Source organism: Coturnix japonica, chromosome 1, assembly GCF_054131305.1.
Source record: "Coturnix japonica strain WE chromosome 1, WE-NBRP24, whole genome shotgun sequence".
Classification (NCBI taxonomy): domain Eukaryota; kingdom Metazoa; phylum Chordata; class Aves; order Galliformes; family Phasianidae; genus Coturnix; species Coturnix japonica.
Window position 1 is genome coordinate 176519180 of NC_140663.1, and position 71369 is coordinate 176590548.

General features: G+C 40.8%; 2 protein-coding genes, 2 long non-coding RNA genes and 1 pseudogene across 19 annotated transcripts; 1 reads left to right on the forward strand and 4 right to left on the reverse strand.

Moving 5' to 3' along the window:
- Nucleotides 1–1938: 1938 nt before the first annotated feature.
- On the reverse strand, nt 1939–5523 carry LOC146762900 (BRCA2-interacting transcriptional repressor EMSY-like; annotated as a pseudogene). The gene is made up of 2 exons (XR_014932194.1): nt 5017–5523; nt 1939–3596 (listed from the first exon to the last, which is right to left on the reverse strand). The product of XR_014932194.1 is annotated as a BRCA2-interacting transcriptional repressor EMSY-like (transcript).
- A 508-nt stretch (nt 5524–6031) lies between these two features.
- Nucleotides 6032–39619, reverse strand: EMSY (EMSY transcriptional repressor, BRCA2 interacting). Of its 12 annotated transcripts, XM_085509880.1 has the most exons (18): nt 39506–39619; nt 38569–38671; nt 34495–34594; nt 33829–33903; nt 31373–31548; nt 28051–28310; nt 23201–23477; nt 20681–20992; nt 18450–18599; nt 16796–16969; nt 15396–15532; nt 13767–13940; nt 12652–12850; nt 11592–11756; nt 11205–11360; nt 9420–9479; nt 8220–8374; nt 6032–6986 (listed from the first exon to the last, which is right to left on the reverse strand). In XM_085509880.1, exons 2-18 carry the CDS (start codon nt 38636–38638, stop codon nt 6408–6410), a joined length of 3219 nt encoding a protein of 1072 aa, XP_085366006.1. In that variant the 5' UTR covers nt 38639–38671; nt 39506–39619; the 3' UTR covers nt 6032–6407. The 12 variants fall into 12 exon arrangements, with proteins under 12 accessions (XP_085366006.1, XP_085366010.1, XP_085366032.1 ...); XM_085509884.1 differs by lacking the exon at nt 18450–18599; XM_085509906.1 differs by lacking the exon at nt 8220–8374.
- A 1453-nt stretch (nt 39620–41072) lies between these two features.
- Nucleotides 41073–44122, reverse strand: LOC146762901 (uncharacterized). Its single transcript, XR_014932197.1, has 2 exons — nt 43972–44122; nt 41073–42323 (listed from the first exon to the last, which is right to left on the reverse strand). It is a non-coding gene; the product is annotated as an uncharacterized LOC146762901 (long non-coding RNA).
- A 412-nt stretch (nt 44123–44534) lies between these two features.
- On the reverse strand, nt 44535–47426 carry LOC146762902 (uncharacterized). 2 transcript variants are annotated; one of them, XR_014932195.1, is made up of 3 exons: nt 47253–47426; nt 45691–45847; nt 44535–44852 (listed from the first exon to the last, which is right to left on the reverse strand). It is a non-coding gene; the product is annotated as an uncharacterized LOC146762902 (long non-coding RNA). The 2 variants fall into 2 exon arrangements; XR_014932196.1 differs by having other exon boundaries at nt 47201–47426.
- THAP12 (THAP domain containing 12) lies at nt 46921–55405 on the forward strand. 3 transcript variants are annotated; one of them, XM_015852483.3, is made up of 5 exons: nt 46921–47235; nt 50215–50335; nt 51163–51270; nt 52226–52262; nt 52543–55405. In XM_015852483.3, the coding sequence occupies exons 1-5, from the start codon at nt 47147–47149 to the stop codon at nt 54489–54491; spliced, it is 2304 nt and encodes a 767-aa protein (XP_015707969.1). In that variant the 5' UTR covers nt 46921–47146; the 3' UTR covers nt 54492–55405. The 3 variants fall into 3 exon arrangements, with proteins under 3 accessions (XP_015707969.1, XP_085366088.1, XP_085366095.1); XM_085509962.1 differs by lacking the exon at nt 52226–52262; XM_085509969.1 differs by lacking the exons at nt 46921–47235; nt 50215–50335 and having other exon boundaries at nt 51163–51283.
- The last annotated feature ends 15964 nt before the right edge of the window (nt 55406–71369 follow it).

A 71369-nucleotide genomic window follows, 5' to 3' on the forward strand; every position in this document is an offset into this window, starting at 1 on the left:
TAAGGGAAGAGATCGGATTCACAAATTGCAGTATGGCTTCAGGACAGACTTTGGATGAGGGAAGATTTCTTCCTTCTATGCTTTGGGACTGAAACTTCACATGGGTTGTTCGTTACCATTCTTAATGGCTTAAGGGAGCAAGCCCTGAGTCCAGTATAGCCATAAAGGCACTGAATATGCTGTATGGCCAATAGAGGAAGGCCTCTAAGCAGTGCGATTTTCCTTGCTCAGTATCTTAATTACAATCAGTCCTCTCTGGATTGAACTTTCACAGTGTGCCCACAGAGGTTTCGTAACGACCTTTGTCTATGAAACACTTCTTAGTCTTTAGGAACTGTTTATACAGCAGGGGAAAAGCCACACATAAAAGTCTCACATTTCCCCGACTTTGATTTCTTTTGGAGGTCTCAGACTTTGTTTCTTCTCTTTTTATTCTATTTAGTCATGCATTCTATTCAAAGGGTTCTCCACGTGTAAGATGACATTTGTAACATTCGTAAGCCCATTTTGTCACTGGTAGAAAGACAGAGACTAAGAACGCATTTCTCCTAAGGGTTAAATCTCTCCAGGAAATATGCTGCCCTCTGGGACTGTAAGCATCCTTTAAAGTATTCCTGACTTCTCTATTATTTCAGTACTTTCTCCCAGCTTTATCTCAGACTTTGAAGATCCATATACACACCAATGCAGCACCAGAGCACATTTACTGAAATGCTGAATTCAAAGCAACTCAAATCCTTTTTTTACTTGCTCTCCAACTCTTCCATATCTTCTCACTGTGTTACAACCCAATTAGCTGCCAATTCCTAGGAGCGTAGATTGTCATCACTGCAGCTCACCTTTATTCTGTTCCAAGGGGAATCATCGCATTTATTTCAGGAAGGACGATGCAGCTTATTAGGGATAAGGGATATGCAAATGTTAATGTACATGCTGGTGGTTTATTTTTAGTCGCAGTGTGATATTTATAAGGCTGCAAGGAATGGGTGCAGGACTACAGCAGGATGTTCATCTGTAGGGAAGGAAAGAGGGCCAAGTGGTTTATCCCATCTTGTACATTTCTTATTGCTAAAGGTATTTATGAGGTTTAAGTGTTAGAACAATTAATTAATTAAGGGAATCCGAAACAGCTCATTTGGAAAAGAATGGGAAGAGGAGGAGCTTCAAGTTAACCTAAACACATTGATTTCAATGGTCTTTTTTTACATGACCCCCAGGTAGCTCCCCATGTGCTTCCATTTGCCAGCCTACAAAACAGCTGCTTCTTATAGCAGTGCTAAAAGCTTCTGTCTTTCTTGAGACACTGCTGTCTTCAAATGACTGTCAAATGTGTCACTGAAGATCTGCTCATACCTTTGCTGCAAAGTCATTGCTAAAAGAGCAGCCAAAGTTCTTAGATAAAACATCAGATCCAACCAGGAATTAACAATATATATAATTATTAGCATGTGGTGAATTCACCTTAAGCAGTTTCTTAGTACTCCCTTTTTGACTGCAGAGAGCACAGAATCATAGGATCATTAAGGTTGGAGAAGACCACTAAGATCCCCAAGTCCAACCCCAACCCACACCCCACTGTGCCCACTGACCACATCCCAAGCTGGTAAGGTTCTTCTTTTAGCTTGACAAATGCTGTGTTTCACTTCATATAAATACTCGTCCATCCTGAATATTAAGAAGAGAAATCCATTCCAATATAAAGGTGACGCAAAAAAGAAATGAAATTAAGCATTTGCTTGTTGATAAATTCATCTCTGGACCATAATAAAATGTGTGACTTCAGAATCGACGCCAATGGAAGGGAACACTGAAGAAAAAGCCTTCTGGAAGTCATAAGGACTTCCTTTAGAATATAACCGAGGTTAGATGAAGAAGCAACAGCACCATCTAGGGGACAGTGCATGTTCTGACATACATGGATATCCAGGACAAGGAAAATCAATGTTTTAGCTTTTGTATTTTCTGTTTGAGAGTTCACTCTAGTTGGAATTTAATCGTAACTACAGTATCAACAGTAAAATCACAGCTTAAAAAAAAGACTGACGCAAAAGACCGTATTCGACTTTGGATGAAATCTACTTACAGTAGTACTCCAGCACCAAAAAGTGGGCAGTTAGGTTGATAGATGTATATACAATTAAATGATATGTCAAAAGTCTTAAAATGCTTAGTTATTTATAATGAAATCTATACAAAAACAGTTAAAAACGTGGGTTTTTTTTATATACATTTTGAAACAAAAAGAAAAAGTATTGTCTTCATTAGCAGAACGTATTAAAACCGGTTCTTGTAACCCACCTGAACCCACACCCCCCCTTCTCTGTGGCTTGTAACTATCACAGAAACCCAATGTATTGCTTCAACAAGCCAAGTCATAAGGCTGATTTCTGAAACCTACCGCTGTATATTGAGCTAAGCATCGAAACTCCCCAAGTGGTCACTTTAAAAACAGCACGTAAGAGCAAAATACAGTATTTTTCAAAGCCTTCTAAACGCTGAGGTTCAGCTTTTAAAGACGTGGAACCACTTTATCCCCCAGTTCTGAAAAATGGATATCTAGCAAAATACATCCCCCCACAACCCTCTTGTACTAGAATTTACACACCTGCCTGTTTAACAGGAACTTTTTAAAACAACTTGGGACTCACTTTTAAGCTTTAAATAAATAATAAGAGATCAGCTAGAGCTGATGAGCATTTCGGGTGCTGATGGCGCAAAGAAACTGCTCATAGACAGTTACCCTAATTCCTGTAAAGCACGAAAACAAAAACCCACGAGCAAATCCACACTGCTCCCAGTTCGTGATTTTGCTTATTTCCAAACATTCAACAACGAGAATTTTAAAAAAATAAACTATATCTTTCGGCTTATGAAAAAAAAAAAGAAGAAAATCTCTAAACTCTTTAAGTGAGCACAAGTGCGAGAAAGCTAACCAATTCCAAAACTCCTGGGGCTTTTCCAGCACTGTCAGACACCGTTTCTCTCTCACATGCTATTTAAAAATACAAATATTTATTACACATTCTCGTCTTTGATGGTGTTTTGCTCAGCAGCTAACAAAGAGACGCAGCGAATTAAAGATCCCTTCTCAGCGAAAGCTCTTTCAGTACCTGGGCAAAGGGCTTCAATAGCACGAGCTGTAGAATTCGCTGCAGATTTGCTTGTTAACAGGAGTACATTCCACTGTCATGGGATTACTGTATCTCAGTAACTACACCTCTTTTGGAAACAATTTCTAAGATGCAGCTTTTTGCAATACTGTCTTGTTAAAACACACTGATGCTTCAAGGGTCCAATGAACAACTCTAATAGGCAAAGTGCTCTAAGACATCACAAAACAAGGGCATCTGGGATACTCAAATCCCCAGATAGGTTAAAGTGCACTCCAGTGTCCCCGTTCCTTAGGATTGTTCAGCAGAACTCTGAGAGGGGCTGGGCTCAGTGCCGTCCTCGGCGCTACTGTCCACGTCTTGCTCCACTGCAGTCTCCTCATCATCGAGACGCTGACTGGTGAAGTTGTTGAGCTCCAGGAGCCCGCTGGGTTCCACTACCACGTTGGAGCTGGAGTGACAAGGGATGGAATATCGAGGGATAGTCTGAAAGAAAGAGAAAGATTTAAGTTCTAACACGCGCAGCTTTGGCAGGCAAAGGCATCAGAGCAAGCAGGAACTTGTGCAAAAGGGCTATTCAATTTTCCAAGAGCAATCCTTCCTAGCTAACGCCTGTTGCAAACATTTGTCAGAGCTTCAAAAGACCCTTTCACAAAATGAGGTCGTGAAAGACAACATTGGAATGCTTCATTAAGGCACTGATCTTGGGCTTTCACCAAAGGTCTGTGACAGAATTCCAGCACAACAAACAGCAAAACCACTGAGAGCCACCACTCATCACTCTCCAAATGCAAAGGAAGAGAACATACTCTTCAGCCTCTTACAGGCTGAGCATTCAGATCTATGGAATAGATCTACTTCTTTTGTATGATACAAGCTCTGACCCTGTTCAGAGCTGCAGTAGCACAGAGGCTAAGGAAACAAAACAGATCTATGCTATTTATTTCTCCTTATGCTTTCTCTGGTCCTGGAAATTCAGTCTACATCTTTATACAATTCAAGACCCAGGTGTTGATCTGACTTTGAAAAGGTTTGTAGCATGCCATTAAGTTAACCAACACAGATTTCCTTTTCTCTAAATTATTCCTACAAAAGCCAAGTTAGCTACAATGAAGATTTTACCAAGTGGCAAGAAACACTTGAACACTCTGTACAGTCTTCCCCATGTATATGTTCCCCTATAACATGACACACAATTAAAACATTTCAACCCACGCTATCATTTCTGCAAACATATGCACTGCCAACTTGTCTGCAACAATTCATATATAACACTGCGAGACCTCAGATGACTGAAATACTTCACCAGTTGACTTTCTGACCATGCATCACATCACAAAATATCACGTTTAAGACATGAAGGAAAATATCAAACATCAGATAGGCAATGATTCCAAGCATTTAAAGTCAATTTTATCTTAAAAGTGAAAAGTCTGTTTATACACAAATAACAAAATTCCTTGTGAATCCAGACCTCGTTTGCTGAACTCTCCCATCCTGTGAGCAGAACCCCTCTACTTCATTTTCTGCCCAGATTAATTTTATACTCACTGAATGGCATTAAAAAAAAAAAGAAATTCTAGATCATAGTTCCATTATAAGCAGTGATGGCCACGTTTTAATCATTTCAAAGTGAAGTACTTTGTAACAGATGAACTCGTTTTCTTAACAGAAAAACAAAGGAAGACACTGAGAACACCACGAGTGACAGTGCTGAAGAAATCAGAGCTCATTTTAACAAGAGCTACACGCACTTTGAAGCAGTAATCCATTGCAAGCCTAAGAGTAGAGAAAGCAAAATCTGAAGAGAAAAATACTTGAACATTGTTCAGCTGCTATCATCACATTAGACAAAGCAAGTTTGCTCTGCTCAATCATTGCCTTATTTGCTCTGGTCTTCTCTTACCTGGATAACAATTTCTGATGAACTCTCTTCAGCTTTCTTTTGTGATACATTCTGAATGTGTATAAACTGGTTTGTTGTAGGCATTCCTTGTGCATCGAGTTTCCTCTCTGTTATAGTAGGACCAACAGCAGGAGGACTTGAACGGGGTTCTTTACATGTCTGTTGCTGGGGGATGGAAGTTGCCGTCATCCCTACTGCAGCCACCCTCGGCACCTGGGTACAAGGTGACGACTCTGCTTCGCTAGCAGGTTTACTAGTGGACATGGCCTTGATCTGTGGATCCACTATCCCAGTTTCTACATCTGTATCAATCTGAGCTTCCACCAACCATAGACATTCTCAAAATGTCTGCTACTGCTCTCTTCATGGATGCCTGCGTGGGAAATGGTAACTGGCAGTGCCAGTTTGGGCACACAACTGCCACCTGCTACCTTTGAAACAGGAGGTTGATGCCCCTCAAAAGTTATCTTTGTAACAGTGGATCCTTGAGTTATAATTGGATACTTGCTGCACCTGAAAATCAAATTTTTTGTTGTTCACATTACAGCTAGATTATTTTTTTATTATTGAAAATCTAATCAGTATTTCCAAGGACAGTATTGGCACAAACAACATACTTGCTATTAAGAAGACAGTTGAAACTCAGTGTTTTAACAAAGGAATTAGCAACAAGATGGCAACAGGTACTTGAAGCCTGGGTTTACGCAGCTCTTTGGGCTGCCAGATAAGGATTGTAGCAGTTTAATACCACAGCAGCCTCATTTTCCTTTGGGATTTACACCCCCAAGTGGTGTTTGTTAACTCTCTTGTTTTCAAACGTACTCCTGAAAGGGACAAAGAATTTGTACTTTTCTGGAGTTAAAATATATATCTATATATTTTTCTTTCCATGTTCCTTAGTTGTTTCATTTTCCCCTCCCAAGGAAAATGAATTTACTCCTGTACATGAAAGCCACTGAACTTCAGGAAGATGTAAACTACAAAGGAAGATGTACAATGGAGAGCCTTAGGAGACTGCAGTGTTTTCATCTTTATTCCACAGAAATAAAAAGTGCTAAGGGAACGTAAATTAATAATGTGTCATATCTAAAAAAACCCAAAAAAATAACAAAAAAAAACCAAAAACCCAAAAGAAAATAATTAGGGACAAATTCCATGCACTGGTGGTGGAAGAAATTCATAAAAACTGTCCAACAAAACACGTTTGTGAGCTCTATGGATTTTTTTCCCCTATAACACATGTGCTTCTCCTTCCTAGTGTCAACCTTCTGATGGGGTAATTAATACCAGCGGAATGAGGAGTTCTCTCTTGCCAGGACAAAACACTGCTACAGCGACAGGGTTGGTGTTTAGATTTTTTCCTTGAACAGCGACGTGTATTTTGCATGCTATCAATATTCCGTTACCTGGCTTGCTGGCTGTTTCTCTGAAGAGGCAGGTAGCTGCATTTGACTCTGGGGGGGTTGGGGTTGCATGTAGATTTTTTGTGCCGTTGGTGCCTGTTGCAGTTTGGGCAGCTGCTGCGTGGTTTTTACTGCAAGCACCTGTACTACAGTTTGCTGTGGCTGAGCCACTAAGGTAGGGAGCTGCCTTTCTTTGGCCATCATGTGGTGTGGGGGGTGCTGTGCATCTGGTTTGGTCTGTGCTTGCTCTTGCTGCAGGGGGGTTAGCTTTTGATGCCTTATAGAAAGCTGGGGCATTTGTGGGAGTTTGTGCTGGATTTGGTCGGCCTGCAGGTGGATTGTCTGCTTCTGCTTAGTCTGGAAACATTGCAGAGTTTTCACTTGCAGTTGAGTCTGTTCCAGCTGTGGCTGACTCAGTTTTTGCTGTTTTTGTGCCTGCGATTGTGTCAGGGCGGATCTGTAGAACAGGCCGGTCTGAGGATCTAAGGTGTCCATCTCTTCCACTTCTCCCTCCTCAGTTCCAAGCTGTTCACTCTGTTTGGTGAACGCAGTGTGACTGCTTAAGGCCTTAGGAAGAAGAAGTTGGAGCAAGTTAATAAGGAGAAATCTAATTTATAAGAACACATAATCTAAACATAGGTTTTGATGCTTCAATCTTTCTACAACTGATGTTACAGATTCCCATCTCCTGTATACCCTTACACAAAAATTCATGATACCTATGTAATTAATATTACTGTCTCCATGTTGAAATGTGGCAAGCCCCCATGTGAGAAAATTAACTGTACTAGCTGCTCTTCAGCAGAGAATAAACAGCCCTGGCTTGCATCACACTAGGTTTCAAACCCATTAAACCAACATGGCAGATACATATGAGAGAATAGAGAGATGAAGAGGTGGTTCAATCACTAGCTTCTTAAAACCAGAGTCCACCTACGCAACTTCTTATTGTGTCTCCTGAAAGCCTAGCCATCCTCCCCATGGTTTCTGCTGCAGCTCCCAGAGATGCCCAGAGAGGTGGTGGTACCCCAAACCCTTCAAGGTCAGGCTGGATGAGGCTCTGAGCACTAATGGAGCTGTGGGTGTCACCATTCAGTGCAGGGGAACCGGACCAGATGGCCTCTGAAAGTCCCTTCCAATTCAATACCATGATTCTATAATTCTCTATACCTACTACTTGTCCCATTTCAGCACAGATCCTCTCTTCTCCTTCCTTCCTCAAAATTTTACTACAATTTTTCTTCTGCATTTCATGGAAGCGTACTGGGTTTTTTTTTGAGGGAACAAGAGACCTGTTACTATGCTTTGTGTATCATGGTATAAACATACTATTAAGTGACTTCAGCGGGATGAAGCAGCCCTACTCAAACACCAGTGAAAATATGCTCTTTGCAGTGGATTTATAATCCTAATACCGCACTGCCCTGTTCCACAGCTGAGGTTGCTGATCCTTCTACACTAATGCCAATATAACCTGCAACGCTGACCCCTACAACACAGCAATATAGGAAAAAAGCACCTTGTTTCACTCGAGAAGATGACATAGACAGCAAGAACTAATCTAGGAAAGACTCTTCCACAGGGACTGTGAATACCTCTTCTAACACTCTCAAGTCTTCCTTTTCAACCCACCATCCTCCCCCATCAAAACAGGCAATGTTGAACTCAAGTTACTCATTTGCCCTCACACTTTGCATTTCCAATGACAGCAACATACTCATTCAGAATAAACCCTGCTCCTGCATCATTCACATAACCTACTGCTGTTTTACAGACTGTTTGCAAAAGAAAGGGTACAACCTGCTGCATGATATGGGTAATTGCGCCTGTGGAGGATGCGGGGATAGATTTCACCACAACAGAAGTCTGCGTTGCTGTCTGTGACTGAGCCACGTGCTGCAGCAGAGTCCTCTGGGGCTGGGATGACTGCTGGTGGGGTTGGGACCGATGACTAACTGAAAGTAAAGAGGTCAGTGGCACTTCTCCAGAACTAACTGCAGTAACTTCAACTATTTGCTTTGCATTTACCCTTCAGCTGAAAGCACGAGTGAAATAAAGAGCTGAGTACAAAATATATTCAACTGTATGACGGCTTCAACTTTTATGTGAAGATCTATTCTGAGAAGCCTCTTAAAATAGCATCTCAGGCGCTTTGCTTTTGTCTCTGATTCCTAAGTCACCACAGTTGGTCCAAATCTCCTCTGGTCTCCTTTTCCCAGCACATCAACTTTGCAAATGGAATTTGTACTCTGTTTTCAGATGGGTTCTTTTTATATAACCCACACAACAGAACACCGTAGAGCACCAAGTATTCTGTCACCTTTACAGGTGCCAAAAGCATCTGCACAACTGACTGCAATTAAGAACGGCAACCCTTGCATACTGAATTTCTATCACTGTTAAATCGCAAGAAATACTCTCTCAAGTACAAGCTAAATTTGCAAGATCGGCAATTAAAAAATGCTCAGGTATTAAGACTAGCGAGGCTGATCAGAAGCCACAGACAAAAATTAGAGACCATATCATAGGTCTGTTAGAACAGACTCAACCATAAGTTACAGAGCAATGGTTATGGCTCCATAATTCAATAGCAGATTGACAGAGAAGTGATTCCCTTGGCAATTAAAAAAATAGAACATCAATCATTCCATATTGCAGTCAATGATAAGGCATAAATCCAAACTGCATGCCTATCCATACCAACATGTAAATATTCGCTTTCATTAACTTTTTGGTCATGCAATACCAAATAACTCAAGGAGAAAAAACAAAGTTTATACTCAGTTATCATGTAACTGGAAGTTAAAAGACACCAGTGACCTTGCTGAAAGTTAGAAGGAAGGTCAAATTTTGCATCAGTACAACAATTTTACTTTCCCATTCCAGGAAAGGAGTTGGATGATATCAATACAAGCTTGCATGCTGCTCTAGATCCATTACGGATATCCCCCAACAGTTCCTACACAATTCAAAGCTTCATTTAAAAGTAAAGTTTCTAACCTATGTGGTTGTGTAGATATTCTTCCGAATGTGAACCAAGACAGTGTTGTCTTCCTGAGTCTGCAGACAGACAAAAAATGGTGACACTAAGATGTATGAACTGCTCCCTTCTCCTCACCAGGAAGTACACTTTGAATCCCAGCTCCCATACAGACAAAAGCGCACCTAATCCTTTAGTTGAAGTACATGCAGGAGATTCCACAATCAATTACAGCTTGCAGACTACCTTACTACTGAATTTTCTAGCAGAAAATACAACTGTATGGATTATGATGAATCCTGAGAAGCAAAAATTAAACCAAAGGGAAACTCAGAACAAATTGCCTGTGTTCCCTGGCAGTGTGCAGTTAAACTGGGTGAAGGGAAAGGGACAAAAACATAAGAGCAAAATAACTGGTTTTGTGCTGTAGCAGAGACTGCTGTCAGTCAGCCCAGAGTAGCCTCCATTTCCCTGGCAGATTCCTGTAAACCATCTCAAGCTTTACCAAAAAACACTACTTTAAGCATTAATTGTTCAGGGAAACTTTCAGTTTTTGTACTCTATGTGATGTAGTCTATACAGAGATAATGACTTTCTCTCTTCAACTCCCAGCATCCACAGGGTTTACATCAAGTTTCACAGTAAGACCCAGTAACAAACAGAACTATACAAACGCAATGCATGGCATATATGTCAGTGAGCATGACTGACTTGGAGACTGGAGAGAGGCTGAAGATTATTTATTGTACTTCAGAGCTTGATTTAAAAAGGGTCGAAGAAAAGCATGAGTGAATGAAAAAACATTCAAAACCAAAGCCAGATACAGCAAGTGTTATTTAAAGAGTAACAATAAGCTCCTCCACCCCCAATTCCCTACAACTTAAATTTGGACTACAGAAGGGAGGGAAGCAAGGAAAGGAGTGTAGGACGGGAAAATGAAAAATATGAAAAAATTAGGTTGGACACTTAACAGTACAAACACTGAAGTTACAGATACATACTTATTTCACTTCCTCAACGCATATTTTGAACTCATCTGTGTTTTCATTTTGCAAATAAAGACTGTAGGTAGACCAGCAGTGAGGAATTAAGAAATTAAATCAAGTCATTCGATCCTCTTGTGTGGAGCTGGCTCATAAGTAGGATTCTTAAGGTAACAGAGAGCATCCAGAGAGACATGGCATTAATTCGAGAGTTGCCCAATGGAAGGGAGTCATGGGCTAAGACAAAAATGACATCCAGATAGGAGGATTCAAGTGTTAGAAAATAAAATACAGAAGGTAAGGGTTGTCTCCCAAATATAATTTCAGTTTAAACCATTTGTTTACGAAGTGCAAACTTAGTAGTTCAAATCATTCCAGCAAATGAAGAAGCTGGAGACTACATTAGGAAGCCAAATGTACACCTGGCTGAAAAACATACTTTGTGCTTGTAAGCAAGTAGCATTTTGCCAATATGGGTGAAGTAAAAAAATAAGTGTAGTTTCTGTAACTTCATTTTCTACTTCTTCCTTACTAGACATTTTCCCTAAAGACAAGAAGGGCAGCATTTCCCCACCATCTAATCAGAGGACAGAATGTCTCTTTGATTACAATTCTTGAAGCAAGAATCATCTGTTTAACTAAAAAGACTCCTGTATGCCCCAGAAAAGCAGATGCATTTTCTGCCCCTCTCTGCATACTGTCTCTGTAGTGGAAGAAAACACTCATTTCCTTACTGGAGTGAAATACAAGTGAAAGAAAACTCCAAAATAAAATCCCAAGACTTTAATTACAAAACTACAGTCTACTGTCTGAGTCACTTACCAGTTGTGATGTATTCAGCAACTAATTCTGATTCTACAACAGCAATAGAAGGGCTTTCTGGAGAATGTCTCTTTTCTTGGGTCATCTGTATTGGGACAGCCATTTGGCTCAAGTCAATGGTAGGCTGCCTTGGCTTCGATTCTAACTTCTCCTTCACTGTTTTCAAAGAAAAGTAAAGTAGGATGCATTAAAACATCTTCAGTATAAAAGCAATAGTTTAATACATTATGTACGTTATATAATTGTTTCAAATGAGCTTTTACAGAGTAAAAATGAAACAAAACAAGTTGACTTAAGGTAGGTGCTTTTCAATTACAAATTTACTACAAATGCTGCTTAAGCAAGTAGCCCTGAAGTAATCCTAACCAACAACATGCATTTCCACACCTGTTGTCTGCTGAAGTTCTAGCAAAGCTTTTATTGTGGAAGTAGCTGATTGAGATTCACTGGATACATCCTGGTAAATGATTGTAGGGCTGGTGTCCACAGCTATTTCGTGTTCTGACCAATCTTGACTTCTTGAAGCAATCACATGAACTACAGGCTGAGAATCTGTTGACAAAGAAAACATGAGGCTCATGAAGTCATCATGGAACCAAGTGGGTTCGAGGTCCCTTGTCCAACATCTTGCTCACAACAACAGTTGAGCTCAAAATTGAACTAAATTAGCCATTATTCTTTAGTTCTGAATTTGACCAGGATGCAAAGTCTCATACTGCAATGCTTTTGTTTAGTTTTAATCACAAGTGACCCAATGTAAAACACAACTGATGTTATCAAGTTACCAAGATCTTATTTCTTAGTTATCAAAGCTTTGATAAATACAAGTTCAGCATCTCTCTCTTTGTATGCTGAATTCACACTGAAGGTTTTAGCAGTTCAGATTATCAACATGCATTCAGCATTTTGAATTCGCACTGCCTAACTTTTGTTAATTTTTTCAGTCTTTTGTTTTCTTTAACCTTTAGTGAAAATGACCATATATATACCATATAATGACCAGAAAAGGATACTGACTGATAAATAAGTGTGTTTTACTGAGAGATATTTCTTTTTATTTAATGCAGTGATACACTCTATGGTCACTTCAGACAAAAGGTCGAGTGTTACTTCATAAATAAATTCATTATTTATCCTCTCCTTTCACATGAGAAGCTGCAACTGCATCAGAGCTTGAAGGAGTGGTGGCTGTACTGTCTCCACAACCAGTACATGAGCAAATCAGAGCCCAGCAAGAAAATGTTATTTCTACTTTTCACAAAGGATAATGATGTATCTATTAAATAGCTCATAGAAGATGAATATCCCTACAAAGGAAGTGACAATGGCACACGGTGACAACAGAGTGGATGAAGAACTGTGCTAAAGAGATGCACAGAGTTACATGAAACTAATTAGCATGCTTGGGAGAAACTCCTCTCATATTTTAGGAAACACCGATACGTACCTTGAGAGCTCTGAGAGGACTCTGTAGAAGAAGAGCTGCTATCAGTGTAGCTTTGTGGTTCTTCTTTCACTTCTGGGAGAGACGAATTTCCTGTCTCTGTTACCCTTGATGCCTGCTGTAATGTTTCAGTTACCAACTGCCTAGTTTGTTCGCTCACAACTGTTGCTTGAAATGTCACTGGCTTTGGTTTTATGAGAACCTGGTTAGAAAGACAGATTGCGTACAGTAAGAGCACTCATGAAAACAGATCTGAACAATTAGAGAACAGTGTGCCACCAAGACATCTACATACAAGACTTAGACAATATTGATAACTTGCTAAAAGAGGTCTACCTGTAAATTCAGCAACTCTGATTGTTAAATCACAAAGTCCCAGTAAATGGCACTGCACAAGAATGTACTTCTCAGTAATTTTGAGCACTTTACACAATAAAGCACTAAGCAGTCATTCTTCGCAGCTGGACACAATGGTACGGACAAGAGAAAGCTAGGTAAGTGAGATGGAACATGCACTGCATTGGTAAGGACAAACACCTCTCTTCCTTAGCCCATGATAGCCTTGAATGCTCAAGACACACAGAATATTAAAGCTGCTTTTAGCTCTTTCATATACAAAAAGCAACCAGAGAAAAAGCTGAAACTGGGAGCATCCAGACAAAAGCCAGATTCTCTGTCTACAGCCCTGCCAACAATACAAGGCTGCAGGGGAAAATGTGAAAATACATCAATGATAGAACAGCTTCAATAAAACTCTCACATTTGACACAGGACCTATGTTCAGTCTCCACATCTTTACTTTTAATGATCTACTCATTAGCTTTAAGATATAAGAGGCCTCCAGAGCCATGACCAGGCATCTTAAGTTTCAGCTACGTAACAGGCTTAATAATTCTTTTCAACTTACTCTATGCCTCCAAGAATAGCTAACAAATGCCAACACTGTGCTCAAGAAGCCAGAATCAAGGCCACCTCGTTACTTCCTTAAGTCTCATTCCCCATAGACACATTCTGCATATATTAATCTCGCAATAGTTGTGGCAACACAGTGAAAAATGATCTATTTCCCGTTAAAATTTAGTGGTACATTTCAAAACAGAAATGGGTCCTCACTGTACCTGCGTTTTCCCTTGCTGACCATAAACAATTTTAGTTGGGATGATTTTGGTGGCTGGCTGGACCGTGGACCCTATTCCTTTTGGCTGTGTAACAATCATTTTTGTGATGGGTCTCGTGGCAGTGATGATAGCAGGTTTTGCTCCTGCTGGCACTGCCTGAACAGTTTTCTCCCCCTGTAGAGAAGTCAAAGTTTACAGGTTAACTGAGTGAAGTTCTTCAGAGAGACCCACTTCTCTAAAAAAATACACAGTTATTGGTGAGTGTGTGTACCACAAAATCAATCTACTGCTGTTAGAGCTAGATGTATTTAATACAAAGAACATCCAAGAATTTAAAAAACCCTATGGCTTTGAATGGAAAAACTACCAAAATCCTCTTTTCCATTACTTTAAGTTTTGAGCTGCTCTGAAGGGTTGAATAAAGAGTAACTAAATGACAGTGTCCAGAAGTCGCTCCAAAGACTTCACCTAAGCTGGAACTTTCCTCAAATCTTCTGCAAATGTTTTTTTAAAGCCTCTTATTTCTACCAACACTAACTCTGGCACAACATCTATGAAACTCAAATCAAGAAACTAAAAATAAATGACACAAATCTGTGTTATCCTCATACCCAAGATATTGTGTCTGTTTTTTGTTGGTTTTTGTTTTTTTTTTAAACTAAAAGTTCATTTATTTTACAAACGCATTTTCACAGCTGTTCCACGGGAAACATTTGATTTTGAAATATTGCTGACATATAACTAAACTCCTGACAGCTTAAGAACAGCAAGGAAATTGAGCATGCTTTTTTAGTTCTGCACAGTAACAAATTACATGAGGAACCATGTTAGTCGCCAGTTCTCTCAGTGCTTCTATGCATTCCCATCAAGTAAATGGAAATTCCAACAACCATACTTTTTTTTCCCTGAAATACCACCATATTCTGGCATCTCCTACCATATAAAATCATGAGATTCTTTTAGGCTTTGTCCTTATTTAAGGCAGAAAAGTTGAAATCTCCAAAAAATATTTCCTGAAAGGTTTCAAAAAGATTTCTGCTCAGCTAGCCAAGTAAACTTTAAAAGATAACATGATTGAAGCATTCAATCTCACAGTTCTAGCTATGAATGAAAAGCAGGTTCATAATGTACGAAGGAAATTCAGCTGCATCTGGAAACTTGATTCTGTCTTTACTACACGTCATTTTATTCAGTAACTGCACCACTACACAATACTCAGGAACAGGAAACCAAGTGTGGTACCTTTACTGTAAAGGAACAGCTTATTTCTGCCCAAAAGACACACTGATGGAAATGCAAGCTTGCAACTGGTCTGAGGTTCTCATTAGAGCACTAAGAGGATAAGATTCTACTTCTGCTTAATTCTTCAGTGTTATACAAAACAAGTAACTGTAGAAAAAAGGGCAAATCATCATTTAACTCTGGGAACGATCCCAGCTTGTTTTAAAGATCTTTAATAACCCACAAAACATATTTATTCTTCTAACATCCTTGACATTAAGGCATGCTGTATCTGCTACGAAGCTCATGCAAAATTTGCTTTTAATTGGGACTTTAGCGGAAAGAGCACAGCAGACAGCACAGTCTGTCATTTGGACATGGATCTTTAGAGTTGAGAGTCTTACTTACCCCAGCATTCAACAACGTTGTGACAACGTTTTTGCCAGGAAGCCCTTGAATTGTGGTTCCTTTTCCAGTAGTCTTTTGCACAACGATCACATTGGGTTTGGATGTCATTGGAATTGTAGTGATTTTGGTTGTAGTTCCTAAATTGTAATGAGAAAAGAAGGAACATGAAGTTTATCCCACTTACAGTTCCTTTCACTTTAGAAGTTGGCTGCATAGAAATCGCTGTATTTAAATCTTACAGCACAACAAAGAAAGCATCTGGAACGGGAAATTATGCCACTCAACTCAAAACATTAATATCAGTTGCTTGCTCTATGAATCTTTTGTCTATAGGCACGTGCGAGACAACAGCAGTTCATTCTGTATCAGAACAGACAACTTCTCATAAATTACACAGCAGACTAATGCAGGTTTCTCAGGATAAGACATCTAACTTCTCAAAAGCTAGAGTTAGGGGAGATAAGGGCGACATTAATACTCATGTCAAGACCCTACCTGCACAGATAAGAGCTGACTTAAATGACTTCAGAACTCAACAGATAACTTTGGCAGAAGAACCTATGTGTATCAATAATAGCTCTCTAGCCAAGAGAAAAGCCATCTCTTCCTAGAATCGAGCTGTTGCAGTGTAAGTGACTAACAGTGGACTGAAAAAGAAAGATAAAAAAAGGAAAAGAAAAATATGCTATTGTGTTACAATCAGTTCTTGAAAGTTGAGTTCCTAACCATTTTTATTTATTTCAAAGAGCTGCGATGGCTATTTCTCTCCCTCTCCCAGTAAGTAATAAGATCCATTCCCCGCATCAGGTTATCTTGGCATAAAGGCAAATATCACTTTTAAACTTGTGTAATATCAGGACAAATTAGTATAATCCTTATCAAGAACAATCAAGGACTTCCCTGCATAGTCTGCTGCTTTGGAGAACAACAATACTCGCTTTTCTTTATAAACTCATTGGTCTACCTAGAAATCTCCTCAAGAACTCATCATACCTGTGACAGGATGAAGAAGTTCCTATATTAGCCCCAAATAAGATTTTGTAGAAATTAGGATTATAAAAATTGAGGTATGTCTGCCAGACTACACTCCAGGGTGGCTTTACCCCAGTCTCTGCTGTCTTTTCAGTGCCAGAATCTGGCTGGTGATACTTTGGGTCTATGATAAGAACCAGCAGCATGAGCTCTTGAGTTATCTAGAGACAAAAGAACTCATACCTTCTACCTGCTATTTATACCTTCACTTTCAGCTGTTTTTCTTCTGAGTCAATCCCTCCAATAAAAACCCTATACATTATTCACGGATGCAACAGACACATAAGCCCCAAACAATTTCAGCAAGTATAGACTTGCTTGTGAATTCAGCCCTAATATTAACAAAAACAAAAACCTCATATGCCTACCAGAGACAATATTACTGCTGATAATCTTGCCTCCCAACGTAGCCAGTGATTTTGGTACTACCGTAATGATGCTACCACTCGTGGTTTTCACATAAGTTGCAGCCCCTGGAGTTCCAGCCATCCGAGCCCCTATAGAGGGACTAACTGTTGGTCGTGTATATGTTGCTTGAGTTCCTGTGTTAAAGAACAAAAGAGAAAAGAAAACAACAACTGAAGTTTGCTGTTAAAAGACAATTCCCTATTAGTGGTAAAGTAGGGGGGAGGGGAAAGAAGTTAGAAGTAAAGCACTAGATTGTATTTAGATAGTCCCTATGCTGCAATTTATTACAACTCCTTGTGAACCTACAGGTAGTTTCTAAACACACAAAGCAATTTTCAAGTATATGCAACCTTTAAATTCACACAGTTTTGTGAAATATTGTACTACACGCTCTATGACTAACACACTTTAATTCATGACCTTGTCTCCAGGCTTTTACTTTTCAATGGGTGCACAGATTCTACCTGAATGTTTGCCACTTACTCTGCTAGACACCCAAGAATTAGTTCTTTGATGAAGCTATGAGAACTGATTCCTGTTCCTCTTGAAAGAGGCCTAGACTTCCACTTTGCCCATGAGACAAATCATTTAAGAACACCGGCAATTACTCCCCTCAGAGATATAATTAGACCCAAGTGTAATTCACAATGACAACATGATTGTATAGATTTAGCATTTAGCTAAACCCTATTACCTTCTACCTACTGAAAACAAAATAAGATGTGAGTACACAGAAGAACATGCTCGAAATAATAACAGAAGTCAATAGCTACACTAAGAACACAATTCCATTCTGCTTGTACCGCTGCCAATAATTTGCTATAGACATTAACTGCTAATCATCACAGAGAAAACCAACTTGCTTTACCAACAAAGCCATATGTTCAAATCTAAGAGAGAAGAACAAGGTTATACAAATTAAAAGAAGTGAAAAACTGTTAATTCTTTTTTATATGCTGGGAAATGTTTGTGTGAAGCAGGAGTTAAAGGTTTTCGTTTCTTTTAAAGATATCATTAACCATCAGCTAATAATCCCAACTCATGCTAAGAATTCAGAACACTGGATAGAGCTGCTTTGCACGTTTTCCTCATACAAGATTATAACTTGCAACATCTGCATTAGTTCTGACCTCCAATGAAAAAGCAAACACAAATACAATTAGATCTCCAGAAAAAAACAAACAATAAATGGGATTTTAAAATTCAGTTTACTGGCAAGACTATGAGCAAGTCATCTGTCTTTAAACTTCCTGCATGTAAAGTAGAAATGATGATGATGATGACCTACCTACCTACAACCAAAGTAAACTGTTTAATGTAAGGTGCTACAGAAGTGCAAAGTATCAGTGTAACTTGCAAAATATATATTCATAAATATTTTGAAATCAACTCAATGAGGATGGAATTTGCATTGTTTTCTGCATTATTTCAAAGAGATCACAAGAGGAATGAAAGAGCTAAAATCCTTATCTAGCATCATGATCAGGTGTGTGAACATGATGTTGTGCTCACTGTTTACAACAGAGAAGCGACTTTTTTCCCCCTAGCAAACCATGTTTTGCTGCCTGCATGCCTGGGTTTACCCTCCCTTCCCTTCTCAGAGTCATAACTTACCAGAGGGAGTAGTGACCAGTTTAGTTGTCATGACAGTCCCATTACTGCTAACCACCATTATAGGTGAATTGCTACTGCTGGGCAATGCCGCTGTAACTGGTTTGGGAAGGATTTTACTGAGCTGCACCTGCTGAGTGATTATTTTAACACCTAGGAAAGGAGAAAGGTTACTGTTAAAATACAGGCACGAAAAGTTACTTCCAGAAATGCTTTCTCAGATAGAGCCCTAGTGGGCAGGTAGCCTCACAAGGCTTCTATTCTGAGCCCATGTATTCTTCATTATGGAAATACTTTTTTGTTGGGCCATTTTCTTTAATTTTTTTTTATAATTGTTTTGTGGATTATTATTTTAATATTTCTTCGCAAAGAAGATATTCATCATCTTTGCTTTCATGTGCCTGTTTCAATTGCTAGCAACTCCCACTGAGCCACGGGATTACATCCCATCATTGAGTTACTTCATTGATTTTTAATCTTTCCAGGTTCGTGACTCAAAAACTTGAATACATTTCCCAGGCCAACAGGTTACAACCAATACCAAATTGTTTCATGTACCATGAAGCATCTAAAAAGGCAGCAGTTCTCCATGAAATTAGTCTGTTAAGTTTTAATGTCTTAAACAGCCCAGCTGAATTCCATCCTTGTGTATATATAACAAAGCTTCCTGCACGATCAATACGGATGGGTATAAGGAACTAACTGTGACACTGGCTATAGAAGGTTGCTTTGAGTAAACTATTATCACTCCCCTTGAGTTATTGGTTATCTTGACATTGAGAGGAACTGTGTTAGAATAAACTCTGAGTAGAAGTAGCAAGGATAGGGACACCTCATTATGGCAATGATTTTGCTCATTTTTACTCAGTTATCGTAGAGAAATGGGAGATGAGTGAGATTCACTTCTCAGTTGCAAACCAAAAGGCCACTGTTGTCTGTTCAAAAGTATACCCAGGCTGCGTGTTTCTCAGGTGGTCAAGTTCTGTGTTGTGATTCCTCTGTGTTGGTTAAATGCTATGAAACACCCAGTCTGAATTAATCCTGCCTGAATGTAGGCATTTGTATTCATACACAAATGTTCGTAGGCGAGCAATTTTCAGGCTACAAAACATCCTCCAGAGATGTTTGCTTCTTCTGCACTGATTATAAGCACCGTACAAAGCAAGCAAGCTCCAAATCATTAGAAGAAAAACTGAAGCCTTATCATGATCCAGACACAACACTGGGTAAAAAGCCAAACCCTCATGAAATCAGCTCACAACTGCCACAAATGGTATTTCCACAAGAAATTATAACTAAAAAGCACTCTGAGACCAAATCCATAGCAAAAAGAACAGAGCGAAGCTCTCAGTGACAAAACGTTGTTTAGTAATTGAAGGATGGTTTAGTAATTGGTGATGGAGGCATCCTATTTGTTTTCATTACAGGGCATTTTTTCCTAGGCAGTGGTGTTGTAATCCACTTTTATTAAAGAATAGGGATAGGTTTGTTTCTTCACAGCCTGTTTTAAATATTATTTTTTAACTAAATAATACAAACAAAATAATAATTCTACCAATCACATTATTCATATGGAATATGGATTTAAAAATACTTTGCACTTTCATAGCACTTCTTGTTTTAAAATCTGGTAACTTCGCAAGCATTACTCCTTACCACTTCTCACTAAGAATTGTATTTTACAGTAAAGCCAAGGAAGAAAGATTACACAACTTGCCCAAAGTCAACTGAATGAATCAACGTCACAAAAAGAATTGAGATCAATTCCCAGACTCAGATCTAATTGTATTTTTGCTGTGACAAGTACCTCAAAAACAGATTTCAATTTTTGGACCAGAGAAAAGAACAGAAACATGGATTAACTTTTTTTTCCTCCAGTTGATGCATCTGAACAGCTCTTGGATCCTCAGAAAACCGGTGTCTTCATGTTTCAGCTAAATTACTTTTCAAGATACCTACATACCTTTCAATGCCTAATGATAAAACACTTACTCCTAAAGCACGGTATGTAATACCTGAACCAAACAAGAAGAATGTCAGAATGAAACTCCTCACTTATTGTTAGCTGACAACATAAATCATCCTTCTCTATTATTTAATTTTGAAATAGTGCTCTTAAGCAGTTACAACTTCACAGCTCCCTCTCTACGTCTGGGACAGAATCCGGTCCCTACTTTTTGAGGTTTGGGGTTAGACCACAGTTGGCAATATGACCCAAGCTTAACTCCAACTACCTGATTCCTGTTTGATCTGAATGGTGGGCTTGATGCCAGGTGGAAATTGAGATTGCTGTGGCTGCTGTTGAGCTACAGAAGACTGTGCCAGCTGTTGCTGCTGTGGCTGCTGCTGCTGTTGTTGCTGTGGCTGCTGCTGCTGTTGCTGCTGTGGCTGCTGCTGCTGGGTCTGTTGCATTTGGTGCAGTTGCTGCTTGGGGGACTGTTGATGCTGTTTGGGGAACTGTGCTAAGATTTGCGTTGGATTCCCAACCAAACCTTTTGGGGAAGGTAGTCTGGTAGAGGCTACTTTAATCGCTGATGTGGATACACCTACAAAAGAGTAAATGGTTTAAGATTTAACAATGCAATATGAAAGTATGATTTCTTTATATACACTCTTTCATTTAAACTGTCCTTACTAGTGAAAAATGCAAATAAATAACAGCACTTGCACCAGAAATGCTCTGTTCAGTGTCAAGGGAACTTCATGCACACATTCAGCGTGACAGTAGAATATCTTCAGGAAGATAACACAAAGACCACAATCCTAGCCTATTTCCTGCACCTTTTGTAGTACAAATAACTTCATGAATCTTCACAGAGCCAGATCTTTAATCTTCAATAAAGCAAAATATTTGTACTGAATAAAAATCAATAAGCTAGGAATGCAGGAATGACAAATGTCAAATCCAGCATTATAAAGCACTATCTGTTAGTGAACAAAACATTATCTTACAAAAATGAATCAAGTAATGGTCCATGATTTAGAAAACTACGGAACATATCTTTTTCTGATGAAAGGTTAAACAGTCTTACAAGTAATAGAGTGGTACAGTCAGATAAAAAAAAATCTTCTGAATACATAAGCATACATACATAATTCCTTGCACAGCTGGCAGAGGTGTCAGAACATTGCCAGCAAGTCTGAGCTTCACCTCAAATTCTGCACTGTACCATCCACAAGCACCAAAAAAGAATCACAGAATGGCCCAGATTAGAATGGACCTCAGGGATCATGAGGCTCCAACCTCCCTGCCATAGGCAGGGCCACCAACCTCCACATTTAATACCAGCCCAGGTTGCCCAGGGCCCTGTCAAACCTGGCCTTGAACACCTCCAGGGATGGATGGGGCATCCACAAGCTCTCTGGGCAGCTGTTCCAGCATCTCACCACTCTCATAGTAAACAACTTCCCCTGACACCCCATCTAAATCTTCCCTCCTTCAACTTCAAATCATTTCCCCTTGTCCTGCTGTTATCTACCCTTTCAAAGAGTTGATAAAGTCAAAGTCCATGTCTTATGCTGGCACACTTCAACCAACTCCATGCTGAAGTGAAAGGCTTTAATCTCCTTTCTTAGTTTTTCCTCTACAATTATCAATAACACAAACAGTCATAGCAACCTACAATTCTGACAATGTAAATAAGCAACCTTTTCCTTGCTGCATGACCTATGAGCTTCCCCTTTTCTTCGTCTGCCATTCTTGTTTACTGATCTCATTTCTCCATGGTGGGAGTCATTATCAGTTTGTCACAATATTTCATCAGTATCTTCCATAATTACATTGAATCTATAACCTGCAGCAGTTACTTTCGAATTGTAGCTGCCACTTCCAAGACCAAATCCAATTAAATATCCATGGTTCGATATGAAACACTGCTGTAAGCTCTTTTGTGCTGTAGATCACTAATGTACCTTAAGTACCTGGTTCATGGAAGCAATATGGACTGCAGAATACCTCCTGAGCCCTGATTAGGCTGAGCAACATTTTATGGTTTGAAAAATGGAATGGAAAATATAAACCAAGAAAAATGCTATGCAACAATTGTCACTGTCAGGCACAGTAAGTGGTGGTCACTTAGATCCTTTCAGTCACTCGCACCTTCTCACCCAAAGAGTCAGCCAATGGGCACAGAATGGAATCAATCACGCTAGAAGGCATAGATAGAAAGAGAAACCAGCAGCTCAGGTGTTTTAAACTCAGGCCCACTCAGATCTTAAGATTAAGGACCTGAAAGTTAAGCCGTCAATAAAACATGAAGATAAAGATGTATAAGCCTTTAATAATACTTCAGGACTATTACAATAGTGAGTACGTCAAGCATAAGCTTAATATACTTGGTGTGAACTTTGCATGCTTCTGTGAAGGCATTAAGAGAAGCAATGAAGATGATATTCAAATAATACTAGAAATACCCATTCTTTGTGAATAAGACAGAGCTCTCTGAATACAGTCATTCTGGAGCAATGTTTTAATGCCAAAACGATTTTTTTTCCCCTCAAACTAAAAGCTTTGCTTCATCAGATTCTCTTTAAGAACTGAATTTATACATCAGTGGTTGAATAAGGAAAAGAGCTGTGCCCAGTAAGAATTCCTCTGCAGTACCTTGGATTACTTTCATCAGTGGAGCGTTTTTTAACAACTCCTTTTTTGAACCCAGCATACGTAAATATAAACCTCATCTCTATGCTGTTCTCAAAGCAAAGCCTCATTTATCAGCAAGAAAGCTCTCACACGTACAATGTTTTCATCATACCTTGTGCTACCGTTGACATGACCACAGATGGCGTTGATGATACCACAGCAGTCACAGCAATTGTACTTGCAGTACAGGAGGGAGTGGAACAGCTACTGCTGCTGGTGCTACTGCTGACCAAAGAGGACTGAGAAGCAGTGATAACCACCGGCTGTTTCTGAGTAGTCGAGGCGATGACTGATGTTGGAACAAGTTTCGTAACTGCTGCATAGTTGTGGGACTTGGAAAGGATGTTGGGTACAAAAGTTGAGCTTGGAGATGTGGTTACTATTATCACCTGAAAGGGGAAACAAAAAAAAAAGAAAGAAAGAAAGAAGAAATTCATGTGTTCTTTGCACTTATAAAGAGCGTAAAACTTCTGTAACATAATGGCATGTGAGCATTTAGTTCTGGGCTACACGTTTATCAAGACCATTTAAAAGTGTGAATCATGCTCGATGGCAATTAAAAATTTCCCTCAGTTTGAAAAGACAGTTATAAACATTTCCTTAGAAGGTTTGTTTTTGTTTGTTTGTTTTTTAAAGATAATTCTACTTTAATTAGATAGCAATTGCTTGTTTGAAGGCAGACAGGAATTAAGTGCTTGGGTTCAGTTAACCAAGCCAGAAAGCCCGAAGCCCATTTTAAACTCCACAGCAGGGAGATCAAGCAAGTTTTAAACACCATTCTCCCTAATCTGGCACAAATACCAATAAATGGCAATGAAGAGAATAAAGAAATATCTTTTTCTCTTCAACAACAGCTGCTGAGTCAGTAATGGGAAATGTTGCTGATCCACAAGGATGTAAGCAATCAATATTTCATCAGTGAAAAACCTGTTCTAGGTTCAGAAACAATTTGTTTTAATTAGAGTCCTCAGTAACAATAAATTCTTTCATATCTGCCTGAAAACCGTTTGAAGATAATAGGCACTACTCCTAATATGATCTTCACTTATGAGTCCATGCTCTGATTTGACATTGATGTACATAGAAAGAGGTCTGTCCTTATGCAACTAACCTAGAAAACTGCCCATCTCTTACATTTTAAACATAAGAACTACTTATGTAAGGAGGTTTGTGTTATTCTGTTTACTCCTACCTCCTTGTATTTACAAACACACGGTTGAAACAGAAACACACAGGACAGCAATACAAAGCATTCAGCTTGCCATGCAAGAACTTCAAGAAATGATTTCAATAATCCAATTATCCCCACATCGTTTTTAAACTACCAGATTTGTAATAACTTAGTAATGACTTCATAGAACAAAATCAAATAAGAAAAGGTACATAAGGAGGAAATAAAACCTTGACCAGAACAAATTGAAAGTCTTATACTACTTCCCAACGCTACTGAAATCTTGCTCAGAATTGATGGAATGGATGGAATCAAGATAGCAGAGTTCATCACTCTGGTTGTCTCTGCCTCTCCTTTCTCCCCGCTACACCTACTTTTATGATCCCTGCTACTTAACTGAGTTTTAAAACATTCAGACATGAGGAAAACCAAAACTTCACTACCTCCCACCAATGACAGCACATTAACCACACCTCATCACCACCCAAACGATAAGTTCTCCATACCCACTGCTTTGCCTCCTTATTTCTTACTTCAGGAAGAATGTTTTTGCTGTGAAACCCTTATTTTCACCTTCTGCCTTATCCCAATTTAACAGTCTTCAGAATCTGCTCCTGGGCTGTGGCCAAATACACATGCAGAATGTACATGAGCCTAATCTTGCACGTGAAAAGACCTTAAGGTGTGACTGCGGAGTGTAATTTTGTTTCTTCAGTAGTCAGATGGCACTAGAAATAATTCAAGTTCTTGAATACTAGGGCCAGCTCCATTTCATATTGGATAACTAATTTAGGTGAACACACGACAAGATACAGGATATGAAGGAAGATTATTCATGTTAAACTTCCTATGTAATTCCTAGTGCAATAGGGCAACTTCAGCAACTCAGCTAATTACAAATATACAGGATGAATCCAGATATAATCACAACTCCTGAACAGTGTTGTTCTTCAATCAAAATAAGAGATAAAACCATCAGTTTGAGGTTATTACTTAATAAGACTGTTTAATCGTGCAAGGGAAAAAGTCTCGTCAAGTATTACAGTTCAGGATCAACTGCTGTCCTGTGACTAAATAGGTTTGGATCTCTATGTTCCGCTGTATTAATTCTGGGAGAAGAAATGCAGTGATGATTAGTGATCTTCCTGCATGAAATATAACAAGAAAGCAGGATTTTCTGATTTAAAAACAAAAAACAACTATAAGTCTTGAAACTTAAATCACAACAATTATACTTTTGAAATACTATATTTTCCACATGTCCAAACATTCAATGGCATGGAGATGCACCAGGAAAGGGTCAGGCTGGGTGTGGGGAAAAGGTTCTGCACCAGGGGGTGGTGGGCATGGAACATGCTGCCCAGGACAGTGGCCAGGGCCTTGAGCTGCCAGAGCTCAGGGACACAGGGTTTGGGTTTTGGATGGTCCTGTGTGGAGCCAGGAGCTGGACTCAATGTGAGACCCCCCTGTGGGTTTCTTCCAACTCAGGATATCCTGTGATTACATGTTGTCACAGGTACCAGAACTGCACCACATCTTTCTACAGCAGAAAGACTGACTGGTGACCAACAGCAAGTTGCCTTTTTTGCTTTTGTTATGGTAAGAGATAAATTCCTTACATTCACTGAAATTTAGTCCTATCAGCTCACTTTCGAGAAACATCAAAACCTGAAGAATTTATTTCCTGAAGAAATAAATGAACCAAACTGCCAGAAGCTGAAGCTAAATTCCTTCTGTGTCCTAGACAGAGGATTTTATTATAGGAAGAAAAGCCAGAAATTGGAGCTGTGACATTATTAGTTGTTACGGCAAGTCTTTCTCCAACCCACTGAGATGTCAAAACAATTCTGAAAGCTGGCGTGTAGAAACTGAAAAAATCTCATTCATATCCAAGAACTTCACTCATAACCCAGCTGCACTTGTTTAAAATGGTGCAGTTCCAATTTGAGTCTAACAAGCCTGTCATTTAGTTTAAAACCACTCAGAGGGATTCCTCCCACCAAATTTATCCAGTGTCGTATCTTAACATACACAAATCCAACGAAAGAGGGCAGTGTGACAAGTTCAGAAACAAACACTACTATGGCTCGCTGATGAAACAAAAGATTTTCCCATTGCTGCAGACTGGCAAAGAGTCATGCTATGAAAACTAAGACCTAACATTTCCAGGTCTGAATGAAGCAAAAGCACAACTGCACAAAAGATCCTACCGACAGTCCTTACTCTTCCTTTTGCAGGTTTAGTACACTCTAGCTTTAAACTACTATGCATATTTACTATAACACTATAGATACTTAAGGCGAAGAAAATTCTTCCTGCACAAAAGGTGAGCCTAAGAAGAGCAGCAGGCTAGGTAGGTTAGTAAGGCTCGAAGCTAGCTGTGTGTTTGCTGCAGTGAATGCAGGATGTTCTGTTTAATGACTCACTCAAAGATTTCTATGTATGTCTTCTGAGGTGAAGATTGATTAAGGACGCTGTCAAAGAACAGTAAATCAAATGAAAACAATGAAAACTTGGAAATGGAAAAAGGCCAGAAAGCAAGTTCCTTATTGCACATCACTCCAGCTTAAATCGTCCTTGTTTTACAAGTTTCCAAAACCAGGATATGGGAACTCTCCTAACCCAGAGTGATAAAACAATTAACAAGACTAAAGAACAAATACCGTCTGAAGGTTTGAGTTCAAGTGTCAAACTCTCACCATTGGAAAAAAAAATAAATGCTCGTTAATAGCCAGCCTACAACCAGCCTGTCAGTATCAAGGCAAAATTCATTATTTTTTTCTCTCACACAAGTCTTAATTAATAACTGAACCAAGAGTTGACTTGGTCTGAGGCATTAATCTTTTTTAAACCTTAAGGACAAAAAAGCAGACAGATCTGAAATGCACTGTTAAGCATGGGAAAGTAGTCATGCAATAGAACAGCCACTTAAAATCTGAGTCCAATAAAAAGTTTCAAAATGGGTAAACCTTCACATACTGCATTCTCACAAAACCTGGGCATACCCAGCTGAGATAATGAAACTGATCTGATCACAGCGTTGTTTATGTAGAATGAGAAACTGCACACTAGAACTAAAAGGAAAATAAAGCCCTCCCCAGCCTTCCATCAGCTCCAATGGCAAGCCTTATAGACCCCCAGAACGTAGTCTCTAGACAAAAGGCAAGGCAAGGGAAAGCCCATGCCACCTTCTCCTGGAAATCTACTACTGCAAAGAATAGTTATAAGTAAGGAAAATAGAAATAAGAAAGATTACCTTTGACCAATAGTTGTTACCATCTGAAGGCTGTTCAGTGGCCTATGTGATCCAGTTCTCAGTGGATCAGTGTCCATATCACAAAACCCAACACCACAAATGGTACTAACTGGCAACCTTGTTGGCAGTCTCACCAGAGAGGCCAAGAATTGAATGAGCATGGAGACTGAATCCCCTCTCATCCCTAGAAGTGGTCCCTTCAGGTCAGGGTTGAGGCACATTGGTGGGGCAGTCTGGGGGAAGCTTGCACTCCCGCTGCCTGTGCTGTACCTGTTCTGTGGATAAAAAGAGGGCTTCAGTCTCCACAGCTGTCAATCCAGGTCCTTTCACACACAGGTGAACTAAATTCATACACGAGCTTGGTTTTTCTCTTTGTTTTAAAGTGGGATTACCTTATCCCAAGTATAATCCTTAAAAAAAAAAATAAAACCACAACAACCAGCTAGACAGTTCACAGAAAGAAAGAGTCAAACATCACATCTTATTCACCAATAAAACCAAAATAAAGTAACATTTGGCAGCTTCCCCCACATACCTTCTGTGTTGTTGTGTTTGTTGTCTGTGTTGAGGGCTTAGTGAAGGTTATTTTCACTGGCGACATGTGTGGTGGTAAGGAGTTGGCAATGCTCTGCATTATATTACTCATCTTGGGGCTGCCACTTACAGGCACTGTGATAGTTTTAGTGACAGGAGTCACTGCCTTCGGGACTTCTTTTAGGAGAACAGGGGAAGAACTAGAAGAATTAGTTCGCCGTCTTTTGCGGGGCTTTTCATCATCATCTGAGCAGCTGACACCTGGAAGAGAAGTGCTTCTCTAAATTAGTATTTGCCCCCACTTGTGGCTCTCAGTGCTTTCTAGAACACTTCAAACTTGCTGAGTCTTGCACACATTTTCAAACAAAAGATAAAGAAACATAGGGCTAATGCTAGAGTTTCATTCTGTCTCTATCAAGTCCGCCCAATGTAAATGCATGTACATGGAAGCTAGGATAGCATCAGTTTATAACCTCATACTATCCTGCTCTTGTTGGTTGTTCACTGGAAAGGTGCAGTTTATCCTCCTGTAATCTCTCCCAATTTCAAACTTTGCACATTCTTTTTGTTATAATACGCTTTTTGTTACAGTACCTTTCTCCTTTTTGTGTCAACACAGTATCTCATGTTCCACTTTTATTCATAACATACTTAAACCTCACTTTGCAAGTTTATGTCTGGTGCATTTTGTGCAATAGTAAGGCATCACCTAGCATACAATTACAGAAAACAAGTCTAGCCTCAAAGAATTTCACTCATCCCCACAATTGCCTACTACACAAGTACAAACAAATTGCTGCAATATTCAACTGAGCAACAGATATTTCATTCTACGGCATGAACAAGGGATCTTAAATACATATAAAACTTCTTTAAGTAGGCAAGAGGTTCATAAACTGGTATGCATTGTAGAATGACATAGTTTAACTACCTTGTAAATTCTTAGTAACTAGGTAACACGCATGTTTACCAAAATAGCCAGGGATAAACAAATTAAATTAAAAGATACACAGAGAGGACTCAATGCTCCTCCAAAGAACAAGATTGAAGATCTTGTTTTGTATGCCTGTGGCTTATAGACAGCAAACACTGACACAGTAAAAAGCAGCCTTGCTGTAAACACAAGGAAACACGGTTGACAGACAATCTCTAATTAAGGTCAGGATCTAACTACATTCGATCTCTAAAACAACTAAGGACTCAGGCATTCAAAAAGTAAAGATCCAGGAATCAACACAGACAAGAAAGTGCCTACGTGGCACCAGCAAATGGTTTCCAAAAGATGGCATTCTGTATTAGCCCATAACCAACTCATTGGCAGGTACACATCAGAGTCATGCAGAAGGCTGATGGTTGCCCCCCCCACACACACAGATGGGAAAGTGACCTAGAGAAAGGCTTTCATCTTCAAAAATTAGCCTTAGCACATTGAAACACCATGATTAAGCATGGATCTACAAGTCAAGGCTCCAAACAATTTCCTTTATGGTCCTGAACAAGCCTAGAGGTGAACCTCATCCCTAGGATACCAAGAATATCTTTTAGCAACAGGCTCTAGGTACTACACAAAGCACATTTTGTAAACTTGCTACGCAAAGTCACTGACCACATTGAGAGTGGGCAGGAGTTTCAGAAGGAGATGAGAGAAGTACTCAGTTCAATTAAAAACAACACACACAGCCTGCACGTTAGAACACAATTGTTACCTTGGTGCATTACAAAGAAATACTGAAGGTAAAAATGTATTTTTATCCACCCTCTTCAGCAAAACAACAACAAAAGTCCAAACGGATTAAGCTAGCTGGATATTATCTTTTCTTATGTACAGCTCATTTCATTCCTTGTTTTCATTGCTGGGGTTTTGTAAGAATGTTATTCCTGTAATTTCATGCTAGAAGCTGAACTTCTGCCAAGTGTTCCAGAAGCACTTAGCTCAGAAGTAATGCAGCTCGATGTAACTCACGAATGACAAGCAAGGCAGCAGAGGACAGAGAGGTTAATGGCTCAATCAGGCTGCAACTTGGGTAAGGTCACAACAGATCAGCAGCAAAGGCAGGACTATAACTCAGCTCGCCCAAGTTTACTCTTAATTCAAGTTTGTTAAAGCTGCTGTGACTGATGGAACACACTCTGAAAGATGGACAACTCTTTTAAAAGGCAGAACAAAAGTAAAGCAAGTGACATGGGAGAAAAAAAATCTAAGAACAGTTAGGATAAAAATGAGAACCTATCCTCACTCTATTGTGAGTCTAGACTGGTTTTATACTCATTACCATGTAATAATTCAGTAAGCCTAAATTTTTTAAGATGTTAAGAACCTTTTCCCCCTCAATCCAAGACTGAAAGTAACTTCTGAACAAGTTGGATTAGAAATCCAGTGAAACAAAGTAATGTCTACATGTCACTTTAAAAATGCTTTACAGCCCTGTTGTCTTTTCCCCTTCGTGCACCCTGCAGCAATTTCCCTGGTAAAAGGAAGCAATATACCCACTTTAGACTAAACGAAGGCATAAAGCCATTAAATGACTTGCCCAAGGCTAAAGCATCTATTTCAGTCCATGCTTCAGACACAAAATAGGCCTTTTCTTTGCCTTTTGATAAACAGTTACAATTATCACTTTTGATGTAAGCAGTACTTTCACTTGGCAAGACCATTATATTGGAGGCTGAACTGATGGGTCTAGGGGACTACACTGTTGCTACACTGCTACTTAGAACAAGGGTAGATGTTGGGGTTGAAGTGGTACTTGTGTAGGACTAGCAAAACACCACTGAAGAGGAGAAAAAACACCTTCCATGTAACTGAAGTGCAGAGATCTATTATTCTATCCCTGCCTCAGCAATTAGAATGGAAGCCAAAGACTTATTGTGGGGCATATCCACATACTTGCCTCTGCAGTCCTGTTGTTGAATACTCCTAAGTTTGCTTTCAGCATGGCCATGGAATTAATTGCCTTCAAAGGAGAAATCTAACTTCCCCTCCTCTCATACCCAGAAACTTGTGCTGCCAATTCTAGGGTTCATCCTTTCATACTTCTTTACAGTAATACAGGTGTTTTACATTACAGTTCATTCATTTCTCTTTAATTTTAGTATTCATTCAGTATAATGACCTCTTTCATTTCTGTAAATGTTTATCTAGATTGGTAACTGACATTAGCTGTCAGATTTATGCTGCAGATGCTACCAAGGTATAATAAGGAAATCCCTCTTATTTCTATAAATGTTGTGCACTAAGCAATATTTGGATTGTTAAGGCATCTAGCACTAAGAAAACAATTTAAACCATGCGTATTTTGTGTAGAACCTCAGCACTTTCTCACCTTCCTTGTTTCCAGTTTCTGCAGGGACCGGAAGAGATGCGTTGTGCTGAACAGCTGCATTGGCAACAGCATTAGCTGTAACAGTGAAAGCTGTTTGTGGAACAAGACGTGGCATCAGCGGCACCAGTCGACGACCTTCTATAGACCATTCCGAAGAGCTGTTTGGCCCGGACATACTAAACAGAAAGGAAAATGTTTAACTTTTCTGCTGACTTTCCTAAGCGCTCACTACTCTTAAGTTCCTCTTTTCAACAGTGAAAATTTAAAAGGCTGTTTCTAAAGACACACTAGAGAAATATCTCCAGTCTTCTTCCTTTCATGACAGCCCTTACATTTTTCCCAACTGACGCAGAAATCCTCCCATAGCATATCTAAGAGTTGCTGTTTCTTTTAATATTATGCTTTATAAAGCTCTTAAAGGGCTGCACATGTCATGCCCAACTCCCCCATATTAGATTATCTACTATTCAGGTAGAGCTAGTTTACCCTCCACTTCTGGATGACAAAAATACCTACAGATTCCATAGATTTCATGAAAGATTACCAAAGCTGATTAAATTGCAAGAGAAAAACCTCAGCTTCTGAGGTGAAACAAAAGTTGCATTAACAGAAATTTCTCAGACTGACTTAAGTAGTCCCAAACAAAGTAACAGAACATGAAATGATTTAGGTACACCCTGTGCATCTTTCTCTACAGAATCCAGTCTGCTCCTCCCTGGCCTGCTGTAGAGAGACTGCTTTGCAGGGGGGTTGGACTCAATGATGTCTAAAGGTCCCTTTAAACCCCTACAATTCTGTAATTCCTCTCATTTCCTTTCAGTCTTAGTACTTATACACAAACCGACATGCTTCAAAAAATGCTTGTCTAGGTAGAGAGCTGTTCCTGTTTATGACTATTTTACAGCGCTCATTCGAGAAATCAGTAAAATCAGAATAACAGATTATTTTTCAATGCTGCTACGTTGTTCTTAAACAAACCAACCCATCTAATGTATTAATATATTCTGAGAAACAACTTCCCACATGAACTACTGCAAGCAAGTTGCAGCAAAAACTACAACAAATTAGTTCACGAAATGCAGAGAATCTGCTCTGCTGTTAAATCTTGATATGCTTCAGCATTCTTCATACATATTCACACAGTTCAAGCAGAGCTGCGCCAGCTGAGGTAAAAATAAGACTACAAATGTTGCACAAAGCAAAGCTAGCAGAGTCTGTTTTCCTAATGAGTTAGATTGTTTAAGCCAAATACTACATTACCAACCATCACTTACAAAGAATTTACCAGAGGAAAAATAAAGAGATGCAGCACTTTACAGTTGCACCTTGCCTGGATTATAATATCTCGTCCGTTTGAAGTTCGATACTTCGGGACAAACTGTACTCTTGTTCTGGAAAATGCTAAAAACAGAACTGCTACTTAAAAAGGATACTTAAGGAAATAAGCCAGACTTGACAATATAATGCTTATTTTTCTGTTATTATTTGTTCTCTTTCTCTAAAGAAGCGCGAAGAAGTTGGTGGGTTTTTGTTTGGTAAACAGCGCATTTCTGATTCTTTAAACATGAGCATTAAACCACTAAAATGTTAAATATCCTGCAGCACTAAAGCAGTATGGTGATCTTGGTAAGTCTATGATCAGACAATTGCTAACTCCAAGCAGCTTGCTAGTTGCATGATTTCCATTTGTTTTTCCTCACCATAACACCTAAGCTACAGGAGGCAAACTGAAAATCAATGGTTATAACACAAAAGTAAATAGGGAATCATCCAAATCCATCCCTCTTTCAGCACTCTTCTTAAGACTATTAACTACCAGAGATACATAAGTGCTTGTCCTCTTGCTCCTCTCCATCTCTCAAAGACAAGTGGAGCCTAGGAAAGCAAATGGAAGGAGAAACCAGCCCAGCTGATGCCAGCACAGCAGCTGCATCAAGCAGGGAACAGTGGACACTGATGTCATCAGACAGCTTGCTGCAGTTCTTTTTTTTCCACCTCGCTGCTGATGCATTGTTTTCCACTAGTCTCTATCATATCTTCCCTTCCTTTTGTCTTTCTACATAGACGAGTATCTCTTATTACGACCTTTACAAATGGATTTAAAGACTATTAAATTTAAAAACAATTATAAAACAAAGATGAAAAACTGTACAAGCTGCTTATCAAGTTTACATTTTATCTCTTTATTCTGTTTCTTCTGGTCTATTTTACAGAAAGCTGCCCTTGACGAGAAGACTTTCCTATGCTGTGCCATATATAGTGAATGGGATGCCCTGAGATCCAAAAGATTAAATCCGTTCTCGCACCCTGAACTAAATGTGATACAGTAATTCTTTCAGTCATACACTGCTCTTTAAACCACCATCAATTTTGAAAGTTCTATCGTTCAGTTAAGACATAATGGATTTTCCAAAGGGTACCTTTGGAAATCATGTAGGAAATGACCTATAACTTACTTGTGTGCAATAGTCGTTAGCCGTTCATCATTTACTGCTCTTCGAACTTCAGCACGATGTCTCTCTGTTGAAATACTATTAAGAAAATACCAATATATTTTAGTCAGAGGGAGACGTGAACATTTATCAAGAATTTTCAGTTAAAAAGAAACTTATGAATAATCCACTCAGGAGACAAAGGGGGACAGGCATTTACGTTTAAGAGACTGTCACTTAATTTTTGCTGTCACAGTGAGAAAGAACGAATGCATCATTGCACAACGAGTGCTACTGAAGAATAAAGAGAACATTACTGATTGCTGGGTACCACTGCAAAACAGCTAATTTCCAACTTCCTAATGAAAGATGGAAATGTTAAGGTAGAAGAATTTATACAGAACATACAGTGTTCGTCCTTGCTACAACATGGCTCCAAAGACATCAAAATCCTACTTTGATGGAACCCGGAGCTAGCAAGCATTCATGAGATAGCTGCAATCACTAGATATCTCAAAAGCCTCCAGCAAAACAGTAAATCTTCACCCACAGAAGCTCAAAACCCAAAGCCAAATCAGAATCAAACACCCGCAAGATAATTAAGATTTGTTTTACAGTGTTAGCAATACAAAAAGCATGTTAGGTTCTTAAAGAGGCCACCAGTTCTTACTTTAAAAAGGTCAGGGTTACCTAAGAACTTTAGAGAGTTCTCCAAGAAGATCCTTCTTCTCTTTCGTAAGATCTCCCTGTGCACGTAAGGCACTGATGACACCCGCATATGCCTCCAGCTCTGAAGAATTAGAACAAACAGTAGTTCTATTTAATGCTCACAGCAAAGGGAAAAAAATGTTATTTTCAGTATTACTGACAGTACTCTATTAATTTCCAAAATCATTACAAGGAACATGTCTTTCAATTAGTTAGTGCTTTTCAGAAGAGATTGATGGTTTAGAACTCTTTCAGTCAATTATTAGGCAGCCTACAGCTTTTCTATGAAACAACTGTATCATCACAGAGGATTACCTCGCTTTATAAACCCAAGCACTCCCCGAGCTGACAGTTCAACAAAGAAACCTTGAAAAAACAGCCCAGAAATTTGAGTAGTTGCTTGGAACTCTCCAGAAGCAGAAGAAAATATTTAATACATATCACTATTAAAAGTTCCAAGGCTTAGAGAAGAAATACACTATCAAAAGAGTAACAGACTTGTTTTCCCTAGCGCTGCTCCTTAATTAGCATGGAGAGCATAAGCTCCATTTTGCTAAACACGATCGTTATTATCTTTCATGCCCATTCACCTGATGTGTACAATTGCTCGAATCTGAATACAATGCACTGCAGTGAATTGCAGCCATACAGTACATCAAACAATCCAGCCAGTCCTAAATGTAGGGCCATCATGAAGATTAGCATGCAAAAATGTAACTGGGATGTAACATAAACATGAAATACCAGGTGACTCATGAGAACGCCATTCCATCAGTGCTTTCAAAACAGCTAAAGGCTAATGAAATATTGGACTGTTGTCCTACCAAGCAGGGTGAAAAACGCCTAATGCACATACATTTGGAGCCTGTTAGCTTGCTATTCTAAGCTTAGCACTAAGTGTTAAAAGAAAACATTACTAATGGCCGTGCATTGAACCAACAATACAAATTCTTTCGCTGTTTCTGCAGATGACTTTCATTCGGAGCTCCATTTCAAGAAGCAGCTAACCCACCCACCCCCACAACAGATCCCATGTAGCCAAAAGCATTAAAAAAAGGGGCCAGGTTGAAACCTAACAAGAGCCTCAAAACACATCTGAATTTTCCTGCAATTAAAGAAGACCGATGCTGCTCAGACTGGGATTCCAAAAAGCCAATTAACAAATCAAATCAAGGAGTTGTGTTGAAAAGAAGCCCTGCTCTGCTGCCCTGATTAAGTAGGAAAGACACAAAGCAGAGTCTCCTTGGTTAACTCCACAGCCTGCACGGGGATGCTGAGAGACCTACAGAAGCATTTACAGCTTCGCTTATAAAACATTCGCTAATTAATGCACTGGTTATTAGTAATATCAACATTTATTTAGACAACCACGTTACAATATTTAAGATACTAATTATTTTCCTCTGTTAACAACATCAAACAATCCTCGGATACAACTGCGTGATTACTTAGCAAAGAGACTGCAAAGAGATTCTTTTCTTCCTTTTTTTCTTTTCATTTTCAATACAGATACTCTAAACTAAGGCTTTAAAAGTGCACATTCTGGCTTTCTGGAAGTTAGAAAAGACTACACAGAAGCTGTAACCAGCTTCCTCACCCTTCTGTCTCCACAGCATTACTAACTGATGTCCTGTGTTTTCAAAATGAAACCATCAAACAAGCCAATAAATGCTTCAAAACCCGAGTTTCACAAATAAATACCATTATTTCAAGTGCGAGGTGATTCAGTTATAAGCCACGAAGGCTGCAGGGCAACACAAGGCACTGCACAGCTCAGGATACATTTCAGCTTCCCCTGCACCACTGTATGTTGCCTTGAACAAGATGTTGGGCTGAGAGCTCAATTGATCTGCTTCACGGCTGGCAGACAAGCTCCATCTACCTCCAGCCTTCTGGTGTGCCTGTATAAACGGAGAGCTCCTCTACTCCAGAAGCGACGAGGCTGCTACAAGCTCTTATCTCTGTTATGCTGGCAGGGCCCTCTGGCGGGGACACAGCTCATGCCAGCAAAAAAAAAATTAAAAAGAAAAAAAAAAAAAAAGGATTTTTATTTCTTTTATTTTTTTCCTGTCAGCCTAGGTTATGTCACTGGAGGAGGTGTAGCTGCAGTTCTGTTTGGCTTAGCTGCACCAGCAGGGTTCTGCCAGCACACCGCCGTCAGCTGGGCTGGAAGGCTATTTTTTTTTTCCACCCTTCCAGCCAGCTAAAGCTACGTTAGCATAATTTAGTAGCACAGATCCGGTCTGCATTTTTTGGCATCCTGTACTTTCTCTTAGTTTTGTGGCCCTCGAGTATCTCTCTTCAAACCTACAGCTATCACCTTAATGGATGCGCAGCTTCATTTTGATGCTGCGTGCAACAACTGCGTCACCGCTCCAATAAAACGCACATCCCGGATTCTCAAGAAGCAAAGTGAAAAAAGAGCAAGGTAAAAAAAAAATCACATCTCTCGGAAGACAACAGCGACGGTTTCACAGAATCACAGAATGACCCGGGTTGGAAGGGACCTCAAGGATCATGTAGTTCCAACCCCCCTGCCTAGCAGGGCCACCAAACATACACATTTACTAGATCAGGTTGCCCAGGAAACCCCATAGATCCCCATAGAGACCCCATAGACCCCATAGATCCCCATAGAGACCCCATAGATCAGGTTGCCCAGGGCCCTGTCCAACCTGGTCTTGAACACCTCCAAGGGACGGGGCATCCACAACCTCCCTGGGCAGCCTGTTCCAGGGCCTAACCACTCTCCTAGTGAAGAACTTCCCCCTAACATCCAGCCTAAATCTTCCCTCTTTTAACTTAAAACCATTTCTCCTAGTCCTGCTATTGTCAGCCCTTTCCAAGAGTTTACTCCCCTCCTGGGAGTAAGTTCCCTTCAGGTATTGAAAGGTTCACAGTGTATGAGAACCTTTGCATAGCTAAGGAATACAACACGCAATCTTTTAACTTGCAAAACACGAGCAAGAAAAGCTGAGTGACTAACTCAACCGTCACAGGAAGTTTGTGGTAGGCTCAGCTTTCTTCCTGACATCACCTCCTATAACAAACTCCTCTGAGGACAGCCTGAAAAGAAACCTACGTTCCTTTTCTTCTAATACTATGCATCATTTAACTCCGAAAAAGCCCTTAAGAAACAAAACAACAGTTTCTTAGGAACACAAAATACACAGTGTAGGATCAGACCAAAGGATCCTCTCTCCTATGGTAGCAAAAAACTTCGCATGTAAGGAAACAGCAAATATTTTTATTAACTTCTAAAACACAATAGGATGTGTCCTTGCCCATTTGCAATTAGAGAGCATAACAAATCTCAATATATATACACACATGCTTGTTGGGCAAGGTACACAGGTATTAAGCTAGATCTGAAACAACACAAAAAGCTCCTGCTGTAAAGTAAGAACACATCCCACATTTCTCTGATAACTCACTTCAGTGAAGGTTGAAAGGCACAAAATACCATACAGAGGGACTTGGTTTAGTGGGAGCTGTTAGTAATAGATGAATGGTTGGACTGGATGATCTTTTAGGTCATTTCCAACCTTAGTGATTCTACGACTACTTCTTTATTACATTTCAAGTATGTGAAAGGCCAGAAGCAGAGCTCTGTGATTCTCACAGGTCTCTTCCAATCTGGTATAGGATATGAATCTGTAAGCCTTTACTATAGAAACACCACGGTATCAAACTAGAACGTTATGCCCTTTTGGTACAAATGGGCGTCTTAACACAGAAATGAAGGCCCTCATCTTGCCCAGACATGATGTCACACGTTCATAACCATAAACGCTGCAACACCAAAGCAAAGATGGAGAGGGATATCTATGAGAGATCCAATCAAATGAAAACAATTCTGTTCTATCCCTATTCCTCAGGCAGAGAGCCTGCCCAACATCATTTTAAGCCACGGCTGTCAGACTAATGACACATGGAAAAAACAGGAAATCACTTGCAAGTTGCCCGTAGACATAATAAAACATTTCATGGAAGCAGCAGGCAGGTGTGTCTTAAGAAGGGCAAACATACAGACCCACAAATTGCATCTTACTGTACCCAGTTTGCGAAGGATCCTCTTGCATTCATCTCTGCTGAGATCCAGAAGCGTTGGCCACACCACAGGCATCTCGTCCCCGTGCTCCCGCAGAGCTCAGCCTCCCTGAAAAGGAACAAAAAACACAGTAGTGAGCCCACCGTGTCTTATCGACCTCCCAATGCAAAGTCCCCTGGCTGCTCACAACACCACATTCTCTCCCATCCCTACCCCAACCTAATGGCATGCGTTACCATGCAGGAATTCAGCAGTTTCACAAAGGCGTGAGGCTTCCTATGATCTCTCACAAGCCAAAGCCTTTTTATCCTGAGTTTCCTACCTCCTGCCCCAGCCTTTTGGGGAAACACTGTCCGAATTGATGCTCGTGTCTCCTCCCTCTCTTTATGCACAGATCACCTATTATAAGAACTCACCCAGCGATCCGCACACCCCCCCCCCCCCCCCCACAACGCATTTAGCACCGATCTATGAGAGAACGGCAGAAAATAAGGTGGAAATCTGCTTTCCCCGTCCACTCAAATAATAAAATAAATTAAAAAATTAAAAGATTAACCATTCAAATACAGGATGGAGGGGGGGGGGGGGGGGGGGGGAGGGAGGAAGCATCTCTCCCTGAGGAGGAGGACGGGGATGAAGGGCCCGAGGGGAGCATAGGGAACAAAAGCCCCGGGTTTGGAGCTCCCCAGGAGGGAGCCCTCAGGCTGCAGCCAACCCCGGGTTCCCTCCAGCCCTTAATGGGCTTAATGGGGTTTCTCCGGTGCCTCATAGAAGGGCTTTAAGGATAGAAAGGAGGACAAGGCCGCGCACACAGGGAGCGGGCGCCGGGCCCATGAGGGGGCGGCGGGTCCCCGGCGACCCAAGGAAGGAGAGCAGCTCGGTTGCTCCTAAGGGAAAGCACTGGGGAAGGTATAGAGGTGTTGCTGGGGAAGGGGGACTCACCTTCCCGGCCGTACCCGGCACATCGAAAGACTCCTCAGCGACACGACCCCTCCTCCCCCCCGCGGTGCCGCTCTCGGGTTTGTTTGGCGGCTGTGGCGGCAGCGCTTCCCCCCCGGCCAAGATGGCGGCGGAACGCACTGCTCATGCGCGGGTTCCGCAAGGCACGATGGGAGTTGTAGTCCGCGCGCCTTCATCCCTTCATTCAGCCACTCAGAGATGGAAGGAGTGGGCACCAAGATGGCGCGAGGAAAGTGCGACGCGCATGCGCAGCGCCGCGGGGTATTGCTGGGAAATGTAGTCCGCTGTGCGTTTGTCTACGCGGTGGGGAAGCGGCTCCTGCCGTCCCGCCATAGCTCTGCGGGCGGGTACGGAAGGCGAGAAGGGACAGAAAGCCTCGCGCGTTGCTCTTTGGTACGGGGATCGCTGTAGGGAGCGTAGCACCCTATAGCTACACTATGAAACAGCCATAGACTGTAGGTATACATAGGTAGAGCTCTGGGCAGGAGGCCTTCACCTCGCTGGGCTTTAGTTTTGCCTCATGACTTTGTATTTTGGTGCTTCAAAGTGTGTGTGTATATATATATATATTAGTGCCAGAGAGCTGAGGAAGGAGGATGGGGTGTCAGTCATCATCATTATAGTCCCCATTCATCCTGCAGGTCATTAAGGTTGGATAAGTCCACTGAGGTCCCCAAGGCCAACCCCAATGTCCACTGAGCACATCCCTCAGTGTCACATCCCCATGGTTCTATAACACCTCATTGGTTGGTTGACTCCACCACCTCCTGTGCAGCCTGTGCCAATGCATCGCCACTCATCCCGAGTGTGAATTGTTCCTAATATCCCCCCCTAGCCCCATAATTTAACAGCTCAAGGCTGGAAATGCCAGCAGGAAAAACTCCCTGTGTGCCTGTCTAGATGTTTTTACTAGGGAAATGTGTGGTGTGGTCCTGGGGACTTGAAAAGGTGACAAGAAAAGCTTTGCGTTAAGCTAAAGACGTGGACAAGGATGGTGCTACAAGTTACAGCTTTTCTTTGTAGCTCAGATGTTCCCATTGCAAACCCAGCTTGAAACGTGACTTTTAGTTCAGTTAGGCAGCTCGGTGGGAATGCCACTTAGCAGAATAACACAGCTCTTTGGAGGTTTATTCATCAGTAGCAACTGCGATGCTCTAGCAGAGAATCATTTTTATTGCATGAGGGAAGTAAATCATGCCCTGAGCAAGAAACCACTCCATTTTCTTCTAACGTATTTTATCTAATAAGGTATAGATGTTAACTGAACGCTTCTATGTGTGTGTGTGTTTATTTATGTATGCTCTCCACCCTCGTGCAGTGAATTCTCTGCTACTTGCTAACAATGCAGCTCATGCTGGTACCTTTTCAAAGGGAAAGAATGAATAGTATGTTTTCTCAGCCTGGCTCAGCAGCTCCACTAAACTTAATGAGACCGGTTAGGTTTTTATTTGCTTGCTTGTTTGTTTGAAGATCTTTAATTATCTTCCCAAATCAACAGCAAGGTCGAGTTATTACAAGCAAAGCAGATAGACACACACCAACACATATGTATGTGCTCAAGCAAATCGTATACTCTATATTTCTTTCTGCACGTGGAATGAAGAAAAGAGATGTAAAACATGAAGCAAGTTACATATGAACTGTCTGAAGCTGCGACTGCTGTGTTTCTACATATGTCCTAAGTCTTTTTCCAAGAATACTTCTTATTTTCATTAAAGATGTAAACCCAGACTTAGAAATACGTGGGAGAAGGTCCAGAAAGGCCTGAAGGCCAACTTCTGCCTGTAGTTATAACAGCACGGTTGTTCAGAGCCACCTACTTAGCTACAATCAATTCTCTATTACCCATACCGATGTCACCATGCTGTCAGCCTGTTCTGTGTCGTGATAACCAGTCAATCTATTGAACATTCAACTGATGTCAACGAGTGATTCAGTCTTATAAGATGTAAGTCTAAAAGTGTTAACTATGCAGCACTGTTAGCTTTCCTATTACAACCATTAGACAGATGAAATTAAGCTCATTAGTCCCAGTATTGTTCACCTGTTAGAACCCAGTGAGCAGCCCTGGCCTAATTGTTTCACCTTTCTTGCACCTCCATTTCCAGTTTTTAATAGAGAATGTAGGAAAGAATGATATACAGAAGCCACCCATAATCATTTATAACAGCATATTGCTAGGCTTATAAAGAAATGGCTCAATTATATGCATTCAAGCAAAATCCATTCCCACTTACATTAAGAAATACTGTGATCACTGAGGACTCCTATATTGTTCACGTTCCTTAGGACCGGATATAATAATTCAATTCTCATCAATTACAAGCACTGGAGTAATTAATTATGAGTTTTCTGGGAGCGTACAGAAGAATCTACATCTCACTGCACTTCCCTGTGCCTCATAAGAATGGAAGGGAGGAGACATGCTGTAGTTTGGAGGCACCAGCAGTGAGATGGAACAGCATAGGGGAGAAGTGATTTTCACTTGGCAAAAGTGATTTGTATGCAGCCCAGGTCACCAGCAACAAAGCCATTCCTCGCAGCTCTTTGGGGGCTCACACAAAACAAGCACAGCAGCCTCTCTGCTCTTCTTGCTGGATTATTAACTGCATCTCCACTCATGCCGCTACAAACTCCATTCTCATTGTGGCACACAGCTGACAGACCTGCATTCATCCGAGCTGGATTGATAGAAACACTGAAATGCCCTTTTTCTTCCTTTGGAAGGTAGCTAATTTCTTCCTGTAAACGGTGAATTTTCAGTATTCAGAGTTTTGTGCTGGTTATTTGAAAAGTAGAACTGGAAAATACAAGACAATATTTTAGCAGCAGCCAAGAAAGCCATGACACTCTTATATTAAAGCAAATGCAACTTTGTAGAGAACATTATATTTTATGGAATTTAAAGATGCTTTCAAATACGTTCCATGTTTTGCATAGGGGAGAAATAATCAAGGATTCTAACAGGAGTGAAATCCTTTCTTGGTCTTTTATTGTTGTTTCCATGTGAAATGGTCTAACCAACAGAGTTTCCACTTCTCTTTAGAGATCATCCAGTGACTCAATACATTTAGATCTCCATTTCAATTTTATTCCATCACCCTCAGACGACTTCTAAACTCTCTCCCTCCTCAGACCCCTTTCCCATCACATTTTCCTCCAGGCTAAGATAAGAACAGAAGCCTCAGCAACATTCAGGCTCCGGCAGCTTGCCAGGGGAGCCTTTTATGCACAGCCATGTCAGAAGCAGGGATTGTCACAGTGGGCTCAGAACTATTTGTACTCGAACCCACAACAATATTTCAACTCATTTCACTGGAGAGAGCTTTGTGTTGCCAGTTATTCCCTCCCCCCTCCCCCTTTATTTTAAGTACTGCATATCATATTCAAACCTTTGTATGAAGAAATTCAGTGCTGGAAGTAGATAAATACAGTGAAACCTAATGCGTGGAAACACCACTGGAGTTAAGCTTCCATTTAAACACTGCAGGGAGGCAAAAACTTGATTATATAACCTGAAACAACATTAAGGAAAACCACTTCATTGTGTCATTCTGAGGCATGTCGAAGAGCAGCTTAAGCCTGCTGCTCCTGGGCTGGAGCAGGCACACAGGGAGAATAAAAGGCGTCTTGCATTCTTTAGCTCTATGTTGATATAAATGACGATCACATAAGTGAATATATACATATATACACACACAAAAGTCCTTCATGGTGATATTGAGATAAAAAGAACATGGTGAAATGGGAATATGGCTTACTGTACACATATTAAGTATTCATTTGGCACTGCCTGATTAGCTAATGTCTATCTTTTGAAAGGCTTTTTTCTCTGAATGCTCATATCAATATATTGCACAATCAAGGCAGTAGATCAAGGAAAGGAGGACTGCAAATTAAGGTTAGCATCACCAACTAAAAATGAATGCCTCCAAATGGGCAGATGGACAGGAATTTGTTAGGTTGCTGCTTTGTGAATCTCTGTTAGTGCTAGAGATGGCTCTGCTAGTGTGTGATGCCCATAGAGCAGCACGGGAGGTTGTAATCATCTGCTTCGGCTGGAGGAACTTTTCAGCAACTGCTTATAATTAAGAAAGCTGCTTCCTCTATGCAGGGAGGAATAACAGTGGTCCCGAAAGCAGAGAGTTTTTTAGCTTAGCATAAGTCACTTGCAAAGCTATGCCAGTGCATAAATAACATTGTTTGGGCAGACCTTGTCTGACACAGATTGTAGCCCTGCATAAAAGCTGAGCAGCACAAAGCCAACCGTTCTGTTTTCTCATAGCACAGGCTTGATACAGAAAGTCTGCAAAAACCAGCCATGATTTCTGCAAAATAAATGATCCCAGTAAAACAGGGACAACGCAATGGGAGTTTGTCTGATGACCCTCAAAGACATTCATTAACTTTCATTTGCAAAAATGGGGCCAGAATGCAGCATTACTTACAGTCACAGTTAAGCTGCACATTGGTCACCAGCACTGCATGCTTCAAAACTCACTTGCAGACGTCTTTCCATGTAGTGTACAGCGTTATTCCCCACCTTTGCCTTTCAATCCTACAGGCGAGCTCTGAACACAAGCACTGTTTTATTTCATCCTGTCATTGCAAATTTCATCACATTTCAGCAGGGATGCGGATACAAATATACAGAGACATCTATGGGATTAAACTGACATATGTTTCGTCCTGACAGTTAACCCAACAACAGCGTGGCCACATGATTTGCAACAGACCACACGACATAAAATCATTAAAGGATATTAGACTTTAAATACTCTCTTGCAAACGAACTCTTACATTTTGCTAACATGAAACATGTAGAACACCACAATCATTTCTGAATGCTATTGGAAAATAAAAGCATATTTAAGCTTTTAACCCTGTGAAAGAGACATCCCATTCATTTCCAGAAGCACATTAAAGAGATTATTTTGCAAGCTTACATAAAGCCCTACCTAGAGATCAACTGACCTTAGCAGCGGTGAAATAAAGCAATTAAAAATCCATGTGAACACACACAATTCCTTTAATAATTTATCCAGATGATACAGACTATCAGCATAACCCTACTGATACAGTATTCAATGGAAACAGTATACAGATGAGGCTGTTGTGAACTATATTTGAATAACTCAGAGGATAGTTAAAAAACAAAGAGTAAAACAACAGCTGTAACATTCTTGTATGGTGATACTTTGATCAGAAGTTGTCATTAGGAAATATATGCCATGGTCAATTTATTTTGTATACCATTGTAGTCTTCTGGTTTGGCTTTTTGGAGTCTTATGTATTCCTACACGCAATTCCCTTGTTTGATGGATCAATTCTGAAGGGAAAAAGAGGCCCTTTAATCCTGGATAAAGTATATGAGTGCTGCCATTACTAGTTAAGGGAGAAGAGTCATTTTTTTTCCACACTGAAAAAGGCTTTAAAAGTGTTGTAAAATAGGAAGCTTCAAACTATTATTACATGTTCATGCTGTTAAACCACTACTGTGATTGAAAACGATCCTTCTCTCATGTGTGTTTCCCTACATCAGCATGAACATTTATGCAATCTGCAAAGCAAATCAAACAACAAATTCACCTGAGTTAAAACATAATCTATATAAATTTGTATATTTAAGAACAAAAAAAAAGCTATTTCTGATCTGATTAATTCCCTTCAACAGTTCACCAGATATGAATGTTGATGATTGTCTAGACAATGAGAGCAATTAGATGCAGCTAAACACATCTTCAGCATCAGCTGAAACTACTCAGGAAGAATGAATAGAGCTAAATGGCAGAGCCAAAGTTCTGGTAAAGAATTAACATCACTTAAACTCACGCTATTAGTCCAAATGAGATACGCTTTGAGAATCCCATTTTTAAGGGCACTTTATAAAGAGGCTTCCATATCTAACAAACAAACATAAAAGTTTTCAGCCCATCCAAAAGGAACCAAATGAATTAAACAAACAAACAAACCTATAAATTGCTTTGGAAAGACATTTACTTTCATTTCTTCAGCTCGGGCTTCCAAAATCCCACCTGTCAGGGTTCTGTGTGTGTCATTAAACCTCTCTAAGAGATGTCCAAAGCAGAGGGGTATTACTGCCCTTGAACAACTCTTGCTTGACATCATTGACTCAGACCACTGACTCTAACCATTCAGATTCTTACTCTTTGTTTTCTAAGCTCAATTCTGGTTATGCCAATGAGAAAGATGAAGTCTTCAGAGCAGGTTTGCTCCTTGTTCCCATTACTTCTCAACACTCATTGCCCAGCTCTTGGTTTACTTCAACATCCATACAGTCTGTATTAACGCCTTCCTGAAGACCTAAACAATACACAAGAGAAGGAGGTTATGGCCTTATTCTGTAACTGAGGCTTGTTTACAGGCTAAATACAGTCAGGTTATGGCCTTATTCTGTAACTGAGGCTTGTTTTCAGGCTAAATACAGTCAGATTATGGCCTTATTCTGTAACTGAGGCTTGTTTTCAGGCTAAATACAGTCAGGTTATGGCCTTATTCTGTAACTGAGGCTTGTTTTCAGGCTAAATACAGTCAGATTATGGCCTTATTCTGTAACTGAGGCTTATTTTCAGGCTAAATACAGTCAGATTATGGCCTTATTCTGTAACTGAGGCTTGTTTTCAGGCTAAATACAGTCAGGTTATGGCCTTATTCTGTAACTGAGGCTTGTTTTCAGGCTGAATACAGTCAGGTTATGACCTTATTCTGTTAAATACAGTCAGGTTATGGCCTTATTCTGTAACTGAGGCTTGTTTTCAGGCTTAATACAGTCAGATTATGGCCTTATTCTGTTAAATACAGTCAGGTTATGGCCTTATTCTGTAACTGAGGCTTGTTTTCAGGCTAAATACAGTCAAGTTATGGCTTTATTCTGTTACCAGGGCTTGTTTTCAGGCTAAATATGGTCAGTAGCACACAGATGCTATTTAAGTGGGCTTCTTACTATCAATTTATTACAATTCCTATTACAAATTATCACAATTCTTACTATCACTTTGGCTATCTTAACAGTTCATTTGTATCTATGAGATAAATTTCAGGGCCCAACATTTCTCCTCAGAGTACAACAACCTTCCTACCACAAAATAGTAAGTATAGTAAGTATAATAGAAAGTATTTCAGCCCTTTATCATTCTGCTTGGTGTACTTTCTCCCTTGGCCCACTGTCTTGTGAAGATTCACCTTCCTAACACTGATAATACACTAATAAATTAGTTATTAATGGCTTATTTCCTCACACACACCACCAGCCTCACAGGCCCCTTAAAGGAACAGCCATTAACAATATTAACATAGCTTTGCGCATGCGCGCCGCGCTCCCGCTCTCTCGCTAACACACGAGCAGCGCGCATGCGCACCGCACATCCGGGTTCCTCACGGCCGGGCCTAGCGCACTGTGGGAAGGAGGCGGCCCTTGTTCCCGGCGGCGGGTGGCGGTGAATCCTCCCGGCCGCTCACAGCACTGTGGAGCCGCTTTCCCCCCCCATTACCCCTCCTCCCTCCCTTCCCCCCGGCCTCCTCTTCCTCCCCCCCCTCCCCTTCTCTGCGGCCCGGCGGATTTAAAGGGGCAGCCCCTCCGATTTGAGGGAGGGGGGGTGGGCCATGCCGAACTTCTGCGCGGCCCCTAATTGTACCCGCAAGAGCACGCAGTCCGACCTGGCTTTCTTCCGCTTCCCAAGGGACCCGGTCAGGTGAGAGCCCAACCAACCTGAGAACGATAAGGGAGGAGGAGGGAAACAGGCCATTAGGCCTAGTTTCTCCCCTCAAAACCCGGCCTGACATCCCGGCTGGTTCCTTTCTTCCTCCTTATTCCGTGCTCCTCCTCGTTTAGGAGGGAAGATTCGGCTGTTACGGAGCCCCCCCCGCTTCTTCTCTTGGCTCTGTGGTGCCCGAGGGGCGGGGTTCTGTGGGACCCTACGGGCCGTTGATGCGCATGCGTCGAGGTGGAGGCTCATTGCACCCCTAAATCTTTGGGGTGGGGGGAGAGGGAACATAGGAGTGTGTATGGGGGGGGTTGGATGGAATAGGAACGTGAATGAGGGTGTGCCTGGCTCTGAGGGGCTGTAAGGGACTGTGAGAGTGTCCCTGTGAATGGACTTGACTGTGAAGGGTTGCTTGGCTCTGAGGATGCTTTGCTGCCTTGCTTTTACAGGTGTCTCATGCTCACCAGCAGCCCTTTCCATGCCAAGAGGGTTAGAGAGGTTCTGAAGCATCCTCCTTCAAAACCCCTCTGGATGCTGATGCTGTGGTAGGGTTGGGTCATGGGGTACCTGGGGTGTCTCCTGGATGCTGATGCTGTGGCAGAGTTGGGTCAGGGGGTCCCTCCGGTGTCTCAGTCTCATTTGGTAAATGGCCAGATGGCTCAGTGCCCAGATAGTTGGATGGATGAAGAATTGGTTGGGTGGTCACGATCAAAAGGTTGTTGTAAATGGCTCTGTGTCTGGGTAGAGCCTGGTCATGAGTGGTGTCCTCTAAAGGTCTGTCTTGGGATTGGTGCTGTTCAGTGTCACTGTCAGTGACAAAGATGATGTAGTACATCCTCAGGAGAAGAACTCATTGAGAACATCCCTGCAGAGAAGGACATAGGGATCGTGGTGGATGACAGGTCGTCCATGAGCCAGCAGTGTACTCTTGTGGCCAAGAGGGATAACAGTGCACTGGGTCACATTAAACAGAGTGTGGTTTGAAGCCCAGGATGCCAACCATACCCAGGGCTGCATCAAAAGAGGGGTGGCAAATGGAGAAAGGGAGCTCATTGTCTCTCTCTACCTGCCCTCATGAGACCCCATCTGGATTACTGCATCCAGAGACTTGTGGCCTCTCTGGCAAGCAGCTGCCAGTGAATTAGTGGTTGATGGTAGAGCATCCTGAGCAACAGCAGAAGTGATAAGGTATTCAAGTGCCCAGAAGAGTCTATGCGCTTGTAAAGCAACAATTGCATGAGTGATTTAGGCCACGTAGAATGCTGTGAGAAATAAGACGTGTGTTTAGATGTAGAAATCAACCTGTCAGCTTCACCCCTGTGCCAGATCATGGAGGAGATTCTCCTGGAAGCTGTGCTAAGGCATATGGAAGGTAAAGGATAACCAGGTTGGCTTCTCCAAGGGCAGATTCTGCCTGACCAACCTAGTGGCATTTTATGATGACCTATCTGTGACAATGGACAAGGGAAGAGACTCTGATGTAATCTACCTGGACTTTGGTAAGACCTCTGACACAATCCCCCATAACATCCTTCTCCCCAGGTTAGAAAGATATGGATCTGATACATGGATTGTTCGATGGACAAGGAACTGGTTGCAGGATCAATGGTGGTCAGTGGCTTAAAATGGTGATCGGGATCAGTGCACTTTAACATCTCCATTGGTGACATCAACAGAGGGATTGAGTGCACCCTCAGCAGTTGGCGGATGACACTGAGCATTTGACATGTCCGAGGGATGGGATGCCATCCAGAGAGACCTGGGCAGGCTGAACAGTGGGCCCAGGAGAACCTCATGAAGTTCAATAAGTCCAATTGCAAGTCTGCACCTGGTTCATGGCAACCCTCACTATCAGTACAAGTTAGGGGGTGTAAGGATGGAGCACAGACCTGCTGGAAAGGACCTAGGGAACTCAAAGTTTGCATGTTTGAGTCCAACCTTGTAACATTTACCATCTCCCTTTAGTTGTGTGGTCACCTGACAGAACACCAACGCTCCAGCCTTTGCCACTGAAGTTCCATAGATGTCTGGGGCTCTGGTTACAGATCTTATGCTCCAGTAGGGTGAGGATCTTGGTGCCCGTGCCTGATCAGGATCCACAAATTCAGGCTCTTTGTGCCAAGGCTTCTTTCAGAGGCTTCAACTAGTATGTATTTAACTCGTTCTCTGGATGGCAGTGACATTGGAGATAGAGGGATTTGGGCTGACTTTGCCTTGACAACTATATGCCAGCTCCTGTATATGTGCTATAGACATTGCTGCAACCAGTTTGCTCCTGTGTTTGCCAGGAGGTGATTCAGAGTAGCTATCATAAAGCAAGGAGCTTCGACTTGGCTCAGTGTTCGTCTTCCTGAATCAGTGGAGAGATGCAGGTAAGGTCAGGCTCTTGTTCTGAACATCCCTCTGGACCGAAGCCTTCTCCATTCACTATCAGGATACTCATCAGGCTTTGTGATAGCCAATATGAATCCAAGTTGAAAAGCTGAGAAGTGCATAGCAAAGTGATGTGCTGTCAAAGAAGTTATTGATAGTGTCGTGAAAGTTCCTTCTGGTTTTTTGTTGTAGGATTACTTTGGTAGCATTGTAATTCTTGGTAGTGTAGCTGTCTGGCTTTCTTCAGTTTGTTTGGGGAGGGCTTTGGCCCAGGACAGATAGGAACTTGTGTAACCTCATTACACAGTTAGATGAGTTTTACTGGATGCTGCGTGCTGCTGAAGTGTGGTTGCGTAGACCTCATCGAGGGAAATACATGCTGTCTAATTTACATCAATTATTGACAGTAGCGATTCCTTGGTGATACTGAATGGTAAGCAAATGGCTCAAAGCAGATCTTTGAAAGTCCTTATGATTCTTTATAGCCTTCCGTGAAGGGCAGGGCTCACTGCACACTGGTTCTGAGCCAGGCTTCAAACTGTAGGGCATGTTGTTAGAACTTAAAGTTAGCTAACATTTTCTGCTTCCATACAGGTGTCAGAGATGGGTAGAGAATTGTCGAAGGGCAGATTTAGAAGATAAAACTCCAGATCAACTCAACAAGCACTACAGGCTGTGCGCTAAACATTTCGAGACCTCTATGATATGTAGAAGTGTAAGTAAAACCAAACATTGGTTTATTGCACCTTGCAGAATGTGATTAAGATTCTGTTCAATCAAATTGCTGCATTTAATCTTTGATCTCCTGCATAAGATCTTTCCTCATGCAAAACAGTGTTCATTTCGTTTACTGTTTCTATGTGTTACAATATTATTTACATTTATGGGGTGTAAGAACATATGTTTGCATATCTCTAATTATTTAAAATCATTAATGTGCTGTTACTGAAGTGTGTACATGTTGTCATTCAGTTCAGTTGCACTCAGCTATGGCCAAGAGGTTTAAACATTCTGTGTATCTATCAGGCTTTTGGTTCCTGCTTTTTTCTGTCCAGCAAAAATCATGGTACATTTTCCTGTTAGCGTGAAGAATAGAAGTCTGTTACTTCATTAAGATGATACTGATTTTTATTTCTTTTAACAGTTTACTTAGCAGTAGGAAATGATAGATTTGTGGCTTTGAACCAACTTTTGATTTCTAGACTGAAATAGGCAAAGTTGGTTTTCTCATTATGTAGAATAATTAAAACAAGCAGGTCAGACTAGGAGCTCCTAGTGGTAGTACACGTGACAGGGTCTTTGTTTAGGCAGCATTTCAGAAACAAACCAGAAAATGCACATTAGAAGTAATTCTGGATGTGCCCTGAAGCTTCATGAAACTCTGTTTTAAACCTTAGGTCCAATGACATGTCCAGACATGGTCAATTAAAGCTCAAAACCCATGAAGTTTCAGAAACCAAAGTTTTCCTCCCCAAAAACACAAGATTTCAGAGACTTTGATTCCTTCTCACAGGCAACACTAATCTAGATGTCTTTTTACAGAGCCCTTACAGAACAGTTTTAAGAGATAATGCTGTGCCAACTATATTTGATCTTACAAGTCATCTGAACAATCCCCACAGCAGACATAGAAAACGGATAAAAGAGCTGGTAAGTTTGTAAAGTAAGTTTGTTTTGGCTTTGCTTTAATGTTAAAATTATAAAAGCAAGTAAGTTTGTGTGAAATTTTATATGAGATGTCTAATGACAATTAGCACTTTGGTGTTTTCAGTTTCTATACTGCTATTTGAATATAATATTATTAATTATAAGTTAAAACCCAAATGTTACACTGAAGTTTTATCTACCAAGAGATGTTTAATAAATAATCTGGAAAACGAGTGCTGATTGTGTCTTCCAAGGGAAGTTTATTGCTTCCTCTTACTTGTTAGTGCAGTGCTAACTGAAAAACACCTTATAGCTGCAACCCTGCAAACCTTGTGCTGTGTTGACTGTTCATCTGAGCCACTTCTGTAATTCAGACATCCTTCAAAGCTCTACAAATACAATCCATGTGTAAAAGCAAGGTCAGGCAATTTCTTGTTGGAACTGTAACTTGTCAGTGGCTCCTTCATGACGCTTTGTGTCTTTCGGTCTCTGTGGATTTTAGTGTATTGAAAATTAAAATGAATTTAACTCCTAAAGTGTGTTTATACATCAGAGTACAACAATTTCTAAGTGCATTTGATAAGTGTTTGTTAACAGAAAATTAGGAAATAATTGAAGGCTACTGCTATCAGTATGTGTTTGTAGTAGAATGGAATTCTTTAATGTAGTTGATTTACTCATACTTGTAAAATGCAGATTGATCAAAATCCTGATGTATGTATGGGAACCTTAGCAGTAGTAGCAAATCATTCTTTTGTAATTAGTAGATATGTGTTGTGACAGCAATAAACTACCTCAAGAGCCTCCTTCTCTTTGACCATCACCTTTTTGGTAGGTGTTAACACTCTGAAAATGGTTTTGTCTGCAATATTTGCATCTGACCTTGATATATTTCAGTATTTTAAAGGGGGTCATGTGGTAGACAATAACATCAATATATCTTTTTTTTTTTTTTAAGAGTGAAGATGAAATAAGAACACTGAAGCAGCAAAAGAGTAAGTGGGCAAAATAATCAGTTATAAAGACTTTGTTTACTAAGGCTGATGAGGAACTGTAGGGCACATAACTGTAAAGTTATTTATTTGTTCAGGAGGATAATTTAGTTGGTGCTTGATTCGGTTAGCTCATCTAAGCTCATTCCAAAGTAGTCAGTCACTTTAAAACTGGAAACATTCTTCTCTGGATTCCAGTAACTTAACGGTAATAGAGATAGTAGAGGGAAGCAAATGTTACATTTTAGTTGTCTTAACACTTACAATATTTTGTATTTTGTAGTTAATGAAGCTTTTGAACGGGAACAGGCAACTCAAGAACTGAATGAAAGCAGTGCACAAACCACTGTCTCAGAGGAAGGTGGGGAGCAGCAAGAGGAAAAATATGTTCCTTTAACTCTGGAAGAAAGAGAAAACAAGGATTACCTTAAGTCGTTGTTTGAAATTTTGATCCTCATGGGTAAACAAAATATCCCCTTGGAGAGCCATAATGCGGATGAGCTTCCAGAAGGTATTTATACTTCAGATAACTTTCAGGCTCTGCTGGAATACAGAATCAATGCTGGAGATGAAGTTCTAAGGAAACGGTTTGAGATGACTGCAGTCAATCTTGAGTATTGTTCAAAAACGCAGCAGAAACAAATGCTTGAGATCTGTGAGAGCTGTGTTAGAGAAGAAACACTGAGGGAAGTAAGAGACTCGCACTTCTTTTCTATTGTCACTGATGAAGTAGTAGACATAGCAGGAGAGGAACATTTGCCAGTCCTGGTGAGATTTGTTGATGATTCTCATAATCTGAGAGAAGAATTCATAGGGTTTTTACCTTACGAGGCTGATCCTGAAATATTAGCTGTCAAGTTTCATACGACTATTACTGAAAAGTGGGGTCTGAACATGGAATATTGTCGGGGTCAAGCCTACATCGTCTCCAGTGGATTTGCTTCTAAAATGAAAGTTGTGGCTACAAGACTCTTGGAGAAGTATCCACAGGCTGTGTATACGCTGTGTTCCTCTTGTGCCTTAAATATATGGTTGGCAAAGTCAGTTCCCGTCGTTGGTGTTTCCATGGCCCTAGGAACAATCGAAGAAGTTCGCTGTCTTTTTAGTCGATCTCCACAATTACTGGTGGAACTGGACAAAACAATTTCTGCTCTTTTTCAGAACAATGAGGAGAAAGGTAACGAGCTGAAGGAGATCTGCCGTTCTCAGTGGACAGGCAGGCATGATACTTTTGAGGTTTTGGTGGATCTCATGCAAGCTTTAGTGCTGTGTTTGGACGCGGTAAGCAACGATTCCTCTGTCAGGTGGAACAACTTTATTGCTGGTCGAGCATTTGTACTTTCAAGTGCATTAACAGATTTTGACTTCATCGTCACTATTGTAATTCTGAAAAACGTTCTGTCTTTTACGAGAGCTTTTGGGAAAAATCTGCAGGGACAGACATCAGATGTATTCTTTGCAGCTAGCAGCCTAACAGCAGTATTGCATTCTCTGAATGAAGTGATGGAGAATATTGAAGTTTACCATGAGTTTTGGTTTGAGGAAGCAACAAATTTGGCTGCAAAACTGGATGTACAAATTAAACTCCCTGGAAAATATCGCAGGTCGCAACAGGATAACTTGGACGCTGAGTTAACGTCAGAAAATTACTATAAGGAAATTCTTAGCGTCCCCACAGTGGAACATATAATTCAAGAATTAAAAGATATATTCTCAGAACAACATTTAAAAGCTCTGAAGTGTTTATCTTTAGTGCCTTCGGTCATGGGTCAGCTCAAATTCAATACATCTGAGGAACATCATGCTGACATGTACAAAAATGACTTACCTAATCCAGACACGCTTTCTGCTGAGCTTCATTGTTGGAGAATCAAGTGGAAGCACAGAGGAAAGGATATTGAACTTCCAGCTACTATTTATGAAGCACTTCACTTGCCAGACATAAAGTATTTCCCTAATGTATATGCACTGCTTAAAGTCTTGTGCATTCTTCCAGTGATGAAAGTGGAGAATGAGAAATACGAAATAGGACGAAAGCGTTTAAAGGCATACCTGAAAAACACCATGACAGAGCAAAGGTCGAGCAACCTAGCTTTGCTGAACATAAACATTGATATAAAACATGACTTAGACTTAATGGTGGACACCTACATTAAACTCTATCCAGGTAAAGTGGAATTTCAAGCAGACTTTCTTCCCTCGAACAACTCCGAAGTAACAGAAAGTGCTTAATTATTTTTTTAAGCTCTTACCAGTCTGATTAAACAGCTTTTTGCTAGTTATCTTGCAATGGAGGTGGGGGAGGGAGGAAAAAAAAGACCTGGAAATGTGAAATAAATAATCACCGCAATTGTATTTCCATTTTTGGTCTCAGATTTAGGAAGCTGTGGTCAATAACCCACATTATGTTTTGTTAGTCTGTATTAAATATCCTATGTGAACAAAAACAAGTCTGAAAATAAGCCCATGGTCTTTGCAGAGGTGCTTTCTGCATCTGATTGACTTAACTGGGTGCTTGCTTGCTGCATCTTGGAAGAAGTACGTTGTGATGATTGTAGATCTGATGGGGCTGTTACAATATTTGCTCATGAAATAGGTTAAGAAAAAGCTGAAAGTGTTAAAAAGGGTATAATCCATTTCTGTTCTGTTACTGAGAATTTGACTTCATGCGTTTTGAATTTGTCTTTAACTGATGGCCATTCAGTTGGCATTTTGGAGAATGAATTCAGCAATTGCACAGGCCTCATGCTGTGGACTGTTCTTGGTGTAAAGTGAATGTTTGTGGTACAAAGATACGTTTAAGGTTTCACTGGAAGAGTCAACCTGTTTAATCTCTTGACTGTTTACATTCCTTTGTGTGAGACACACAACTTCAGGCTTTTAACAAGCATGGCAGGAGTGCTGAAATGCCCTAAAGACAGTAAAACCATTAGGATTTATTCCAGAACAACATAAGTCTGTTTGACACAAAAAACCCCCGTGAATCTTATTGTCTGTTTACTTGTGAACTCACCCAGGAAAGATTAAAATAAGAGTTCGTTGTTTGTCTAGAAGTAAGATTGAAAATATTGCTGTTATTTTTGGCGAGAATAAAACATTTTTGTACAGTTTATTGCAATCTAAAATAAAATGTGAATTGCTTTTTACACAGTATTGAATTTATTAGTAAAGCCTCTTTGAGAATGTATATACTTTTGTAAAGTACCTTTTAGTTTGGTTGTGTTTGTTTTGTTTTGTGATCCTATTGAGTAACCTTGTCTTAAGACACAGAAAGAATGGTGTGGTAATGAATGTTCTGTATGTTCTGCTGAAGGTTTTCTAAAGCATTTTGAAATAGTTTTAAACACAGCCTTCTGAATTGTGGAAGTTTTGATGAACTGAAGCCGTGACAGGTGGAAACAGCTTTAACTTGAATGGCTGAAAAGTTTTGTAGTTATCCCGATGCATGCCAGTTATTTAACTTACAATTGTGCTTCTATGTATTTTCTTTCCAGTGGAGGAAAACCCCAGCAACAGAGAACTGAATGACTTTAGAGACGGTGGTAAATGCAACTCCCAATGTGACCACAGGCAAACAATAAATTTGGAAAAAAACAGCCCCTACAACTCTTTAGTTCTAGTAAATCTAGTTATTAAAATGGTTATGTACATCTTAAATGTATTCAGGAGGTTTTATTTACATTGGTGTAGTTAAGAATTACTTATAAAAAGGGTTACCATTTCTTCTGCTGCTATTTCTTTTTGATGTATGGCATGCTTTCCTGTTCTTGCAGTTGCTGTCTCAGCCAGTAAATGTAATAACTTGTAATAGTCAGTAATAGCTTGTTCTTCTGAAAAGGATATATTAAAAACAAGTTAGAATTCAGACAGAAAATCTTTAAAAACATCTGAATTACCATCTTAATAAATAATGGAGGGGAAAGAAAGGACAGGAGCTTGGGAGAAAATGATTTTCTGTCCTGGGAATGTTTGTCACTTCTAGTAAACACAGCAATATGAGGTGAGCATTGTACTGGTCCTCTATCAGGAATGCTTTAAGAAGAAAAAAAAAAGCCCAGCAAAGTGACTTATTTCAATTGTTGGAATCCTCACTGCATAGCAGACTGGTTGAGCTCCCTGAGTCTTCTTGTGATGTCTTGTAAAGCAAATTGGTTCCACCTAACTTTTGTTTCTGAGCTGTAATTATTACTGCAGGCTTGTTTGCTGTTTAAAGAAGCTGGGTGGGTACACCAGTGGGCTGCTACTGTTTGCTTTTCATTACTGATGAGACAGAGACCACAGAAACTGCACTTTAGCTGGCAAGGTCTGTTGCTCAAGTGCAAGCTTATGTGCATAGTCAGAGAAGGAAAACTGATCCCCAGTGCCCTCTGATTGACAAAAGTGCTGAAGACTCTCTGACTATGTAAATGGGATCTTTTTGACTGGTGTACAGAGATAGATGGAAGAAGAGAAATGCAGTAAAACACCCTGCTTAGCTACTAAAGGGACTTGTGGAGCCAAATTGTAACTAGCTTTGCTAATTAGCTGGCTCCATATGCCTTGATTGCTTGCTGTGCTTGATCATCGCTCTGCCTTTCACAGCAATGCCTATATTGTAATCAATCAGAAGCTCCCTGCTAAGGCTACTTGAATTGTTCCTTTGCTGCAGAACGCCTCGCTTCTTTTTGATGTCAGCACATCACTTGAGAACCTGTAGGAGGAAATCTGAACAGTGATGGCTTTGCAAGATCCATTGGAGCAAAGAGGTAGCAGGTGGTGATGATAGGTAGCCCTCAAACTGTGTGGAAGAAACCATTTATTGAAAATATAGTGGCTCCCATCTGCTGAAGGTAGAGACAGAGGAAAGAACTGAAGGAGAATCCAATAATGCAATATCAAAGAGAATATTACTGCTAGAGCAGGCCAGAGATCAATAAAATAACTGAAGCTGAGACAAATACTCACTGAGGATAAACTTTGGTTCCATTTTTTAACAGATCTTTGAGACCAAGGGAATTGTCATCTTAAATATCCTATCAGTACAGGACAGTATGTGTTCCCAAGGTGCAGTTGAGGTATTTGCCTTGTTTTGACCTGGCTTTTTGGAATACTCTGTAATAGAGCAATACGTTTGTTTCAATTCTTTTAAGTGTCCCTGTTGAAATACTCATATTTTAGTGAAAGTGGATTCTCCTTAATTGATAGTATTTTGTGTAAATGGTGCTTGTCTAAAGCTTATACAAGTTCTTTCCTTTTCCCATACACAAAGTTTTTTGTTAGAATGCTCTATTGCTCCTTTTGAAAGTGGTGTGTTGCTTTCTATCTCCTGTAGTGCTTTTTCTGTCTGGCTATAGAAATGTTTTAACTGCTTGTCTGGCTGCCAAAGTTCTGCTGTAAAGAAGTAGAGGACCAGAACCACTTAATGATTCTGGGTGCAGCTATCGTGTTCCCCATGCACTCTGTTCTATGTGAAACGCTGCAAATCTCAGTGTTGCCAGAAACATCCAAATTAATCTGAAAGGATGAAAATAAATCTCTTTACTGGATCTGTTCCAGGCAGCAGTTCCTAATATAGAATAACAATAGGTGTTATCCCAAAGTAGGCTTAATATTCAATAATTTCCAGCGCTCTAAAGCTCCCTTGTTTCCCTAAGGAATCTACGAAGAGTCATTTTCTACCCACTATTTCACATACGTGTAAGCAGTGAGGCATCAGCAAAAAATGGAATTGGGAATTGTAGACAGTTCTACAGCAGTTTCACAATACATGTGTGCTTATTATACGCTGCCCTTACTTTGCAAAGTCATTTTAATTGAACAGATCGTGTTCCATAACACTGTAACTGTACACTTTGTTATTGCCGTAGTTGTCTTTTGGGTTGGATTTTTTTTCTTACTTATTTACATGTAGCAAAGCAATCTTTTCATAAAACCTTACTTCTATGTTTTCTGTCTTAGCTTGCATCGTAGTTACCCCTGGAAGTGTCTTTGAAGGCAAGGCAGGTACAAGTAAAATTTATTCAGAGATACTGAGAATCAGGAGCAGTGCCCTGGTGATAGAACAGGACCTTTGCAGTTCCCTACTCCTCTGTTTTGCAGTATCCTAAAGTTAGACATCATCAAGTAAAGCAGTCTTTGTGACTGCCCAGGTAAACTTACTGTAAACACTGATGCTTTTGTGTTACAGCATATGACGTTTTGCTTGAGATTCCCAGCTGCTCTGCATAAGTGTTAACTGGCATCAGACTCTTTACGATTAGGAAACTATGTTCTGCCTAGATCTTGAGGTACAGGCAAAAGATGGCTGTTACCAGGTCACCGTGTCCTCCAGCTTCACCTGCACACTGCCCACAAATCTTTAGGCATTCATGACCATCTCCTCCACCAGCATGAACTCTATAGCAAAGCATTTGTAGGGGCAGATAAGGTTCCTTACTTCATACTGCGAGCTTGCAAGCTCACTTTACAGGCAATGGTTAGAAAGTAGAGGCATGTGACAACTCTAGCTTTACTAAAAGGTAACGAGCAACAGTGATTTACATTTTAAAAACTGAGATCCCTGTGAATGCTCAGAATCTCCTAATAGTTGCAGGTGTTTTATGGCATTTTTTTACTACAAGGTGGCTACTGAGTCTCCAGTCATCTGTGACAATCTACGGCTGAAGCTTGAACTGGAAAAGTACCTTTATTTTCTTACTCTTGGAAGAACATTTGGAAGGTCTCAGCAAGACAACTCTGACATGGTCCAAGAACTGCAATGGGATTTTCTTGTAGGTAGATTCTGGCCACCAAGAGGAATGGTTGAGGTAGGGAAAGATTTTCGGAAGTCAAGCAGGTCCAACTAGAGCAGGTGGCCCGGGACCACATCCAGGCAGCTTTAAATCTCCAAGGAGTTTCTTCATGGTTTTTATGTGTGTTTTTTTGTTTGTTTGTTTTTTTTTGTTTCCTTGTTTTTAGATAAATCAAGAATGGGTGGCACCAATACAAGTTCATCTGTATTTCACAGTGAGTCTTAACCTCTGCTGCCTTTTCTGCAGCACAACCTCATTGCCTGGTGAAGCCATGTTTGGTAGAATATGCTCCTTGTAATGCGTGACTCAGTTCAAATTTTTAAGCAACTGTGGCATCCAGATGCTTGTATGATGTGTCCAGGAACTATCATCACCTCTTTAGATCAGTTGTCTAAAGGTACATTTCTTCTGCTTATCTTCTGTTATGTTGGCTGTGTCTCTTTGGGAAGGTCTGGTTTCCACTAAGGGTTTCATCAACTGCTGGACCTCTTCTCCAAGTGAACAACATTGACTAACAGATCAACCTATGTGGTAGGATGCTGAGTTTAGCAATGGGGAGTGGGGAAGAAGACAGGTTTGGGGAAGAGGACAACGTGTGACTTGTCTTGAGGTTCCAGGCAGAACTGATGCTGTATCTTTTCTTTCTCAGTCACATCTGGTGGAAAAATGTTGGCTTTGGCTGCTTCAGGATCTTGTGAGTACTGCAATCAGTCTCTAAGCAGCCAAAGCCAACCTTTTTCCGGTGGTGAGCTACTGGGAAGGAGGGAGCATGGGTTTGGAGCATGTGGAAAGCACAAGAAGGGTTTGTGAAATTCTTGAGAGCATGGTTTGGTTGGTATGTGAGCCTGTGTGCATCCTAGAGATAAGCACAGATATAGTTTCTTGGACCTCTCCATTGCCATCCACTGGTCTGCAGATCAGAACTGGGCTGGAGGGCTTTGTGCTGCTGACACGAAGTGTGTTGGAGGCAGGATGATGATGCTGGAGAAGTTAAACCCGTGTCTGTCCCTGTGGACCCACCATTGTGTAGGCAGCCAGCTGACCTAAGCTGAGGGACTTAACAAATGGAAGGTGAATCATCTGTTTCATTAAATCAGAGGCCACTTCAAGCACTGCAGCCCAATTATGCCACATGTTACGTGTAGCCTGAAAAGAATATTGGTGCAGAAATAGGATCCATATGGGCAGATCCTTACTGGGGAGCACGTCCTGCTGAAGAACAGCCTTGGGTATCAGCCTGCACGGTTCAGCTTAACAAGATTCAGGCCTTAACTCTTAATTTATAGCATTGAGCAGCTCTCAAGAAGAGGGAATGATCTGCAGGAGGTACAGCATGAAGTGGATGGCGCAGTGACATGTGTTCCCCCTCCAAGGAGCAAGGCTCGCTGCCTTTGCTTTGGTATAAGGCTGTGTGCTCCAGGAATAAGCAAGAATATCAAGGTCTGGCCTGGATTCTTCCCTTGAGGAAAGAGACAGATGATATCATTGCTGGAGTTGTTTGGACATCACAAAGGTACTACTTAACTGAAATGAGAAAAATATGGTTTCAATTCATTTCTTAATAATAAAAATGTAACAGAATGCTATGAGGGCCAGGAACCTCACTGAGAACCTTTGCATCCTGAAGAACTTCTCTTTGCCAAATGAATAAGCATTTCTAGGTCACTTGTTAGTTCATTTTTTTGTATGTATACATATGTATGTAACATATACAAAGCCAGATGTAAAGAAGTTCCTTGCTTGTCTTGCTGACATCAGCTTTCTTGTGCAACTATGATGAAGAAGCAATCCCATAGTGAAATGCACACAGCTCATTCCTGCAAGACATTGCACTGTCCACAGCTCCTCCTGTACCCTGCTCCCTAAGTTCCAAACAGAAAATAATGAGGAAAATATTAGCAAAATCCATGAGTCTAAACACATCTTAATTACCAGTTTACACTCCATTCTGACTGAACATTGGCTTGATGTTTTCAAGTACACCTAACTAAGCTCCACCTTCCAAACATCATGCATAAGGCAGGGGGTATCCTGTTCAATGTCAGAAGATATGGCAGAAAGCTTGGAGGAATTACTGCTTGGCAGGTGAGCAAAGCTCGCTGCATTTTCCTGCTATAAACTTTAATCCCATAAGTGTCTCATCACTGCAGAAAATGTGTCTATTGAGAAACCTGTGGCTTCAGGTTTGTCAGCCTATGTAAAAGCACCCTTCTGCATTACTATAAAAGCTGGATAAGGAGAGTGCTAGTAATATGTACAAATTGAGTTCAGGTATTCCTGTGTTTTCTAGACTATTTCTCATTGCAACAGGGACAAATGGGACAGATTCACAACATTAATCCTGCGTCTTTGCTCATTTCAGAATGAGAGTCCAAATGCAGCTGGCCAGCTGAGAGCACATTGTTGCTCCTGCAAAGCTCTTCAAGGAGATGTGCTGACACAGCTATTTCTAGCACTATTTGCTGCTGCAAGGAATACTTAAGGTACTGCGTGCCTTGCTGCTTCATGGTTCTTCAGGTCACCCTGTTGTTCTTTTCTACTAACGCTGATCTCTGAATACTTGTAAAGGGGACAGGTCTCTCTAGGGCCAGGTGCAAATTTCTACCCTGGTATGATGCATGGTTTCACACGTAAAGACATTCTTTTAAAAGTGAGTGTTGCTGCAGGCCTGTATTTAAGATTTCTCAACTGGATATGCATTGAAAGGCTATTATTCTTAGACCAGCCTTCAACACCTTCACCCTCTATGAAAAGGAGTTTGAAAGCAGTGTCAGGCTGGGCATTCACAGTTCAAGGCACCAAAGAGCACTGATTTCTTGGTCTAGGAAGAAACTTCAACATCTGGGTCGAATGCTGGGTCTGTGTTTTGCTACCTTGGTACTGTATTGCACTCCCTGAGTTGCTTTCAGGAGATATTGTGTTCAAATCTTTCCAACCAGTTCTAAAGTCTGCCTTTTTTGATGTGTCCTCCCACTGTTTTAATTACGGTTTGGAGAATCTCACCGGATTCCATTCCATGAAACATTACATGTGCTGTTCTTTTCTACTTCATTTATTTCCCCCTTCCCAAGTGCAGCCCAACAGTCCTTCATACTTTTTGTCTACAAAGTTGTGTTCTCCTTCCAGTTCCAGTTCACGTTGGTCATTGCTTCTATCTTTACTAAACTCTTTTCTTCTACGATATATTTGCAAGCAATGTATAAATTTTGGTGCAAACGCATTTTCCTTTGTAGAAGATGTATTTATTTCTTTATGGTCAGTAGATTCACTGTTAAGAAGTGACAATACATAGACACCCTTCTCGGATCTATAAGAAGTGACGATACATAGACACCCTTCTCGGATCTATTGGATGTGTCTCATTAGTAGGAACAGAGATGAAAAAGCAGCTGAGCCTCCAACGGATGGTATCCTAGAAAAAAAGAAAGAAAGAAAAAAAAAAAGGTTTAGGACTTTGAGAGGAAATGAACCAAAAGCAGCAACAAAACTCCCTTGTTCCAGGTGTTGTTGTGTCTCTCTCCACAGCAACAACATTCAGCCCTGTCAGAGCAAGTCTGGTAGTTGACTGCTATGTCGTGTAGCTGGGAATTGTGCTGCTTGTTGAAAACTGTGTATTCTAGTGCTGGCTTTCAGTGTGTGTGCTATTAATTCCTTTCACCTTGGCTCTGTGACACGTTATAAGCTTCCCTAAAGAAATAGACATTGAATTCTGCTCATTTTCAGCACTTGGATGTGTTCTCATTGCTTCCCAGTTCCTGAAAATTCCAGTTAGATTTACCCTCTACTGTGAGTACAGAAATCAGCCCTTACTATAGGATTATCAATACAATCCTAAATAGCATAAGCCCCCAAGGGATGCTTTACACACTGACTATAGCAACCTGGTCTAGAGCAGTCACAGGCATCAACTGATGGTTGGACTTGACTATCTTATTGATTTTTTCCAACTGTAATGATTCTATGATTCTAAATAGAAAGCGGAGCAGTGGTGAGTTAGTTTGGGATAAATGAGCATACAGGCAATGGTGTTCATGAAGGCTAAATGACAACCCCTCCTAATAACAGCATCAGTTTGAATTCACTCTCAGTACCGGACAAAGAAGGATCATCAATAGAGGAAGAATCTAAGAAGCTCACTCCATGTGGTTTTAGTTATAGGCATCTTCATCTCCTCTTACAGTGACAGCAGTTTGTGAATGGTCCCATTTCTTATCTTTCTCATTGCATTGTCACTCACATTGTACGACAGAACATCGCTGCAAAAAAGGTTAGAGATGGGAGCACATGTGTACAGAAAGAGCAAGGGTTTGGTAACATCCACTTGAAATATCAAATATCCACAGCTGACTCAGAAACCTGCCTCCTGTGTTTATCTAATTACAAAAAAAATTAATATAGCCGTTTCTTCATTTTCAACAAATTGGCATTTCCTGAAGTATTGTGATACTTTCCCTGAGCTAAGTATGGCTCCTCCAGGATTTTCATTTACATTCTGGTAATATCTTATTACTTGTAACAATTGCGCTAGGTCAGATAAAAACGTGTCTTGAATTCCTTGTTGTCTCAGAGGCTGCTGCACAGTAGATGATTCAATGTGCTAAATGCACTTGCAAGTATGCAAGTTTTTTTCCCTTCCCTTCCCTTCCCTTCCCTTCCCTTCCCTTCCCTTCCCTTCCCTTCCCTTCCCTTCCCTTCCCTTCCCTTCCCTTCCCTTCCCTTCCCTTCCCTTCCCTTCCCTTCCCCTCCCTTCCCCTCCCCTCCCCTCTTTATCTGATTATCTCATAGCCAGTACAGAATAACCAGTTCTCAACTATTTTATCTTCAACAAGAATCTTGAAGAATTTTAAAAACTGTTTTTAAAATAGATGAATCTGGTGGTAAGCATCATTATATAAATGACTAAACTGAAGTCATAGTAGAACAAGCTTGTGTGGTTGGCATTCCTTTTCCATGTGGAGTAGAAGGATACGTTGTGCTACAGAGCAGTCACCTTAGATCTAATGTTTTCTTCTGTATTAGAAAAACAAAGAGCAAGAAAGAAAACGATATATTAAGGAGCAAGATGGCAGCAACAGCTTCTCAATAGGAATGCAATGGGCACATTAGCTTTGCTTCCCCACACAGGTAAGATCCAAGGTAAACATAAAGTGATTGTGTGTGCAGATTTCCTGGAGTCTTTGAAATGAGTACGTTTCAGAAGCAGGCTTTCCAGATGCTGCAATTAAATCATGAAAGGTTCTCTAAAGCATTGATGAATCTTTACAAGGGAATGCAAATCAGCACAGCTAAGTGGGAAAGTGGAACTTCTTTTTGTGCTCTCAGCACTTTGCTGTGCTTGTTTCTAATACATAAGAGCAATGTTCATGTTGATTGTGTGATATTATTTCATTGCCACTTCTTAATACATGATTCTGCTCAAATATTTGGCTGTTCCTGACCACACAAACTCAAGTTGCAGTGGAGGGAGTTATTAAAATGAAGCCCTCTCTATGTTACATAGGACATTTTAACCACTGCTTCTACATATTTGTCTAAAGGGCACCTCTTTTACAGTAAGCTTGAAAGTACTCCAAGTATTGAAGGCAAAGGAGGCAGCACTGTGTTTGGTAGGCACCTTTCTGGCTCTATCTTGGATTTGTTTGCAGACTTTATGGCATAAATTAAGCCCATCTTCTATCATGGATGAAGAGTTACTGGTGCATCCCCGTGTTCTTTGTAGTATGTCGTTCCATTGCTGTCATCACACCAAAATCAGGACAAGAAATGGGAGCAGAGGTAGAAGACTGCTGATGTGGCATCATTAACTTCCTAGAGCTGCTGTAGCTTGCAGAACTTGGCTCTGCTCCCTGGTAGCTTCAGCAGAGCCCTTCCCTGTATTTTTTTGTTTTGGGTTTTTTTTGTGTGTGTTTTTTGTCTCCAAAACCTCCAGGATCCCTTTTTATGGGATGTGTGACTTTTTCCATCATGCACTCCAACAGAGCTGCTTTGATCCTGCCTACCAGAAAGATGAACCACAGATCTTAAAAGCTGTTTGCTCAGGTGTGTCCCCTTTTGATTCCATAAAACGCTTCATTTCTCAGCCTTTCTTCTTTATTTAAGGAGAGAGATTATTCAAGTAAGTGAATTTCCACAATGGGTTTTATTTGGCTCCGAGTCCATTATTGACTTGATTGCGGTGCTGCTGAGACTTTTCCTTCAATGGGGCAGTTGTGACAGGTTGGAGCACCTAATTTGTGCAAGCAGACTGCCCAGAAAATGAGGAAAATGCAACAGAAAGAGAAATCCAGGTCTTTCCAGGCTGAATGGTTTCCTTCTGCAGATTTCTCCAAGTCACAGCCCCTTCTTACGGGACACGGCTCGCTGAGAAAATGTGTGCCCTGTAAAATAAAAGGATTAGGAAACCACTTTATGGCTTGTGAGATTTATGGGTTCAGAACAAATGCCTGTCGTTCACTTGGCCTGCAGCTCTTTTGGAGGCCAAAACAAACCACTTTAAAGAGTTGGTTCAAAAGGAAGACTCAGATCTCCCCTTAGGAGGCTCTTTGTAAATGATGAGAATGCTGGAACAAATCTGGTGTGTCCTGCAGCACCTTTAGGCTACCACTTCATGTTATCAGAATGCGGCAATATAGAAAGGTAAAATTTGTTCCAAATGTCCCAACACAGTGGAAATGTCAATCCAGAAAGCCAGTGATGATACAAATCTAAAAATAAATATACCAGGGGAGAAAACAAAGAGAAAATGTGTTATTTGAGCTTTATTTTCTCTCTTAGATACATCAGCACAAGCCATGGCATTGCTTTGCTCAGCTGAACAGAAGTTCTGGGATTAGCAGAACCAGTGAAATTTCATTTCATCTTAATTTGTGGAACTCAAGTGGATCCTGTGATGTCAGATGAAGAATGACGTCGTATTCAGATGTTTCCTATAACAAAGGGATTTTGAGGGTCCCTGTCCTATCTTGTGTCTTTGTAGGACCATATTTATGTGAAATTGGCAAATTTTTTTGCAATAAGCAGCTAAATTTCTAAAGGATTCACTCTTCCAACCCAGCTGCATGAGGACCGGTATAGCAGTGTGATGGGGCTGTAGGTGTTCCTGTTCGCTGCAGGAGAGTTGGACCAGTTAGCCTTAAAGGTCTCTGCCAACTCAAGGAATTCTGTGATTCTATAATTTGCTCTAGACTGTTGTTGTTCTGGTATAGGGATGTTGTGTCTGCTTGCTTCAGGTTCATTCTTGGTGCTGGGAGCCCAGAAAGACTCCTGATTTGCTGACATCATTTATCAAGCCCAGCTGCTGAAGAAGGATGCTGATTGTAGGCAGCCCGTAGCATGTCATGGGGAAAACATTTCCTTTTCTCTACTTTTTAAGTCACTAAGGGCTTTCTGTGCAAACGGAGACAACTCTAAATTCCTCCTTGGCAGCCTTCAGCATGGCTCCATGGAGCTGTCTGCCTACCACAGAGAGCCACCTGCGTTTAAATATACTCACCTTCTTTGCATTAATCAAAATGCACTCAGGATCAGTAGGGATGCATTGGGCAGACCAGGCAGGGTAGCATCTGTCATGGGCAAAAGCATCCAGATTTTCTAATGAGGCTGGTGATGATGGGTTTAAGCTGGTTGCGTTGCAGTCCCTGCTGAAACTCATTCAGTGTTTGCGAATGCCAGTGCCTTTGAAATTAGATGCTCTCAAAATGCTTTCTTTTGTGTATTTTCAGGTTTCTGAGTACTTTATCCATTCTGAGACAACGTGGCCTTGGGAGATCACCAAAGGGACTTACAGATTGTAATAACGTGGTTTTAGTGCATTAGAAACTAAAATAAGTAAGCAAGTGCTCACCTTTTGCTATCTAAATAATTAGATAAATAACCTGATGTAAGCAAGTGCTCAGGTTTGTCTGTCAGCTTTCCCTCTGCCCATCTTTTTGGATCAATTGTTAAAGCTTGTTCCAGATTTATTCCTTCAGAACTACATAGAATTTCTCTAAATTGGTACTTGAATGGTAGTTTTACTGCTCAGCCTGATTTTAAGCATTAGGAAGTATAGTGACACCAGTTCCTTATTTATGTTTTGGGCAAGTGCCTAATCCAAAGGTAGCATAAAAAAAAGAAAAGCAAAATAACAACCTTTGGCTTTGCTTTATGCTTATAAAAATACATGAAGCTGAGTTTGAGTTCTTTTTTTTTTGCCTTAGTCTTCTCTGACAGCTCATCACACAGTCCTTAAACATTTGGTTTGGTAGGAGGGCACTGGGGAAGCAACATCCCTCCTACTGTAAGCAGATCAGGTTTGTGATCATGTGGGGAACCTGAATATCCACAAGCCTATGGGTCCTGATGAGATGCATCCCAGAGTGCTGAGTGGGGAGGTGATATGAGAGAATCAGCATGGCTTCAGCAAGGGCAAATCCTGCCTTAACAACCTAGTGGCCTTTTATGATGGTGTCACTGCATCAATGGACAGGGGAATGTCATGGTGTCATCTATCTTGATTTCAGTAGGGCCTTTAACATGGGACCCCACAACATCCTTCTTGCCAGATTGCATTGATACAGATTTGATGGGTGGAGTGTTTGATGGACAAGGAATTGGCTGCTGGATCAAGTCCAGAGAGTGGTGGACAATGGCTCCATGTCTGGATGGAGATGGGTGATGACTGATGTCCCCCAGGGGTCAGTTCTGGGGCTAATACTCTTTAATATCTTCATCAGTGACATTAACAGCAGAGTCATGTGCAATCTCACCAAGTTTAGACTACCCTTATAGTAAAAAAACATCAGTATTCATGTTGGAAAAAGGATATTTGCAGTGGGTTAGTAGTTACAATAGAGTGTATCACTACGAGGCAGACTCATTTCAGATGATGTCCCTTCTCTCTCATGGGGACATGACCCTCTTTTGCTGGCACAGCAATTGACTTTTTGTCTCATCTTCCACAGCTGTGCTTGAAGGTGGAAGAGACTTTCTCTGCTGTGTGATGTGACAAGTCAGAGGGATAGGATTAACAGGGAGAGACTGGGATGCTTAGTAGAGTACCTATGAGCACAGCTGAAAGGTTTCAAATGGTTTAAAACTGAGCTTCATGACTTGTGTAGTGTAGTTGATGTGGGCGCTACTCGTAAAACTGGTGCTTTTCTTTGCAACTTAATATGTCCAGGAACCATTGCCAAGTAAAGATAAAAAAAAAAAACAACCTACGAAAAGTTGTCACCAAAGTTGAAATGGTTAACTCAAAAAACCTCCTCGTTTTGCCTTCATTTTCCACTGAATTAGGCTCTCAGTGTTTTAATGTGCCACAGCTGCTGTGGAATCAAATCAAATATCTGGTCACAACTGCTTTAGAGATCCCTCACTTTCTCTTTGGTCCAACCAACAAGTGATTAGGTGTTTCACTGTTTGACTTTGCAATGCCTAATTGACTTCAGAGCCTGAGTTTGGTTTTCAGCATTCATTTACTCGCTTAAGAGCCTGTGGCTTGCTGGCATTCACTGAATTAAAATATGTGATTTTTGTGTGTGGTAGAGGTAGGACCACATGTGTTGCTGTGTGATGCAGCCCAGATGATGGGCACAGCGTTTATCTTTATTTGCATCCTCCTTTTATCCATCCATTGTCCATGACCGTGGAGTTAAATCCAGAATCACTAAGGTTGGAAAAGACCTTGAAGACTTCAAGTCCAACCCCAACCCATCCCTACCACTAACCACGTCCTTCAGTACCACATCTCCATGGTTCTTGGACACCTCCAGGGACGGTGACTCCACCACCTCCCTGGGCAGCCTGTGCCAATGCATCACCACTCTAATGGAGAAGAAATTTTTCCTAATACCCAACCTGAACCTCCCTCCTCTAGCATTACTTGAGGCCACTCACTCTCATCCTAACCCAGAAGAAGAGGCCAACCCCAACAAAGGAGTTGGATAGAATAAGTACTGCAGGCTTTAATGATAGGCCAGACTTTCCCTGCAGGTAAGCTGGCTCTGTTACCTAAGAAATTTAATTTTGCCATTGCTTTGTTATGTACTTAATGGATTTTTTTAAAAACAGTTGCCAGAGCTGGTTTGTGTCCAGTGAAGACTGGGAATAAATGGAACAGCTGCACGAAGATATCCAACATAATAGGTAATGCAGGTCTTCACATAAAACCCAGTGCCATCAAAGCCAAAATCTGAAAAGCTCTTAACAAAAAACATATTTGTAAAGAACAGATGGAAAAAAAATTGTTCTGAGCTGCATAACAAGAGCACATCAATCAGCCCAGCAGCAATGGCATATAGAAACCTTCGCATAAGACCAAAGAACGTAACCAGAACCAGACACAATTCCAGCAGCTCCACAAAAAGCAAGAATGAGGGTGAACCATGTCCTAAGAGACTGATGATAGACAGGAAGCACAGTAGTTTGGGGAGGTATTTTATCTCCATAAAGCTGGGGTTTGGGAGAATTAGGAAAGCATCATTCCAATACATTTTTCAGCAGATCGGTTAAATATACAGCCTTGAGCTCTCAACCAGTCTTTTTTATGCATGCTGGAAAGCCAGTGATAATCGAGCTGTCCAAAAGAAGCAGCAAACACTCCAGTGTGCGTGTATTCCCCTATGAATTATGTTACTTTTGCCACTAGATGTCTCTGCTGACTTCACAGTGCATTTCACGAGCTGCTTTACCTGGTGAACAGGAGATAGCAAGGTGGAAAACCAAGCTGTGACAAAACCTGCTCCCCACTGTATTTACTGGGGTTTTATTTCTCGTTAATGAACTCATCTGTTGGAGGTGGCCCTTGTGAGTCTGTATGAATTTCTCAGCTTCCTTCCTTTCTTTCAGCTGGGAATGGGAATAAGACAGTTGCTCTCATTCATTATTACTCCTGCTTTGGAGCACTTGCTGCTTCCTCTTCCCATCTCTCTGGCAATCTCTTTGCTCATGCAAGTCATTGCAGGGATGTGCATGCTGTTACCAGTGAATCATAAAATATCCCATATTGGAAGGAACCCACAAGGATCATCGAGTCCAACTTCTGGCTCTGCAGAGGACAACCTAATCCCTACTAAGAGCATCCTAAACCCTACTAAGACTAAGAGCATCAGTTCCTTTAAATCACCCTGTGAGCAGCACAAAGGTCTGTGGGATGTCATGTAGAGCTCAGGTTGCCTGAGGAAGGCACAATTTTGATAGGTGCTAACATGGGAATAAGAAATCATAGGCCAACCTGCATGATCAGGTGCAGATGCTGACTCTAAGCTCCTGTGCTCAAGATGTGAGGTGGCTTGAGGCTGGAATATAGATGGTTCTGAGCTTTGCATTAGGCCAGGAATGGGTGATACGATGACAGCACTGACTGTGTATCCTATGAAAGAGATCTGGTTTCCTAGTGCTGGCTCACAGCAAGGTGCAGAGGCTTAATTCAGAGAATCACAGAATGGCCAGGGTTGGAAGAGACCTTAAGGATCATCCATTTCCAGCCTCCCTGCTGTGGGCTGGTTGGTTGCAGTTGGTAAATTTCATTTGCCAGAGGTTTGAAACCTGACTCAGAATGGCTTTTTTCCATTGATATCACTACTAACCCCTACCCTTGAGGACCTCGAGGACAGACTTGAGCTTGCCCCAGAAGGGCTCTGTGGGGGAACTTGAAGTCTCAGTGTTATAATTTCTTCACCATTGCCCTAAACTCCACAGAGTACTTCAGAAAATGTATTTTATTTTATTTTATTTTATTTTATTTTATTTTATTTTATTTTATTTTATTTTATTTTATTTTATTTTATTTTATTTTATTTTATTTTTGTATTGCAGATCAGTGCTCTATGCTCCCATTAGAACCAAACTGGGAAGCTTTCATCACCAAATGACACCTACCCAACTCCACCGTCTTCCCACGACAGTTGAGGGCAGTGGCCAAGTGCAAGGAAATTCCAGGACTGCTCGGAGGCGTATCTCAGAGAGCTCATGTTTTAACAGGCTGCCCTTGAGATAATGGTGAGAATCAGCAAGTTCTGTCCCCACTCCATTATTTTGCTCTGTATATCTGCAGCAATTATCAGAAAGGAAGCCCTGCACGGGATAGGTGGGACTCTGAGAAACAACTGTTTGATATACATTGTGGGACTGGCAAGTGTGGTCAACGTATCTCTGAACTCACACGACAGCACTTTCAGTCTGAGTTTAAAACCAGTAACTGCAGGAAGAGAAGGTGGAAACCAGAGCTTGGGCTGGTCCCTGGGTCTGATATCACATCTTCAAACAATGACCTGAATGCAGGAGGTTTTGTAGATTTCTCAGCTCTTTACCTATTTGCTGTAATGGAAAAGCTGCATCTAAAACGAATGTGAGTTGGAGT

Bases quoted from the DNA above. Each gene is read 5' to 3' on its own strand.
- EMSY (XM_085509880.1), bottom strand. From the start codon at position 38,638: ATGCCTGTGGTGTGGCCAACGCTTCTGGATCTCAGCAGAGATGAATGC. The intron at 31,549-33,828 runs GTAAGTTATAGG...CTTTCTGTTTAG, and splicing joins CTAACGACTATTGCACACAA to TATGTCCGGGCCAAACAGCT. The intron at 23,478-28,050 runs GTATGTGGGGGA...TTCCCCTTTCAG, and splicing joins CAAACACAACAACACAGAAG to GTGATAATAGTAACCACATC.
- THAP12 (XM_015852483.3), top strand. From the start codon at position 47,147: ATGCCGAACTTCTGCGCGGCCCCTAATTGTACCCGCAAGAGCACGCAG. The intron at 51,271-52,225 runs GTAAGTTTGTAA...TTTTTTTTTAAG, and splicing joins GAAAACGGATAAAAGAGCTG to AGTGAAGATGAAATAAGAAC. The intron at 52,263-52,542 runs GTAAGTGGGCAA...TGTATTTTGTAG, and splicing joins AACACTGAAGCAGCAAAAGA to TTAATGAAGCTTTTGAACGG.